The sequence below is a fragment of the Moschus berezovskii genome, chromosome 12, assembly GCF_049115385.1.
Source record: "Moschus berezovskii isolate FMDL1 chromosome 12, NW_MosBer_1.0, whole genome shotgun sequence".
Classification (NCBI taxonomy): domain Eukaryota; kingdom Metazoa; phylum Chordata; class Mammalia; order Artiodactyla; family Moschidae; genus Moschus; species Moschus berezovskii.
Genome location: NC_142471.1, coordinates 88,025,335 through 88,085,179, shown reverse-complemented (window position 1 = coordinate 88,085,179; position 59,845 = coordinate 88,025,335). Strand labels below are relative to the sequence as shown.

The following is a 59,845-nucleotide window of genomic DNA, read 5'->3' as shown; positions in this document are numbered from 1 at the left end:
CCTGGATCAGCACATCCTCTGCACTCATTTTTAGTCATCTCACACCCATAACTAATAACCAAGCAATACAAGTGCAGCCCAGATGATTCAAATGATGCTTTGAACCCAACATAGTTAATACTGCCTTTGAGAACATGTTTTCTAATTAAGCAAAAATAAGCTCATTTTCCCCAAAACACTCATCTTTCCTTGCACAATTTCTTATTAAGTTATGCCTTTCCAAGGCTACCAACTAATTAGCCTGTTCTTAAACATGCAAATTCACGTCAATTAACCAACATATTTTGTATTCGTTTTCTTTCATTATTTACACAAGAACTGAATCAGTCCCGAGAAATAAGTTAGAATTAATTCTCAGTTTATTTTGAAGTATTACAGTGTTTAACCAGTTTGACGTATAAAGATACCAGACATAAAAGTAAACGTCGGGAAGCACACATATATTCCCATTCTGAGAGAAGACATACGAAAAAAATGCAGCAAATATTAAGGTATTCAAAGTAATTCTTTGACAGTTCGGATGTGACATATTTACAGGAAAAGTATATGTTTTAAAATAATTAAATAATTTTCACAGAATTATAAAAGTATTGAGATAAATATTAGAAGACCCTGACAATCACAAGAACATTCTCTTATGCTACTGAATGCAAGGGTAGTTCTATAAAAAGTCCCAAAATAGAGCTAATATTTTGCCACTATGAAATATATCAAATTACCAATACCAAAATATTCAAATGAACATGCAGTGTGGAAGCTGCACCAAAGAAAACAGCATTAGGCTCCTGAATGTCGCCAATTGTCTGCACGAGACTTCTTAGGTGTGCTCATGAGAAAAGAGCTTTCTAAAAGAGCCAACGAAATGGATGCATCTGCAGAGAAAACAACAACTTAAAACCTTTTCATTCTACCATTTTCAAATGTAGCTGCAAAAAAGAAGAAAATCTAAATATAAGTTTCAAAAATAATAGCTTATGAATAAAAATGTTGAGTGGTGCATTCTTTATGCATTTGGATTTTTAAACTGATGCTATGATAATTCTAGTGTAACAGATAGTAACCTCTGGCCCCACTCTGATTTAAGAAAGCCACTCCCACTTTCTCGCTCTCAAACAAAAAGTCATCTGAGAAAATGAAAAGGAGAAACAGTAACATGTATGAATTCGAAACAAAACAGTACTGTAATAGGGCAAAATATCATAAAAAATAGCAGCATATGAAATTCAAGACTATTTTCTTAAAGCGAATGTTTAAGACTGAACCGTAGAAACAGTACTTGGTCAAACTGGTCTATTATTCAACACCTGAAACTAATGATGCTTTTTAGAGAGGAGCTTATATTTTTGACATCCCATGATTAAATGTATACTCAAATTTGTGCTTCAAACATGTATTGCACAGATAGTAGAACAACAACATTCTGGTATCTCTAACACAAAATGGTATGCTATTTAGCACATTAACTTATGCTATTAAAAATTAATTTTATCCCAATTGTTTAAAACCAATCACACAGGACTTTTGAGCACATTAATCTCAAAACATTCCTAAACAAGATGAACACTTGAATACAGGTTACTAGTGACAAAAAGCAGAGGCTACAACCACATGACTAAGGGCAGTATCTTTACATATAAACGAGGTCTTCCACTGATTCAAATATAGAAGAGCTATTTACAAAATTTTGACAAGAAAATCAGACCTCCAAGAAATTTCATACCAAATAATTTTCACTGCATAAAAAGTAATGACTGTGCTGCACATCTTCACTAAGATTTTACAAACAAATGTCCAAGATATACCTGTCTGAATTCTAATTCTCCCCTTTTCTCCAACAGTACAACCCACAACCCTCACTAACAGTTCAATAATATCCTCTATGCAAAATACACTGCTCATCTTGAGATCCAGAGCATCAAAAATGGTTATCGTTTCAAAACTGTCCACACTGTAGTATAAATTTTACAGCACCACAGACGTCATGAGTTTAGACATCTTTGTCTGGCAATATTTCAATCAATAATATTAACCAGTAAGAATGTGTAGAGACTGAACATCTAATAGGAAGTCACAGTAGCATTTTTAAAACAACCAAAGTAATTAATAAGCATTTTTCATGTTTTAAATTGTGAAACAGTTAAATTGTCAAATTCACTAGGAAAAGTGTCATACACATACACACACACACACTATACTTTTATCATCCCAGTGAGAACAAAGCTTCAGACAGTTGATACTAACAGGGCTTTTTCTTTCTTTTAAAGAAATTACATTTAGTTTGGCCACTTGCTAGCTTCTTGGCTTACCAGCTTATAAAGAGGACAGCGACGAGGCAGGATACTCTACGCATTAAAACCCACTTCCTCTTTAACATCTTTGGCGAGAAGCCTTGTGAAAAGGACACTGAGGGCTGATGAGGTGGGTCAGGCTCTATGAGCTTCTACCTCACACGTCACTGACTGGAAGGCTTGCGTCATCCAAGTCCACGGGGTCACAATCTTGTTCCTGAGGGCCATTTTTACTTTGAGGTTTCAGCAGAGCTTCTTCGGTCACTTTGGAAGCTGGTTCTCTTGGAGAGACAGTCTGGACCTTGAAGTTCCCTGGCTTGACCTTGGTAAGAGATTCGTAAAGTCCTCGCTTCTCCATGGGAAAGCTTGAGACCAAAGAGTTGCTGCGAGAGGCTGCGGAACGCGGGGTGGCTGCTGCAGCACGGGCAGAGCGGAGAGCGTGTTTGCGCTCGGAAGGACTGCTGGAGTGCTCCTGCAAAGAGGAGTGGTGGTCAGACACAGGCAATCAATAACGACAGCGTTAGTAACTCAGTGTGAGACTTTATTCTCTGAAAAACAAACAGAACAAGACACACACAGAGCAGAAGCATGAGCCGTGCAGCATACGTGTGCAAGTCCTTTCCCAAAGCAGTGCATTTTTAGGAGTGAGTTTAGAGCAATGACAGCCAACAACCATTTCCACTAAGAAACCAGTTCTGTCACCAAAGTCAAATCTGGCAGCTTTGACACATTAAAGGCTCAGTCAGCCTAGACTGGAATGCAGTGTACCAACTGCAATTGAACTGTGTTTAACAGGGGGCCTACCAGCTTTACCATTTTTACTTAAGAGTTTATTCTCAATAAACAGTAGGAATTATCCCATATGTTTTAGAAAGATTAAACGATGAAAATGTAGAAGATAAAAATAAAAGGCAATTCTTTATTTAATAAGCAGAATTAAACATTTTTCAAACCTATTATTTTGTCTGGTAGCCTCATAAACTTAGTCTTTGCTTCCCTGAATCTCACCTGCATCCAATAATATCACAGTCCTTTTGCTTCTTATTTAACTGCATTTATTTATTTTTGCATATGGCACACATTCACATGGCTTGACATTTTAAAGAGAGCAAAAGGTACATACTGAAGCATTTATTAAAACTGTCATAATTTCAGTTGTGAATATTCATTTCAATACACTTCTGACTAAATCAAATCTGAAGTTAACCTTAAATATGACCATACCAAATGCACTGCCATATAGTTCCTAATTGACTGTGTTCAATTGTTGACACTGGTGGCTTTGAAAAGAAAAGTGCTGCAAACAAACCACCGGAACACTAGAGTCCCATTAGCTGGCTGAATGTCAGCTGAGAGCTAACGCGCCGTGCGAACTGCAGGGATACAGAGCTCATCCAATGCACGCGCACCTGCGAGACTGTACATGTTCCCACAGAGGTGCGTTTCACGTGGTGCATATAAAAACGATCCCAAATACATGGAATACGGAAATTGAAATGCCTATGGCAACTCAGGAAATTAAGCTTTAGAAAACAGACAGGACTTTTTAAATTAGTAAAGTTCTATTTTTTTTTCATTATTTTTTTTAATAGACATATCCAACCTGATGACTATAGTGAAATAGTTTGCGTTAGTGTTGACAAAGTTACGATAACTGCAGAAGGCAGTTTGGTTAACTCAACTTTCTAGAATCAGTTGTGAGTAGTGAGTAGGTCCGGGCCCTCTAGTAAGAAGGCATGTGTGCGTTAGAGCCCACATACGTGCTGCATTCCCCAGTTCTTGACGTATACCTCTGTATACAAGGGTTCGACAGCCTTCTGGCCTGCCGCATCTGGAACACAGTGCAAAGCTAAGATTAGAGTTAACCTATCCTGGGGAGGGGAGAAAAAGAAGACAGTTCTGCTGACAGTTAGAGCCAGAGAGTCCACTTTGCCCCCACCACAAAGCACAAAACACAAACACCCTTCTCCAGCTTTTCCTCTTCCCAACAGATATTGTTTTTGCAGAGAGTCTCATACTTGACCGCTGAAAAGGTCACATAAAACACAGGTGGTTACAAAATTAACACCTCTAAAAATAATTTCTGAGCTATTCCAAAAAGGATATAAGAAGAATAACTTTAAAAGTGAGAAAAGATGGGTTTTTTTGTATTTACTGACCGAGAGTCATTTCTAACAAGAAAAGATTAAAAGACAGCATTACTGCAACACTAGCAGTTCAGGAAAACACTAGAAGCACAGAATATCAGCACCGACAGCGAGTCCCGGTAATAAAGGCTGTCATGCTATGTGTTAGGGTTAGACTGCCTTCTGTAGACAAATACACTGCAATTTAAGATGCCTGCAAGTTTTTCATTCCTTAATAGACTTGTATTTTCAGATCAGAGATCAGTGACCAAAGTGTCCTAAAGCTAAACCTTATTCTTATGATGTACATGGTAAATTAAAAAGTAAAAACATATTCCTTACTGAGAATGTTTAGCTGGTTTAATCTACTATACTGCCACAAAGATAATTAACATAGTGAAAAGCAGCCTTTTAAATTAACCAAGTGAAAAATGAGAATGAAATGGAAAGAGAACATTATATTTAAGGTTCAAGCTGCTCAACTGTCTTATGGAACTATTAAGGCAAAAAAACCTAAACTGAAATTACAGGAAGTTAAAAAGGCAACTGACAAAATGTCACAAAATTGTGTAATGTTGCAACTAAAGGTGCCTTAAATGATTAGGTCAAAAACCACACTAAGAATTGGTAAAATTATACCAAATCTGGACCTACTGACAAGTAAGAACTCCTAAAACAAAACAAGGAAATGTTCATTCTTTAGTTGCCCTGCTTGTGCATTTAAGACAATACAATGCACAGAAAAGTTATGTATACATAACACTGTAGGAAGCATTAAATTAGAAATGCATTATTTTTTTGTTGCAAGTCCAATCGGTATGAAAGTCAACATGCAGATAAATCTCAAAACAGAAAGAAGTCAAAAGAATTAGGGGGAAAGGAAGAAAAATAACTTGACAGGATCGGGGATCCAAGGGAGTATCACCCCAGAGAGCAGGAAACATACAGAAGACGCTGATCTGCCGGGTCCCCGCTGTGCTACAATGGCACCCGAGACTGCTTTAATCCAACTGTGCATCTCTTCAGGGCTATCAGCCTAAGGGGAAGGAAGGATTCGTTCAAGGTTTCCTCAAAATCAGCTCCTGTGTCTATAAATCCAATGTGTTCATCTTCGTAATTAACAGTGTCAACAACAAAATCAGCCTAAGGCGCTTTTTTAAACCAGGTTTTTCAGAGTAAATTATAACACAGAGAAGTAAGTTGGGCACTTAATGTTCTAAGATGAGACACGTCAAAAAGTGTCAACATGAACAGTTTTGGAGAGAAAACAAGAAGAGGAGGAAGTCAAAGACCTTCTCATTTTGCTCTCCAATCGTTATACTTGTCTGAATTTTCAAGATGGATATTTATGTAATTGTGTAGTAAAAAAAAAACAACACTGTGACATCATTTTATGTTATTTTTCTAAAAACAATTTTTAATTGTACCCTAAAATCCTAAAAGTGGTGTTGGCAGTCATATGCCAAAGCAGGCTCTTCCTTGATAGGACTGTGGCTTCCAATGTGCATTAGAAACCTTTCAATGACTTCAATTAAACAAGGCCCTCAGAGGGGTGGTGAGGTAGGGCCCCTTCTAGATTAAGTTTAAAAATTTTAAAGACACAAGTAATATTTTTGAACAAATGATAATAACAAAGAGTTTTTAAAAGGGAAAAACTCAAAGCAGGCAGAGGTAGAGTATACTTTCGTTCACTACAAACAGGAGCACCAGTCTAGAAATCAATTCGGTAAAAGATAGGTTTAAAAAAGCTCGTGCTCTAATAGTTATTCCTGATCTAGAAACTGATCGGAAGGAAGTAAGAAATCCAGACAAATTTATTCACAAAATGTTCACTAACACGTTATACCACAGTAAATGTACAAAAACTATGTTAATGAATGATCAATAACAGTACAGAAATAGTTTAATTGTAAAACACTCATATAAGAGAGCAAAGTTCTAAAAGGCTTTCAGAGAATTCTTAATGACGTGGAAAAAAGTGACCATACTATAGTAAATAAATAGGATATAACACTATATTTCATATGATCCCACTTGGTATAAAAAGATATATCCTAATAAAAACAAACAAACAAAAGAACAGCTGCCTGAATGTAGAATTTTATGTTTTACAAAGCACCTTTCTCTTCATATTTCTGTATTTTTCTATACTTTCTGCAAAAAGCATATGTAATAACTTTTAAAAACAAAACTAAATGTTCTTATAAAAAAACTTTTAAATAAATTAATGTGTTAAATAAAAAGCATATTTTAAACTTAAACATAGGATACCTATCCACCATTAGTGAAATAAGATCTACTATTTACTTTTATTAAGGATATTTGAGTCCCACTTTTTAGAAAATTACCAAAAAGTGATATAATTGAAATTCCAAAATACGTGCAAAAATAATCCAAATTAAAAATACAGACTTAGCATCTAAATAGCACATTTCCCTTCCTCCATATAAAACTTAATTCTCTTCAGTTAACTTACAGCGAAGAATATCTCTTTGCTGAACATATGATCTACCAATAATCTTAGATACAGCATCATTTTTAAGTTGGCAATTACATTTGTCATATTTTTCCTTACTTCTATGAGCAACATGTTTATTTATGTTTATTTCACCTCTAAAATTATTAATTCCTTGTTAGGAGGATCTATAATCTCAAAAGAAGTCTCTTACCTGCACATAGAAAGTTCGAGACGATGTTACAATTTCAAAGAGGTTGTCTCTCATCATTATGTCACTGTTAACAAAACAAATTTTCCAATTGTACTCAAGTAGCAAATGTTTGATAGTTTTCTTTTCACTTATTTAGCCAGTACCAAATACGTGTCAATAAATATTAAAGGTAAAATATTAATTTAATTGAATACCAAATTATCACTTTTCAATTTATTCTTGCATTGAATTCTACATATTTTATACAGTTATATGTATTTTTAGAAAGGTGCAAAAACAACTTTAAAATCCAAAGTTTTCAACTGTGAAGGAAGAGTTTGCTCAAAGAAACAGTAGCACAGTTAACATATTTTCTTAGTAAAGCTCTATTTTGCAGCAACCTTGAAATACTAAAATTAATAATACATCAATCTGTCAAGTATGACAGAAGTTGTTCATATTAAATTCTGTCCTTTCCATTAATAAGCTTAAGAACTGTTCCCTAATTTGTAGTTTTCAAACAAACAACAAAAAAATCTCAGTATTTAATCTGAAGGCTTTGAAAGTTTTAACAAAACTCACTGGCAGTAATATAGAAAAATATCATCTGAAAGTGCATCAATTAAACTGAGGAACTATATACTGTGTGCTAATAGTTGTGTGAGGCACCAAGTCTGAGGTGGTGCTTACCTTTGCTTACATTCCTGGACTTTATGAACCTCCTTAAGTGGTATTACACGAAGAGGTTCCTTTTCCTATCAGAAAAAAAGCAAATAAACAGACATACATTTTTAAAATCCTTCCAATCATTAGTTGTCTTATATGGAGATCTACTGTGAAAATCATGCTTCCTTCCTGACGCACATCTAAGACATAAATCTACCTTCTTGAACCATCTAGCATTCAGTTCAGCTCAGTCGCTCAGTCGTGTCCGACTCTCCGTGACCCCATGAATCACAGCACGCCAGGCCTCCCTGTCCATCACCAACTCCCGGAGTTCACCAAACTCATGTCCATCTAGTCGGTGATGCCATCCAGCCATCTCATTCTCTGTCGTCCCCGTCTCCTCCCACCCCCAATCCCTCCTAGCATCAGACTCTTTTCCAGTGAGTCAACTCGTCGCATGAGGTGGCCAAAGTATTGGAGTTTCAGCTTTAGCATCAGTCCTTCCAATGAACACCCAGGATCGATCTCCTCTAGAATGGACTGGTTGGATCTCCTTGCAGTCCAAGGGACTCTCAAGAGTCTTCTCCAGCACCACACTTCAAAAGCATCAATTCTTCGGCGATCAGCTTTTTTCACAGTCCAACTCTCACATCCATACATGACCACGGGAAAAACCATAGCCTTGACTAGACGGACCTTGGTTGGCAAAGTAATGTCTCTGCTTTTTAATATGCTATCTAGGTTGGTCATAACTTTCCTTCCAAGGAGTAAGCGTCTTTTAATTTCATGGCTGCAATCAGCATCCGCAGTGATTTTGGAGCCCCCAAAATTAAAGTCTGACACTGTTTCTACTGTTTCCCCATCTATTTCCCATGAAGGGATGGGACCACATGCCATGATCTTTGTTTTCTGAATGTTGAGTTTCAAGCCAACCTTTTCACTCTCCTCTTTCACTTTCATCAAGAGGCTTTTTAGTTTCTCTTCACTTTCATCCATAAGGGTGGTGTCATCTGCATATCTGAGGTTACTGATATTTCTCCCAGCAATCTTGATTCCAGCTTGTGCTTCTTCCAGCCCAGCGTTCCTCATGATGTATGAAATATAAGTTAAATAAGCAGGGTGACAATATACAACCTTGACGTACTCCTTTTCCTATTTGGAACAAGTCTGTTGTTCCATGTCCAGTTCTAACTGTTGCTTCCTGACCTGCATACAGGTTTCTCAAGAGGCAGGTCAGGTGGTCTGGTATTCCCATCTCTTTCAGGATTTTCCACAGTTTATTGTGATCCACATAGTCAAAGGCTTTGGCATAGTCAATGAAGCAGAAATAGATGTTTTTCTGGAACTCTCTTGCTTTCTCCGTGATCCAGCGGATGTTGGCAATTTGATCTCTGATGCCTCTGCCTTTTCTAAAACCTGCTTGAACATCTGGAAGTTCATGGTTCACATATTGCTGAAGCCTGGCTTGGAGAATTTTGAGCATGACTTTACTAGCATGTGAGATGAGTGCAATTGTGCGGTAATTTGAGCATTTACTGATGTCCTAAACAATAGTGTAAGCTTATTAAAAGCCAATAACCATCCATCTTTTCCTTGATGAACCGCCATGATCCCAGTGAGTACTTCCTGAGAGTACTTCCTCTCTTTTTTTTTAATATAGAAGGGACCAGAGTAGTAAATAGCCAGGTTCTCTGAATTAAATTTGTCATTTTAACAAACACAGTGTATTAAACATGTACTAAGTGGCAGGACATGTGCTATGTTTTAAATGTGTCACTTTCCACAATCCTAGAATACATGCACTATTATTCACCTGAGCAAACAGGATTAGACATACTAATTACCTCAACTAAGGCTACAAAACCAGATACAAGATTGGGTATGACATAATTAGTTCCTAGCTGGCATAGTATTCACAGTAAACATTTCATGAAATACTATATACTGTATTTCACTGAAAATGACAGACCACTGATTTTAAGACATACCATTACTTTATGCAGCACTAAGAAAATAATTAAACCAAGCACAAGTGTAGTTTCTGAGACACCAAGGCTGGTACTTTTTGAACCAAGTAGCTACTGCTTCCAGCTAAGGCTCTTAGATTTTGAAGTCTAAGAAAGGGTCTCAAGCTAAAATAGCTATTCCTGTTATGCTATGCCATTTTTCAATTCATTCAAAAATACTTGTTGATTATTTTCTAAGTACCAGGCACTGTGGTGATAAAAGGGTCCAAAAGAGAATCTTTGCTCTCAAGAAGCTCGTGCAGTTAATTGGTAAAGACAGATATGTACACAGTAACAAACCACAGTGGCAAGTGTTATGACCAAGGTGGGCATCAGGTACCACTCGTGTAAAGGAAAGGCATACAAGTTTTTCGGAAGAACAGACATCTGAGATGAATCTTAAAACCTGCCCTTCCTATTCTCCAGTGCTCTGTTGTCCAAGAGGAGTCACTAGCTCTGCCTAACTATTTGAATTAAAATAATATTAAATATGACCAGTTTTAACTTTAGAATTAAATACAGTCAGGATCCTCAGTCACAGTGGCCATATTCCCAGCTGTATTTTACAGCCACAGGTACCACTAGATCTGGCCAAGGAAGATAACAGAACATTTCTATTAGTGCAAAGTCCACCTGGACAGAGCTGCTCTGTGCCTTCATTAAGGTATATGGTTCCTCTGTCAAATGTCCACCAGAGAAGATGTAGAACTGCATTCAATTCATCCAACAATCTACTGCAGAACACAGGTCACATGACAAGAGTATTTTAAATAAGGATGCTACTCAAACAAGTGAAAGAGGGAACTGCAATTTTTGATTCTACCTTCAGATGGGACGAAAACATGTTATGTGAAGAAACATAAGAGTCAATCTGAAATAGGAAGAGAAAGTATCAGGGGAAGGCAGGGAAGAGAAGGCAGAAATACAGAGGGTCAAATGTGGACTTTCTCCCATCTCCTCCACCGCCCCTTAGAGGAAATGTGTAGACTGAGGGGCTCGAATGTTTTTAATTCTTTCAGAGTAGAATGCCTTTGAAGGTACACTCTTTTTACCTAAGATGTACTGAATAAAAATACCATTAACCAAAAGCATCACAACAAAATACACTGAACTGTATAGATCTCCAAAAACCAGAATTTAATTATTTTAAAAACAGAAAATAGGACAATAAATTATATAATTACCACAATGTAACACTTCTAAAACCTTTTTAAAGCAACATTTATGACAAAGCAACATACCAGTTCAGATTTGAAGTAGCCTATTGTGTTTTCATCCAACTGAAAATATCTTCTCTTCCAGTTTTTCATCTACCAGAGATGAACACAGACATGAGACTTCTGTTTCTAAGATGTCTAATGTTAATAACCACTTATTTCTTCTGATATGAACCCACAATCAGAAATGTCAAGCACCGGAAAACCTCACCACCCTCCCTTAGAAGAGGAGATACAGGAAATTTCATCTCTTTTGCTATTCAGGCCTTGAACTTCTAATTCAACTTTGGTGCTTGGCTTTTAGCTCTTATTATATGATTTTATAATAAGGTCTTACATTTTTGATGCTCTGAAAGTTAAAAAAAAGAAACAAACAAACAAAGCACTTCCCTACCCCCCCCTCCATCCCCCACAAAGTAAAGGCTGTCAAGAGTTCAACAGCAAGCGCAGGAAATGTTATTAAACTACCTCAAGCTTCTTCATCTATAAAATACATGAATCCTCAACAGGTACTTTATAATACTAACTAGTAAAGTAACATGTTTAATAAAGTGAACCTACTCTGTATAAATATTTTTTGTCAATGAAATATAATTTTTGTGAAAGCACCTCAGATTTTCTAAGGGTCAGTATTTTGGATTTAAGAGTACAACAGAAAGGAATGTCTCCTTAAGAGCCCTAATTAACACACAGTCTGATGAGAATTCTGATCTGATCTACAGACATGCAAGAATGAAAAGCCTTCAGCTTTCACCTTCATTTCCTGTAGCCTAAAGAGGGTCAAACAACTAGGAGTGAAAGAACTTGCCTTCGTTGGCCTGAGCTCATCAGAGTTGCCAGAAGTTATTATATAAGATCAAGCAGAACTGCCAGTAGACATTTAAGTAAAAAAATTATTTTAACTTTATTTCTAAACTTTGAAGTTTATTTTCTCATGAAAATCTATAGATTTAGTTCATATTTTAGAAGGGTACTTTGGAACTGTAGCAATATTGCTGAATGTACTTGCTCTTTCCACAGTTTCCTATCACCAGTCTGTTATCTGGGCCAACCAGTAGCAGCTCTTACTAATGACCAGGTGCTATGCTGTGAGCTCTCTCATCTACATCTTTAAAAAACCTTCTGGATGGCAGGCTTTATAATATGATTTTCTACATACACACACACACAAAAAAAAAAAACAAAACAAAAACTGAGAGCCTGAGAGGTTAAGTCAGTAACCCAAGGTCTCAGCATTTTCAACTTGGGTCAGTCCAACCCTGCACCAAGCAAGTGATCCACCCCCCAGCCTCCTTGCCCTCCTTTTCTGCCATCTCCCTACTAGAGTTCCCTTTCCCTGACCCACTCCCAAGGGGGTAAAAAATCAACAGAAACACGTCCTGGAATAAATTTAAATTGTTAGGAAAGCTCACTTAAAATTGCAGGTTAGTTTTAATGGGCATTAACTTACCTAGCCACCTACAGACCAAGAAAATAACAGCACTGAGTTTTGAACAAGAATAACCCCTATGCCCTCTCCTGACTCCTGGCCAGCAAGCTGGTCTTTCAGAAAACAAAGCAAACCATGTTTATGTTGAGAGTTTGCTAACACATACTCATTTTCCACTATTTCACATACTGTGTTAAACTACTCACCACCGCTCCTTGTTTTACACAATATCCAGCTTTGATAACTGCACTATCTGAAGGCGGTTTAGGAGTGAAGTAAGGAAGATGGCTTTGTGACCGCTTCAAATTACTTCTGTCAATAGTTTCACCACATTCATTTACTTCTTCTTTCTAGAATGAAGCAAAATGAAGTCTTTTCTTGCTCGTTTAGCTTAAAAGCATACTTGCAGTTCATGCTGTTATCCCAGCAATCTTAAAATCTATTAGTCAGGAAAACAGATCTTCAAGTATCTTCTAATTAATTTGAGATACTTAATCGTAACTTTTAACAACATTGATTAAAACCCAGATTTCTATCTCTCTTTTTCTGCAAAAGTCTTGCCACCAGCACTTTTAATTTTTTTTTGGTAGGGGATGCTGGGGTTTAACTCTCTAATTTGAAATAATTATAAATATTCACAGGAAGTTGTAAAAACACAATGTACAGGAGGTCTTATGTGCCCTTCAACCAGTTTCTCCAAACAGAGAAAACTACTCTATGGCACATTATCCAAACAGACACTGAAACATGTCACAGAGCTTGTCCACTTTTCCCCAGTTTCACACACATTCACCTGTCTCTGTGCGTGCATCATTCTATGCAGTTTTAGTACCCGCCACCACCACAGCACAGAAGTGTCCACCACCATAAGGCTCCCTCAGGCTGCCCCTTTAGAGCCTCCATCCCCAACTGCTTGGCCCCCACTAATTTGTTTTCCATCCTTATTGTTCTGACATTTACAGAATTTAATACAAATGGAATCATACAGTAGGTGGGCTTTTGAGATTGACATTTACCACCCTGTATTATTCTCCTGGGAATTCATTCAGGTTGGTCCTTGTACCAATTGTTCGACCCTTCTCACGGAGAGCAGTGACGTCATGGTTTGGACATCCATTGGCTAAATCACCCATTAAAGGGCACTTGGGTTACTACCATGTTTGGGTGATTAGGAATAAAGCTACTACATAGTCATGATAAACGATGTGAAATAATTTTTGGTGACTTAGAAAATATTTCAGACCTAAGGGAAAAAAAGCAGTTTACAAAGTATTTCCATTTCTAGGGGGCAAAAGGGCCTAGAAGAAAGGCTAAGAAGAAAACATGTAAAGTGCTAAATGTTGTTTACCTATGCTTTGCAGATTTTTTACAATAAAAACATACTTTTCAAATAAGTATAAAAGTTTTATGCTTTAATTACTGCATTTATTTAATAAAGATGTACCATTTGACTTTTGATAACAATACAAAAATCAATATGCAGTAGCTAAACCATCACACAATAGAAGAATTTATTTCTTACCTGAGTTGGGGTAATGATGGGCACACCACCAACAATGTCAGTTCTGTAAGAGACCTGCTTCTTTCCACATTCGCCTTGGCGACTTGGGTTATCAGGATGAGGCTGTGAGTCTAATGGCTTTGGGACCTAAAACAGTAACTTGATGAATCATTTTGCAACCATCATTATCTGAGATCCTCTTTTATCACAGAATTTCCAACCAATCATAAGTCTATACATAACTGGTATAAATAAAAATAATTTTTAGTGTGTGTGTGTGTGTATGTGTGTGTATATATATATATATATATATATAAAACCTTTTAACTTTTCACACTGATTTTTCTTTTACAGTATTTATGACACAGCCGTCATTTACCGTGTGCTTACTTGGGCAGGTACTATTTCATATATTTTCCCTTTTAATCCTCCTGTCAATCCTATGCATAGGAGGAACATCACCACAGCAGTAAGAAAACAGGCTCAAGAGGCATCCGGGAATGTAAGTCTAGATCCTGGCTGGTCCACGTTCTAGCTAAGTTTGTATAACTCTCTTTCACATATAACTCTTTTCACATTTAACTATAACGACATCCCCATTTTATCAGAGCACTTGAGAATGTATTACAGCTCTGTGCTGTTACCTTTCCCGTTCCTCCATTCCTGCCCAAGACTGTGCAACATCCCAAGGACAGGGGATCCCGTCTCTTTAGATGTTCCCCTAATGGCTTTCTCCCCAGGCCTTACGCCAACCCTCCACCCTCTCATCCATAATTAAACTATAATACCAGTCGTGGGCAGAAACAAAAGAATGAAGGAAATAAGAAGGACAGGGAAGAGAAATGAATTCTGGAGGGGAACGTTTCTTGAATTCTTCTAAGAGATTTTATCTAAGAGACTGCACGTTTTGGAGAGCTTTTTAAAGACAACATGACTACAGACAGAATTTTACTTGCCAACATTGGCAAAAATACTTAAGGGTGAAGGGGCTATATAAAGTTCACTATACCCAGAAACAATCTGCTAAGGAAGTCCCAGTGTTTTCCAGTGAAGAGCATCACTTACTTCAATTATTCTGACAGAGAAAATGTGGCCATGTTAGCTATAAGAACAGAAAAATGCACTAAAAGAATTTGAAACCAGAGAGGGAATTAGCTCTCCAATATTTGTATTAGCTGTAATATGCTGCTGCAAGGTGACCCTTACGAAAAGTGGCTACTCCCTCTTTCAAGAAGTTGAGGGCTTAGTCATATGTGAGAATTTCCTAAGAAAATACCTTTAATATCTCCCTAAAAGTATACTAAAATTTACAATTTTTTTCCATTTTTCTTCTAGGAATGATAGTATATTAAAAAACCCTTGCCTACACTGTTAAACCCACTGCTTCTCATTTATCCTTAGAACACTAAGTACAGCATAATTCCAATGTTATAGCTCAACAATTGACTTAGAATTGCATTTTACAATCAAAATTATCTAAATTGGAAACATTTCTAAGAGCAAGAAAAATATAAGCAAAATACTCATGAATATAGTAACTCCCTTAAAAATTCTGAATGAAAAGTTAGCTCTCAATGCAGTCATTAAAATAAACACATTTTCAGAACCAAAAAAAACAGTCAGGCAACTTGTAATGAGAATCAGAAGAGTGACCTCACTAGAAAGATGGGAAATGTCAGACACTGAACATGCTTGGTTTCACTGCCCACTGCTTATCCCCTCTTCCCTGCTTCCCATCCTTGATTGTTCTGATGGTTTTTCTGTGAGAGATTTCCATGTTATTTCTGGCAAGCATCTGCACACGATCCTAATGATAGGAAATTCTAACAGCAGAAAAAGAAAAAGTAAAAATGACTAGAGAAGAGACGAACAAAATGGCAAGCCTTAAGACTGAAACCTAAAACATTCAAGAACAAACTTCTGGATGTTAGGAGCTTTCTGAGGGCTCTACCTACAGGCTGAAAAACACAAGTATAAAGCCTTATGCTTTGTATTATATATATACACATTCTTGGTAGGACAAAAGTCCTATATTCAGCTTATTCTATCTACTCCCAGTTGCCAATTAAAATGAAAAAAAAAAAAAAAGTGTGGAAGTTTGGCCATGATTTCTAAACACTTATTTTTAGGTTAAAATCAAACATTGATTTTTTTAAATCAAAACCTACAATAGGAATAGACACTATTTTAAAAAACAGTAGGTTTCTATTTAGGAATATGCCATATGCATATTGGATATTCCTTAATAATCAACAGGGGACCAAACCCCACCATATTTATAGTTATCAATATAAATAGTTGAAAGTGTACTTTGAAAGTTGACTTTCCAAATTCCAGTCATCAATACTTCCTCCAAGGTTGGTTCCTCTCAGTTCAGTTTAGTTCAGTCGCTCAGTTGTGTCCAACTCTTTGCGACCCCATAGACTGCAGCGCACCAGGCCTCCCTGTCCATCACCAACTACCAGAGTTTACTCAAACTCATGTCCATTGTGTGATGCCATCCATCCATCTCACCCTCTTGTCATCCCCATCTCCTCCTGCCTTCAATCTTTCCCAGCATCAGGGTTTTTTTTCTTTCTTTGCATCAGGTGGCCAAAGTATTGGAGTTTCAGCTTCAACATCAGTCCTTCCTATGAATATTCAGGACTGACTTCCTGTAGGATGGACTGGTTGGATCCCCTGCAGTCCAAAGGACTCTCAAGAGTCTTCTCCAACACCACAGTTCAAAAGCATCATTTCTTCGGCACTCAGCTTTCTTTATAGTCCAACTCTCACATCCATACATGACACTGGAAAAACCATAGCCCTGACTAGATGGACCTCTGTTGGCAAAGTAATGTCTCTGCTTTTTAATATGCTGTCTAGGTTGGTCATAACTTTTCCTCCAAGGAGCAAGAGTCTTTTAATTTCATGGCTGCAGTCACCATCTGCAGTGATTTTGGAGCCCAAAAAAATAGTCTGACACTGCTTCCACTGTTTCCCCATCTATTTCCCATGAAGTGACGGGACCAGATGCCATGATCTTAGATTTCTGAATGTTGAGTTTTAAGCCAACTTTTTCACTCTCCTCTTTCACTTTCATCAAGAGGCTCTTTAATTCTTCTTCACTTTCTGCCATGAGGGTGGTGTCATCTGCATATCTGAGGTTACTGATATTTCTCCCAGCAATCTTGATTCCAGCTTGTGCTTCATCCAGCCCAGCGTTCCTCATGATGTACTTTCCATATAAGTTAAATAAGCAGGGTGACAACATACAGCCTTGACGGACTCCTGTCCCGATTTGGAACCAGTATGTTGTTCCATGTCCAGTTCTAACTGTTGCTTCCTGACCTGCATACAGATTTCTGAGGAGGTAGGTCAGGTGGTCTGGTATTCCCATCTCTTTAAGAACTTTCCAGTTTGTTGTGATCCACACAGTCAAAGGCTTCGGCATAGTCAATAAAGCAGATGTTTTTCTGGAACTCTCTTGCTTTTTGGTTTCTCTACTATTGCTCTTTCTCTCTTTGTTGCTTTAACGACAGCCACCAACACAGAGTCACACAGAATCCATGAAAGTGAGGAAAGCCACGAACTACTGTGCTAGAGGACGGTCCATTAAGACGGCAGGGTACTGAAATCAGTACTAGATAAATAATCACCATTCCTCACCCACTGTCCTCTAATCACCTCTATTCTGAAACCATGTACCTCCAAAACCTAATTCTGAATTTCCAAAACTTTCAAGTTTATATATTACATTGTGCTCAGCAGACTACTAAATTATACAGTTTACCAAATGTCACTTGGAGTGATTCCATAGAAAGGTAAAGTACACACATATTAAAATGGAAACTTGAAATTTACAAGGAAATCTACATGTAAATTACCAGCAACTTCCATAGGGAAGTACACCAGGTTAAAGATTCTGAACTTAAATACATATGGAATTAACACTGGTAAGATTTTTTTTTTAAAGAACAGTGAAATAAAATGTTTCTTATTAAAGCATGGGAAATTCTTTCGTTGCTATCCTATGAGTTAATGTGTACCTATATAAAGCCAATTTTTACTAAGTGATACCGATTCTATACTCAATTTAACATAATTATAACCACTTCGTTGACAAGCACGGATTTCTATATCTTAAATTTATATTTTTTAATTGAATTATAAAAACACATATACAACAGAATCATCTTGAAAGTGTAAAAGTTTCAACAACAGCTGCAAGACCACAAAAGCTATTTAAGAGTCCACATACGTTGACAAATTACCCAATTCCTAATGAGTTTCTCTTGCATTTAAGACAGTTTCATACCATTAATAAATTAGATACAACTCAAAAGACCTCCCAAATGATAAAAAGTCTGAGACCATTCAATTCACTACTTTTTCTCTTAAAGCACTAAGAAACCAATGCTGCTCCTCATTGCAAATTGCAAAAAAAAAAAAATTACTTCAGTGAAATTACTACATATTGTCTTCATAAAAAATTTCCCAAATAGGGAATATTTGCAAAGAGTCAAAAACAATCAGTTAAAACCTTTTAAGAAAATGCACTTCTGAATCAGTTTAAAAAAAAATTGCTTTCCTGAAACTGCACAAACCTAAAATAACTTCTGCTTCATGTACAGATCAGATGCAGTGCGTGGGTGTTTTCTGTCATGTGGTAACAAGCTGTTCTGGTGCAAGACCCAAAAAAATCGACCTAACTCTGAGAACAGCTTTAGTTATATTAACTCTTTATTGTGTTACGACATAAACATGGAATTAGTCATTTAAATGGAAACAAACATATGCTGACTGTCAGGGCATATGTTTTTAAAGAGTTATTCATATTGGGTCAGTAAGTAACTTCATTTTAGTAAAAATACCCCTCCATTTACACAACCTCACCCAGAGCCGCCTTCCCCATCCTTCCCGTACGGGCCTGCTGTGTGTGCTTCTCCACCAGCATGTCAGAGGGGAAAGGGAAGGAGAGGCTTCGTCAGGGAACAGTTCCCGTCACCTGCTCAGCAGCAGCAGGGCTAAACTCTCCCAGAAATCTGTGTTCGGCTTGAGGGTCAGGGAAGGATGGAGGCTCATTCTTCCAGGAGGCAGTGAGGTACTGAGCTTCAGGGTTAGGCTCCAGAGTCAAACAGATGCTGTGGCTCACAGCTCCACAACTTAACAGCTATAGAACCTATAACTGTCACTCGATCCTTCTAAGCCTCACTTTTCCAGGTACTTTAGGTAAAACCTTCAGTGCAAAGCCCGGCACACTACAAACAAACAACGCATATTAATGTTATCAGAAAACCGAGAAGAGAAGCCAGCGCTGGAAGCAGGAGACTGCAGCACACAGAAGGAGCCCGGGAGCTGGAGAGAAGAAAGCAGTGCGACAAAGGGTTTAAGCCTGAGACAGACCCCCAGGGAGCACGTGGGCAGATCAGCCCCGCCCCTGAAGTCATTTCCAAGCCCTTCACTGTCTTGTCCTGCGCTTATCTTCAGCTCCTACCTACCCACAACCAGTCCCAGTCACGGCTTAAAAGGCAGACAGAATGCCATTTCTATTTCTGGGTAGGTGGCAAGAAGTTTTTTAATCTTCCCTGTGGGGGGCGGGGGGAAACATATCCATAAGGTAGAACTCTACCTGCATCTTCCCTTGGAAACACTAGTGTGAACAGCAGTTAAAATCTACAGATATACAGACCTTTATTAGGGACACAATGGGTTAAAAAGGCATCAGTGGGCTGATTTTTAAGGGCCAATAGTTACCACGTATTTAAACAAGAAAAAGCATTCATATTATAACCTGTCTTTTAAACAAACTTTGAGGAACTCTGAGATAAACTGCTGGTAAGCTAAGGACACTCAGTAGATACACTGTACAATTTGTAAAGATCACGTTTAGATAATAAATTTTTTTCACACAAAAAATACATATACTTACTGTAATTTTAATAGCTTTGTTCAACACATTCACCCATTCTACTAGGTCCTGCTGATCATTGGCTTGTAGGAAATATTTCCTCATCCCTGCATTCATAACTGTTGAGAGAAAAAACAAACTACAACAGGTGAAACTATATACTTATTTCCTAAACTATGTCTGCAGCAGCTGAAAAACCTTGCCAGCTTCAGTACTGTGACTCTTGAATTGGACAGAATGTTAGACCATATATGATACTGCTTTTATCACTCAATAACATGGAGTATTATCAATAAGACTCTAATTTGTAATGGTCACATTTCTCAATATATGTAAAAATGCCACAATATAGTTAGCCAATCCTCTAATGATGGACATTTAGGCTATTTCTGATTTTTGAAAATATGTAAAATATCCCAATCAAACATCATGTATGTATACTTCTCCACACTTTGGCTAGCATTTCTATAGATTTCTTACCATAGGCTTCAATAAGAAGAAAATTCACATTTAACATTTTTATAGATATTAGTAAACTGTCTTCCCCAAAGGTTGAATCCGACCAATAGTGTATGCAAAGGCTTAAATTATCTAATATTCCTCACCAGCAGCTCTTTTGTTTTCAGCCCCGAGACGCTGTGACATTAATTCCCAGACTTCCTTGCCAGCCTGGGCATGTCCTGCTGATGGGTGGTACTGGCGGGAGAGGAGGGGTGGGCAGAAAGTGGGGGAGGGGACTACTCTTGCTGATGCCCCTCCAGTAGCAGCAACACACAACCAGCCACAGCTCCAAGCTCTTCTGCTGCTCCCTACACCAGCCTTGAAGTCCCCTCAGGAAGTCCTAGGTAATATTACCTCTTCCCTTTCCTCTCTCCAGCCCTGGTGATGGAAGCTGCTTCATACAGTTTTTAATCACTGGGTTACTTCAACATTCCCTTCGTATGCCTTCAGCCTCTCAATATCTGGTCAACCAATTCCCTGTAACAAATCCCCTGAGTTTGAAACGCCAAGTGTGGTGTGTTTTCCTGACTCCTTGTCCACCTAATTGGTAAAAAATTATAGCCTGTCTAAATCTGAATCTTTGATTACTGAGACAAATTAGTTTTATATGTTTACTGGTTGTCTACACTTGTTTTGTAAGCTCTGTTTTTTTCTTTACCCATATTTCTCCTGAGTCGTTCATTTATTTTTTCTTGATTTATAAAAGCTTTTATTTATAAGAACTTTTGTCCTTGGAAGAAAAACTATGACCAACCTAAACACCCTATTAAAAAGCAGAGCCAACAAAGGTCCAAGTAGTCAAAGCTATGTTTTTTCCAGTAGTCATGTATGGATGTGAGAGTTGGACTATAAAGAAAGCTGAGCGCCGAAGAATTGATGCCTTTGAACTGTGGTGTTGGAGAAGACTCTTGAAAGTCCCTTGGACTGCAAGGAGATCCAACAGTCCATCCTCAAGGAAATCAGTCCTGAATATTCACTGAAAGGACTGATGCTGAAGCTGAAGGTCCAATACTTTGGTCACCTGATGTGAAGAACTGACTCACTGGAAAAGACCCTGATGCTGGGAAAGATTGAAGATGGGAGAAGAAGGGAATGACACAGGATGGTTGGATGGCATCAGCGACTCAATGGACATGAGTTTGAGTAAGCTCTGCGAGTTGGTGATGAACAAGGAAGCTCTGCGAGTTGGTGATGAACAGGGAAGTCCATGGGGTTGCAAAGACTCTGACATGACTGAGCAACTGAATTGAACTGAAGAGCTTTTATGTTAACTCTTTCAGTTTTATTTCAAGTATTTTCCCTGTCTACCATTAGTCTTCTCACTTAGTTCATGGTATTTTGATGAATCAGAAATCGCCTATCAATCTTTTTCTTTTCTTTAAAGACTCTAGCTTTCACGTGATACTTAGAAAATCTCCCCAACTCAAGATTATAAAAATAAACCTTTATTTTTCTGCACTAACGCATTTTATGTTTATAATCTTAACACATTTAGAACTTTTTATGCAGTTTAATTTACATATACCCATTTAGTGACTACTACTTCTATAAAGCAAAGCATTCCTGCATATAACTGTCAACAAACTATTATAGTCAATGTTCAAATTAAAGCTTATTAATTATATATTGCATGATTTTTTAAAAAATTATTCTAAGAGCTAAGGCATCTGAACAGCTACGGTGCTATAATTTTTTGTTTTTAACATACTTTTTTTAATGACTTCTATAAGTCTCCAGCAAAATTTAAATAGGATACTAACACTCAGCTGAATGTGACTAAGGCAAGGGGGGAAACACTTACTTCTCAAATATACTAAATTATGAAACTAAGACTGAGAACAAGATACTAAACCAGAGCTTCTTTGAATTGATATGAGTCTTATCTTGTGAAGGGCTATAAAACAATTAGTCTGGACCCAAAGAAATTTAACACACTATAAATCTGTTTTTTTATATCCTACTAGTGACTGGAGATGGAGAAAGTGATGGCACCCCACTCTAGTACTCTTGCCTGGAAAATCCCATGGGCAGAGAAGCCTGGTGGGCTGCCGTCTATGGGGTCACACAGAGTCGGACACGACTGAAGCAACTTAGCAGCAGCAGCAGTGACTGGAGAAATTATAAATGTCATAAATATAAATTAAGATAAGTGAGTATCTCACTAGGCTATTATATATGTGAGTATATAGTTTTTGTTTTTAATTTCCAACACTCAGTAAAGCATCCTTTATAAGCTTTTCCAACTTAGGCTGAAGCTGCGCTCCCCTCATAATGGCTTTTTCCCCCTCAAAGTTATTCTGGGCATCTGCCTAGAACATCTGAAGAGTTTAAAATTCTAAGCACTTGGTAATATACTATACCTGCTAGAAAGGAAGTGCTTCAGCTCAGTTCAGTTCAGTCGCTCAGTTGTGTCCGACTCTTTGCGACCCCATGAATCATAGCACGCCAGGCCTCCCTGTCCATCACCAACTCTCGGAGTTCACTCAAACTCATGTCCATCGAGTCGGTGATGCCATCCAGCCATCTCATTCTCTGTCATCCCCTTCTCCTCTCGCCCCCAATACTTCCCAGCATCAGAGTCTCTTCCAGTGAGTCAACTCATTGCATGAGGTGGCCAAAGTATTGCAGTTTCAGCTTTAGCATCAGTCCTTCCAATGAACACTCAGGATTGATCTCCTTTAAAATGGACTGGTTGGATCTCCTTGCAGTCCAAGGGACTCTCAAGAGTCTTCTCCAGCACCACAGTTCAAAAGCATCAATTCTTCGCTTCATACATATATTTTTTGAATAAGTAACATTTATAGAAAGGTATCTTTTAAGGGAAAGAAGAGAGGTAAATATACCTCTAAAAAGACTCTTAGCACAATTTGCAGTCTAAATAAAAAATCATGTGCTTTAAGAATTATTTTCATGGCAGGAAGAGGCATAGTGATTTGATAGGAAAATCTGAGCCTGGAGCTAACCAAACCTAACTAGCTCATGCACTTACTAGCAATCCCATCTTATAAAATCTATTTAATCTCTGACTCTTGTTTTCCTCATCTATGAAATTGAATGTAACCCATCACTCCTTTGATGGTGGAGGTGATGTGTGTAAAGAAGCTACCACAGGGCTTGGGAGAGAACAGAAACTCCTTGTCACCATCTTCATCACCTTCATGATCGTCAGTATCATTTGGAGATTTCCAAGTAAGGAAGCATTGTGGAAAATGTTAGAGCAAATTACAAAAAATTTTGTTAGCAGTGATGGGGAAACGGCGGACAGGCAAAGGAAGGAAAAAAACTTTTGATAAGAATAATGATAAACTGTGTCATTAAGTTAAGTTTCCACGCTTTTAAAGCAAAGGTTTCATTGTGTATAATGAATGTAGAGCAGAGGCTTGCGCGCTTACTAGCTTTTCACTTAAGTACTTCCCTTATTTCATTTCAAATCTTTACTATCAGAGTGAATGTACCAAGTGGATAAAACCTGAAGCACAAACATTAGCTTGATTCCAAATAAAAATCATCTCACAACAAAGGGTCAACTGCTGTGGCTCAAACACAGTTACGGATCAAATAGTTATAAGACCTTTTATCATATCTCTTTGCCAGTTTTCTTCTGTCTTCTCTAGTCCCTCTTTTCTTTCTCTGTCCACTCCTTCTCTATGAGTCACACCTCAGTTTTCTGAAGGGAGCCTCTAATTTAATTTTCTTATTTCTCTCATTCTACCTGCTTCATTTCTAGCTTTCTTTGCCTTGCTCTTCCGAGTTTTTCATAGTCTCATGTTCTTTTTCCTATTTGACACTTTTTTCTTCTCAAATGTCATGTAATTCTGGGCTGGCCATTCATACTTAAAAACAAGATACCAAAAAACTCCTTGGAAGTTCTCTTGAATATTATGTAGGGATTCTGATGGGTGGGCATCACTGTACAGCAAGCCCCTCTGGTAGAAATGCCAGCTGTCAGTACCTATGGCTATCTTCTCTGGGGTGTTCAGATTCTTGCCCCACTTCCACCTGGCTGCCTGATGCTCTGGGCCTGGACATAGGAAAGAGTTGCATTTGGTGTGCAGACTTTTATTTAACCCTCCCGTTTCTGTTTCATGCCTCATTCCCCCCTCTTCTCTGGGACTACTGTCCCCAGGCACATAGCCTGACTGATTCTATTTCGGGAGATACTACACATGCCATTCCTTGCTGGGATGGGGGAAGGGTGGCCGCCTGCCTGAGCCAGCTGGAGGTAGGGACCAGAGGTTGTTTCTAGAGAGACATGCAAACCAAGTCCCTGTGCTGGGTCCCTCCTCTCTGATGCTTCCCTAGACAGGATCCAGCACCTAGTCTGTCCAGAGCCGGCATGAGGGCAGGATATGGAAATGGCTAGCTTGTCAGGGGCCTCTTCTACTCTGCTAAGTTATTTCCTCCTCCTCCACCCACTTCCCATCCTTATACACTGTGAATTACAGAAATCTGCTCATTTCAGGGAATACGGTTTGAATGTTTCTTGTTCTCACTGTTTGGGGCAATTTGCGAAGAAAAGGGGGAGGAACAGTCATTGGAAGGACTGAGGCTGAATACCGAAGCTCCAATACTTTGGCCACCTGATGCAAAGAGCTGACTCACTGGTTAGGACGCTTACGCTGGGAATGACTGAACGCAGGAGGAAAAGGAAGCAGCAGAGAATGAGATGGTTAGACAGCACCATCAACTCAATGAACATGAATCTGAGCAAACTCTGGGAAAGAGTGAAGGACAGGGGAGCCTGGCATGCTGCAGTCCATGGGTTAGCAGAGAGTTGGACATGACTTAGCAACTGAACAAGAACAAAAAGGGAGGAAAGTCTTTATGCTGCCATTTTTATGGAAGTTATGGGTCCATTTTAGAAGTCAGTGCCTCTTTGGGAAGATAAACGTTTTATGAATCCTTACTCCCTCTAATAGGGGCCTCCCAGTGTTAAAAGAATCTGCCTGCCAATGCAGGAGACCCAGGAGACAGGGGAGGGTTAGGAAGATCCCCTAGAGAAGGAAATGGCAACCCACTCCAGTATTCTTGCCTGGAAAATCCCATGGACAGAGGACTCTGGTGGGCTACAGTCTGTGGGGTTGCAAAGACTTGGACACAACTGAGCAACATTCCCTCGAACAGAAGACCAATAAACTACTGGCAGAGCAATGGATAACTAATCTTAATCTCTGATTTCAACGAAAATCTCTTATTCTTAACACCGTGATAACTGAATGTCAGACCTTTCCCTGAATACTGCTAGACCTTCAAACTGTGTGTGTGAGATTTTTACATTAACGAATTTCAAGAGTGTGTGCATGATATACTCTAAAATACAATGTTCTCTGTCATGTGACTTGCCCTCAGGAGCCTTTCATTCAACAAGATTCTGAGGCATCTTCCGATTTAGCAACCAAAAATTATAAATTTGTAAAAAATACATGACTTTTTATAGCTTCTTAGTGGTGATAAAAGCATTACAGAGGATCCTCATACTATATCCTGCTTGTACCACACTTTCTTACTGGACACATACAATGCTATCCCTACCATACTGCCTACAGAAGAAACATGCCCTTCCCAAGCAAAAAAAAAAAAAAAAAAGCATATTTAACAAATATCTTCTACTTTAATGTAAAACAGCCTCTTCTAAGGTCAGCTGTAAACGCCTACTCATTTTTGTCCCTCTCCTCACTAAAGTCCACGAACACACTGAGGGCGTATAGATCCTCCCAGCTTTAACTGTAATACCTCTATGATAGAATCTGCCATCTATAACGTCTCCATTCGTGATCTTCAAGCGCCATCCAGTCCCTAATTACTGTCACCAGAGTATTTCCATTTGGGAGTTTCTCCACCATTCAAACTCCACACTAAATATTCCACCCTATCGAATCAGCTCTCCCAGACCCTCCGTTTCTTTCCTTGAAGCAAGCCTATGCAACACCTCTGTCTTCCCTTCGGCTCCCACACGTCCAGTCACCAAGTGCTCGTGCCTTCCCTTCTAACGTCTTCACCGCTCCTCTTCCCCCAATTCCACTATCCTAATTCAGGCTCACGTTAGGAACCATAGCTTAAAAACCACTTAACCCGTCTCCCTGCGTCAAACTCTCCTATCAACGCAAAAAAACTTCCTTCACCTTCTATCTTCTCTCCAGATGTTCTCTCATCTCTCACCTCTCATTTTCCAAAAAACAAGAGAAAATCACTTGTCAACATATTATACCCTAAATCCTGCCTTTTCACTTTTCAGTCTCTCACCACTCTCTCTAGCTTCATTCAGAGTTCAGATCCCCCCATACACCACGTTCTTCTCCCCTACACCCCTCTGTCCAGGGGTCCTCCCACCTTTTCTCCCCAGTGATAAAGGATGACCACGTTAGCCTCATGCAGTGTGGCTCCCCTGACTCCCAAGATCCCCAAAAAAGGATCTGAAGCTCCTCTTCTGAGACTATTAAATAGACTGCCACCCGTTTATCTACCACCTGTGATAAATGCAATGATAATTTCCTGGCCCTGTACCTGATTTTGGGCTCCAAAATCACTACAGATGATGACTGCAGCCACGAAATGAAAAGATGTTTGCTCCTTGGAAGAAAAGTTATGACCAACCTAGACAGCATATTAAGAAGCAGAGATATTACTTCGCCAACAAAGGTCCATCTAGTCAAAGTTATGGTTTTTCCAGTAGTCATGTATGAATGTGAGTGTTGGACTATAAAGAAAGCTGAGTGCCGAAGAACTGATGCTTTAGAACTGTGCTCTTGGAGAAGACTTTTGAGAGTCCCCTGGACTGCAAGGAGATCCAACCAGTACATCTTAAAGGACTGATAGTGAACCTGAAACTCCAATACTCTGGCCCCCCGATGCAAAGAACTGACTCACCGGAAAACACCCTGATGCTGGGAAAGACTGAAGGTGGCAGGAGAAGGGGATAACAGAGGATGAGATGGCTGGATGGCATCACCGACTCAATGGACATGAGTTTGAGTGAACTCCGGGAGTTGGTGATGGACAGGGAGACCTGGTATGCTGCAGTACATGGGGTCACAAAGAGTCAAACACGACTGAGTGACTAAACTGAACTGAACTGTACCTGTCTGTGAGACTGCAGCCTGGGAGAGTCTTAAGGGCAACAATTGCTTCTTATTACTCTCACAGCCCCAGTGCCAAGCAAAGTGCATAGATACTAGACCTTCATTAAATGTTTACTGAGTACTTAATCAAATGCACTTAATCAAATACCCTCAACTACCTTGCTCCCAAGCTGTGAACTTTTCATTTCCCATAAGCTGCAAACTAAATACTTTCCATTATTTAAGCACTGAACATCAAATAATAATAAAACTGATCTCGCTGGATGTGATCACTGTAAATGCCTAATGATTACACACAGGCAGAGTGGGAGGAGGTTGTGACTGGGATGGGACACAGGAAGAGGCTTCAGGGGTGGGGGAGCAGTTTTACTTCTTCACCAAACGGTAGTTTCAAGGCAGTCTGCCTTAGAATAATTCACTAACTCGCAGGACTAAGTCGTGGGCCTTCTGTGACTGTTTTCTCTTGCAATATGATGTAATTATATTAATCTAACTTAAAATCACTAATATATAAAATACAGCTACTCACCAAAACAGAACTCAGCCTTTGGCCTTAGTTTAGTTGCATCGCTAACCTACCAAGAGAGAGAAATGAATCACTCACTTCTTCATATGCTATTATAATCAACCTTAAACACTGTGAACTCCCACATGTACGATTTCCCAGTACTCACTCACATTTAGCACATAGATCTAAAGTTAAATTTTAAGGCAAATGAAAAAGAACTATAAATTAAATTTAGAACATGGGTCCCAAATGTAAGATGCACAAAAACAAATGATACTTTCATGCCCTCTTTGAACAAAACTGTTTTTTCTTCAAAGGAAGTATGAAGAAACTGAAAATAAACCAGTAAGTTTTATATCACACATATAAACATTTTTGGTTTCATGTAATTTTTAAAATACCCTCAAGGAATACTCCAAAGAAACCATGAATTCTTCCCAAATTGCATATTTCTAAATTAACTGCATGAGGAAATGGTGGTGGGTAAGGGCCAGATTGTATATTTAATAAAGTCCAAAAATCCAGAAGACACTAATCTGCAATGAGGAAACCAAAATGGCACTGGATCCTCACTGGTACATTAAAATACCCTAGGATAAGGGACCCCCCTTTACTCCATGCAGCACATGGTTTCAACTGGAAAGTGAACAACCAGCTGCGCCTGGTTGCTGCTAGCCCTTTAAATAAAGTAGCTCACAGGGAAGCCCATTCGTGGCTGTTTGCCATGCTGCTGCCCAGTGTCAGAACTGTAGCATCTGCTCTGTACCTTCAGAAGGAATTCTAAGTTTAGGTTTCCTGACTGATCCCAACTACAAATTCAGAGCACTGAATCACAATGAAATTTGTTCCAGGGATAAATTCTGAGGGAAAAGTGGCAAGTCTAAAGTAGAGTACAAGCGTACGATTCAAACTTCAGCACACTGTGGGGCAGAGGCGAAACTTCACTACGCAGGGAAGGTTATATTTAAAAAAGGAAGCAATGGAGGAGGGGCAAGCAGTGGCCAGTCAGTCTGCCTGTTTTACTGAACTAATATATTAATCCTAAAAAGACCTCCCATTTTTAAAAAGACCAGGCAATAAGCAATTGAAAAGATACAGGCACATGGGCAATTTCTACCTCAACTGCCTATTCCAATAAAATAGGCCTTTCCACATCACTTCACTAAGAGTCAAAAACCCCGGCAGCATATGTACACTGCAATATATGTATACTGCAGGCAATCAAGTCAACTGATGAGGGGGTGGGGTGTTGGGGGGCATCTACAGTTTATTCTACAATGGAATCCTACACTTCCTAACAACAGTCTCTATAGAATTTAAGTTGCAAGCCACCCTGAAGTATTACTAAATGTCTTAAATTTATAGGAACACTTGAGGTTTACTTAAAGAAAATCTGTCTTCTGCAAATTTACATAATAACGATTTTAAAGTAAAATGGTTCCCTTTAAATACGCTGTCCAAGGACTATTTTATTTTCTGGTCAATGAGAATGAATAGCTCTATTATGATACTGATAACAAAGCTTTTTATTACAAAAATATCTTTTTCTTTTAAACAGAGGCATACTTGTAAATTGGTCCTCTGATGAAGACCTTTGCTAGTAAATCCCAATATATGCATAATAGTATGTATATGCATATTATTTAATCATACTGTGTTGCTACTTTCATATCTCAAGTCATCACCAAGCTTATTACTTTCTGTTAAACAAAACTGTTACTAGTTCCTCAGCATCTCTCTATCTCAGTTCCCAAAACACTAATAAAAGATAATAAGAGAGGAAAACTACCTATACAAATCTAAATTTTTGAGAAGAAAAATAGTACTGCAAAAATTTCTGAAAAGTCAACAAACATGAAAAGAAATTAATAGAGACAAAGTCAAATGAAGGGAAAATCATCTTTCATCATGAAGACAGTTCACATTCTCCTCAAAGTAAGACATAAAGAAACAAAAAGTTAAAGGGAAAGAAATTAAAAATTAGCTTAAATAAATACAGATTTAGAAAAATCTCCAGATTTCCCAAAGACAGAACCTAACTATTAACACAGCCATCTCCCCTTCTGACACTCACACGCCTAATCATAATAGTTAATGTTAGCGTCCCAATTTGCTACATTCTATAATTTAACTCTGTATTCTTTCTAAATTTGATAAAATTTCCTAATTTTACCAAAGAACTTCCTAAACATAGTAATCAGGTACTGTTTTCAGTGTGATATGAACCACAACATCATCCTAAATGACAAAGAGAAGAATCAGCTCCTTTTATTCATACTCTCATTCTAAGGGGTCTTCATTCAAGCATGAATGGAAGACAATACAGAGACACTACCTTTGAAATGTAGGTAAGTTTAATGGCGCCAACACGTGCTGATCCAGAAGGTAGGTTCTATAAACAAATTATTAATACATAATTAATATCCAACATTACAAATTTATTTCACATAAAATGTCCTATACATACTAAAAAAAAAAGTTAAGAAATCAGATGTTCTGATGTCACACTTTACAAGTTAACTTTTCAGTTCAAGCATTTACGACGTTTGAAATCAAGCAGACAGCATGGATAACAACACTGAGCTCTGCTCCACCACAGCACATTCTGTCATAGCTAAAGGCTAGCTGGTTATCATTGTATCTAAACCTTTTTCATGAGCTTAACAAACCATAAACAAGATCAGATTTTGTTTCAGAAAGCAATGGGGAAAAAATATTTAGACATAAAACAAACACAAAGGTAAGAAATTTCAAAAGAGTACATATATTACTGTGTTTTATTAAAATTATTAAATCACATATATCTCTTTAAAAAGACTGGATTTTCCCCCATTTAAATTATGTTAGTATTTATTACACCATTACTAATCTACATTGATACCATTTTTCAAGAAGATTGACATGTATATATTGGCACATTCAAAAAAATGTAATTATTCTTCCCTTCCCAAGTTTGGGATATGGTATATGTCTTAAAAGAAGGAGAATCATTTCTGGCTGAAGCTATCAGAAAAAGATTCAGTGGAAGAATGAAAAGCATTGAAGCTGGACTTTATAAAGAAAACGTTCGAAACACAAAGAACAGGAAAGCGAATATTCCAGGCAGAGAAACAGATGAGCTTCACCAAGCGGATGAGGATGTTCTGTACTGAAATGGGAAAGAGACTGTGCTGAGCTGTAAAATGGGGTCACACAGGGTTGAAGTAAGAAACAGTAGTTTAGGAACTTAAACTAACAACCTAATTATAGAGGACCCAAATAAGAAACAAAGTAGCAAGGAATTTACACTGTTAGGACTTGGAGGGAATTCCCTAGCCATGCAGTGTTTACGTCTCAGTCCTGTCAGTGTGGTAGCTGGGTATCAAACCCTGGTCAGGGAACTAGGATCCTGCAAGCAGCCAAAAAAAAAAAGAAAAAAAAATATATCTATATAATTGAAACCATTAAAGAAGGCTTGTAAGCAGTCCTGTAACCAAAACTGTGCTTTAATTAACATGTACTGGACTACAATAATCAGGGAAGATGGAGATGGGAAACCAGATAGAAGAATTTGGAAAAAAGTAATAAGCATAAAGACTGATAGATGATTTCAAAAGTAAAACAATCCTGATGAAAGTTACCTCCACTGTAGATTAAGGATCAATTTTTAACTTCCTTTATAACAATGTACATTAAAGAAAAAATATCTATGGGCTTATTCTCATGAATTTTAGGAGGTACCTGTCTCAGATCTCTGTAAGCTTAGTGGAAACAGTTAATGATATGGAAGCCTTAACATTTAAAAGACGGGATTCTCAAATACAAACTGATTATTGTTTACAGAGACAAGACTTTTCAAAACTGTCACTTCTATGCAGAGTAAAACCGCGTTATGTTTTGTTTTAAACTCCAGACTATATATTGATACAAGCTTCTAAATTTATATCATAAATATGTACATAAAATTATAACTTTTGTGTATCTTTAAATGGTTGTCCTTATACAAAATGCTTTATGTTTAAAGGGTTTTTTCTTTTCAATTTGGATAAGGAAATGAAACGTTTAAATGTCTTCAAGCTCTTCTAACCACCATCAAAGAGTTTTTTTTCCAAATACTGCTATTCCACAATTCGAAATCATTATTTTTCTTTTAAGTCCTCCGTAATTCTACCATTTGAACTAGCTGGATACAGCTCTAATCTCATGGGTGAGAAAAAGAAATGAGCAACTATGTCCTGACTGCATGACATAAAGGGTCATAGATTAGTGACATGGTACAATGAAATATAAGTACCTGGCAGATAAAGGACATTCAAAATATCTAGTTTCTACGAAGTGGTATGATTGCTGCCAATTTCAATCAGAAAAGAAATGGGTTTTAAATCTGTTACTTGACAGTGAACAAGAAATAATAAGCTAGTATGACATTTAAGATAAAAAGGGAAACAAACCATTTGTTCTTATGAGCTCCTCTATTCATTTTGCGAAAATCCTCTTTCAGATTTTTTCAAATCCACTTTCTAATAAAGCTACTTAATTAATTCTCCACCATTTCTAACACCATCAACAAAACACAGAAAGCCCCAAATTGATTCCCTAGTAATGCTCTAGAATGGATTTTTAAACCAATGGTTAATATAAAGAAGGCAGTGATCAGAGGAAGAATGGCTCCCTAAGGACAGGCTATTAAAATCAGTAAAACAGTGTTACAGCATGTAACACATGCAACCAGGATGAATCATATGAAATTGCCATTTTTTTTTTAGTAGATCAGAATGGTAGTAAAATGGCAATTTCATGTGGTTCAACCACAATAATCTTAACAAGACATTTTACTAAAGTTTTCACGAGACATGTCTTAATACATTTTAAAGTGACACAAAGCTGGTATTGAAGGGATTCATGGGGTCACGGAGAGTCGGACACGACTGAGCGACTGAACTGAACTGAACTGAACTGAACTGAACACTGGATGATAGAATGAAGATTGTAAAAGATTCTTATTAGTTGGAATGAAGAGATAAAATTATTAAGAACAAACTGAATAAAAAGATTTAAAATTCTGCACTCCATTCAAAAAAACTAATGGGCTAATTACACCACATAAATATGGCTTTAAAAAGAGTTCATGCGAAAAAGACACGAGTTGACTCACTGGAAAAGACTCTGATGCTGGGAGGGATTGGGGGCAGGAGGAGACGGGGACAACAGAGAATGAGATGGTTGGATGGCATCACCAACTCGATGCACATGAGTTTGAGTGAACTTTGGGAGTTGGTGATGGACAGGGAGGCCTGGCATGAGGTCACAAAGAGTCGAACACGACTGAGCGACTGAACTGAACTGAACTACACACTTTAAGATATACCCTCCCTGCTACAGCCAAAGCCAACCATTTTCCAGGTACGCCACAGGGTTCCTTATTTGGATTTCCTGCCCCATGCTATTGAGTGAGCACCGAATACTCTTGGCCAGATTTCTCCCCATCTTGGCCAAAATCATACTCTTTCTTCCAAGTCAATTTCAAATGTTACTACCACTTCTGAGAGGACTTTCACTCCCTCTGCTAGCTACAATCACAACTTTCCTCTGATATCCAAGTTTATGGTTCACTCGTTGTAATACACATATTCTGTTTTGTTCTTTTCCTTTAGTTCTGTGTAAGTGGGAAGTAGTGACAAAAGGAAAAATTCTGAGAAGAAGAATCTATTATAGAAAGATAGAGAAACAATCAAGCGATTGTAAATAACATTCAGGAGAAACTGTACAAGAGTCAACCAGATCTTATGAAAGAGACAAATCAAGGGAAGCTCATAGGTAGAACTGAGCGATGGCTTGTGTGGGGAGGAAAATCAGAAACTGAAATCTAGTAAACTGTAATCAGAAGGAGTCAAGAGGGGCCAATTACTCCCCACCTTGGAAACGTGGAGTGGGATTGTGCTACAGATTAAGAGATGGGCAATAAAAAGGAAGAACTGGATTCATGTTTTTTAAAAAAAGGTAAACATGACCTTTTGATTTCTGCTGACTTGCTCCTTCTCCCAATGACTCTGGTCAAGTAAATAAAGGTATTAATCACGTAGCTGCATAGACAGGTTACTATCACCCAAGAAAGTTGGTCATACTCAGAGATAAGGGAGTAAAACAGGGTATCGATAAGTTCAATAAGGACAAAGGTAGAGAAGACACAGTTCCTAGCAAAAAGAGCCTCATACAAGGTCAGCAATCAAATAATGTAAACTGAATTAAAATACAAATAATCCTCCAAAATTTGAAAGGCTGCATGTGGATACAGGACCAAATGTATAGAGAATCAGAGGGTAAAAGTAGATCAATAAATAGAAGATACAAAGAACTAGATTTTGGCATGCAAAAACAATAATTAAAGCTGTCTCAAATATAATAAATACTTTTTAGTAATGTGTAGTTCAAACAACATAGTGAACATCAGGGATAAATGGGTCTCTTGCATTAAGGAGGAGACTGAATTAATACTAAGGATTAAGATACCTTACAACTCAAAAAAAGTAGTTTGAAGTTTATCATTTCTTTTAATTATCAGTAGAAGTTGTCAGCAATATCTGGTATAGTAAATGATAAATTGATAAACTTCAAACCCAAGATATATGACATTATATTTTCTAAAATAATGGCTGAAGATCAACTTCCAGTTACAGTGTGCGAGCTTGCGTACATTATAAACCTCTAGAGGCCTTGATTATCACCTTATTACCTTTCATATAAGAGAATTTTTTAAAAAACCTATTACTAACACGCTCCAATTCACCATCTCTCCTTGGTCTGTCCCCATTAGAAGAGATGATGAGGGGATGTTTGCTTCCGGACTGGACTGCTTTTCACAAAGCCCTGCTGGGATTACTCAGAACCCTGTGGCCTTCAAGGGTACTATCAACTGACTACTTTTTCAATTATCGAGTATTTATCCTATTCTCTTTTGTCTTTGATTTTTTTTCTACTGAAGTGCAGTTGATCTACAATGCTGTGTTAATTTCTGCTGCATATATGTATATACGTGCAAAAAATGAACATATTTTCTGCATGAATGAAGAAAATGAATTCATTTTCATATTCATTTTTGTATTCTTTTCCATTATGATTTATCCGAAAATATTAAATATTGTCTCCCACAACTCAAATTCTATATGAACAAATATAAATGTATTAGCAATATACATTTTGCCTAATCTAAAATTAATATTGAAGAGAAAAGAATACCACACCCGTTGTTAGGGGCTCTGGTTCCTACTCTGTGAAACAGAAAAGAACCTCCTACCAGTCCCCGATATCCTCACCTTTTCATTCCTCACCTGTACAGGTCATCCCTGAGACCAGATCAGATTACCAGTTTGCCTGGGACTCATCTCTTGCTTTGCACATACTTCCTTGCAATATACATCTAAATTTGAATTAAAAGTTTCACGGGTAAAGAAAATTTAAAACTACTCAACAGATGATCTCCAGGCCAAGGCCTCTCACAGATCTTAAAAATGGGATTCTAATTTTTAATATTTGACATCTGCCCCCAATAATTTGAAAGGTAACAAAAAAAATCAAATTCACAAATGGCTGTCACTCTGACACTGGACTTCCCTGGTGGCTCAGATGGTAAAGCGTCTGTCTGCAATGTGGGAGACCCGGGTTCGATCCCTGGGTCGGGAAGATCCCCTAGAGAAGGAAATGGCAACCCACTCCAGTACTGTTGCCTGGACAATCCCATGGACAGAGGAGCCTGGTAGGCTGCAGTCCATGGGGTCGCTACGAGTCGGACATGACTGAGCAACTTCACTTCAAGTCTGACACTAAAAGATGAAAGGACTATACAAGTGCAAGAGTGTCAACTTGGTTAAGCAGCTTATTTACCAGAAGATAGTAGTTTCTATCTTAGAGACAGTATCTTAAATCTAAATAACCCAAAAACTTTCTACCAGAGTTAGAGTTGTTTCTCCCAGGGAAGGAAAAAGACAAATACATGCTTAAATTTTTATCAAACAAACCAAGCTTCATCTTCTGAACTTTAACACAGTAGGATTTGGGGGAACAGGGAAAGGAGAATAGTAGAGTCGGACACGACTGAGTGACTGAACTGAATTGAAAAATAAATTTAAACATATGTTGTTTAGGAAGACAAATCCTAACACCTGCATAGTATATCAAATGCTTTAATAATTAATAATTAAGATTCATATGCTTTTGAAGAGGGAACCTTTTGGATTTTACAAACCTGTGGATTATCCATGTACCATACAAAACTATCTTCTCTGGTATCCAGTATGAAGTACCTCCGAAGAAATTTCCCACTGTTTTCATTTTCTTCAATGTCTAGAAAACCACAAATGCGATTCTGACGATCCACATAAGGCATTTCTGAGCTTGAACATTACACTGTAAAAAACAAAATTAGCCGTAAGTACTTCTCAGTGGACTTCAAGCACAAAATATGCTATGGTACAGTTTATTCAACAAAAAGCCTACTTTCCAACATTAGTTGGGAGCTGATTATTGTGAATACATAAAAGCAAGGGCAAAAATCACTTGCAATTAAGTTTATTGTGAGTGGTTACTATATGCAACTGTACACTGATGGGGACAAAGGAGAGCTATTCATCTCAGCTGAATAATTTACTTAGTTTTTTCCCCATGAGTAGGCACCATCATCCCCTCTTCATGTTAATAGATAAGAAATTTAACACTGAGTAGGGGAAGTGACTTTCCAAAATTAGTGAACTAGTAGGTAATGAAACAAAACATGAACCAAGATTCCTGGACTCTAGAGCTTATATCTTAACCTTTCCATCTAAAACCCTTAGAATTATTAAACCAAAATGAATCAAAATAAAGTAAGCTAACATGATAAAAAGAGAGATAAGCAGGTATTCTATGCTTAGTCACTCAGTCATGTCTGACTTTTTGCAACATGGACTGCAGCCCACCAGGCTCCTTTGTCCATGGGGATTCTCCAGGCAAGAATACTGGAGTGGGTTGCCACGCCCTCCTCCAGGGGTTCTTCCCAACCCAGGGATCAAATACAGGTCTGCCACATTGCAGGTGGATTCTTTACTGACTGAGTCACCAGTGAAGCAGGTATTATGTGCCTCCTAACAGAAGACACAAACATCAGCAATGAAGGGCATATAACAACAACAACAACGTTTTATCTCAATCTGATCAAGTCTCTAGGTTTCTGTAAGGTCAATTCATAATTCATAGGAAATAAAGAACACAAAGGAACATATCAAATTGCACCACAGTTACTCAATCAGCAAAAGTGGGAAACATTAGGACCAAAAGTCCATTTTTTCAGCAAATAAATTATTATAGGAAAAAGAAGAGAGAATTTACAGATGCAAAGAAACTTCAGAGGCATATCATATTTTGATTCTGAAGGACTGAAATTTTTGTTGGGTTGATTAAAGTTAAAAACCATGGCTTGGGAAAAAGGCAATGTTTCCATCCATTTTTCTCTAGAACTATAGATATGTGATTCCCTCCTGATGTGATGCAAATCTCTAGACTGTTCTTACTCTGGTCCTTCTAGAGCCAGTGTCAACATCTTGTGACAGACTGAATTATTTATGTAACTAGTTCTTCATTAAACTCATGGCGAAAATTCAGTTAGAATATGCCCTGATACACTGCCTATCTAAATCACTTATCTGTATGCAGCTACAGGAATGGTGAAACACACCAAAATGTTTTAAACAAAACTATCCATTAAGTTTATATACATGTGTTATCATATCTCTGACACTTGGAGATAATTTTTTAATGAACTTATCGAAAATTTTTAAAAACTTCTAAAATGTAACCAAAACTTGAAAAATCAATACACTATTACTAACATATATTAACAGGTAAAAACGATCAATTTGTGTGGTATACTGCCATGAAAAAAGACACAGGCCAAAGGAACAGAATTACGAGTCCAGAGACAAACCCATACATCTGTGGCTGATTTTCAATAAGGGTGCCAATATCATTCAATGGGAAAGAACAGCCTCTTTAACAAACAGCACTGGGACAACTGGCTATTCATATGAAACTGTTATATTTTTTACTCTCTCAGTCATGTCAGACTCTGTAACTCCTCCTCTGTTTCCAGACAAGAATACTGGAGTGCCTTGCCATGCCCTCCTCCAGGGGATCTTCCCAACCCAAGAACTGAAGCCAGGTCTCCTGCATTGCAGGCAGATTCTTTACCACCTGAGCCACCAGGGAAGCCCTATTCATATGCTTTAGAATTAAACTGGACCCCTATCTTATAGGGCTTCCCTGAGAGCTCAGTTGGTAAAGAATCTGCCTGCAGATGGGGGACACATGTCCACCCATGGATGATTGATGTCAATGTATGGCAAAAACCACCACAATATTGTAAAGTAATTAGCCTCTAATTTAAATAAATTAATTAATCAAAAAAGAAAAAAGAATCTGCCTGCAATGCAGGAAACCCCAGTTCGATTTCTGGGTTGGGAAGATCTGCTGGAAAAGGGATAGGCTACCTACTCCAGTATTCTTGGCCTTCCCTTGTGGCTCATCTGGTAAAGAATCCTCCTGCAATGAGGGAGACTTGGGTTTGATCCCTGGGTTGGGAAGATCCCATGGAGAAGGTAAAGGTTACCCACTTCAGTATTCTGGCCTGGAGAATTCCACGAACTGTATAGTCCATAGGGTCACAGAGAGTCAGACATGCCTGAGCAACTTTCACTTTCACATCTTACACCATATACAAAAAATAGCTCAAAATGAATTAATCAAAATATAACAGCTAAAACTATAAAACTTTAGGAAAACAAGAAAATCCGTGACCTTGGATTTGGCAATGACCTCTTATATATGACACTGAAAGCACAAGCAACAAAAGAAAAAATTAGACAAACTGGACTTCATAAAAACTAAAAATTTTTTTGCATCAAAGGACATCAGGAAAATGAAACAAAACCCTATAGAATGGGAGGAAATATTTGAAGTCACAGTCTTATATCCAGAATATACAAAAAAAAACCCTCTTAAACTCAACAAAAATACAAATCCAGTTTAAAAATGGACAAAGGACTTAAAAAGACATTTCTCTCAAAGAAGAGAAGCAAATGGCCAACCAGAACACAAAAAGATGCTCGATATTATTTGTCACTAGGGAAATGTAAATCAAAAGCACAATGAGCTACCACTTCACACCCACTAGAATGGATATAATTAAGAGAGGAAAATAATAAGTATCAGCAAGGAAGTAGAGAAATTGGAACCCTCCTACATTGCTGGTGGGAATGTAAATGGCACAACAGCTGCATAACACAGTCTGGTGATTCTTCAAAAGTTAAACACAGAAGTCCCATATGACTCAGCATCTCCTCTCCCAGGTATATATCCAAAAGAATTAAAACACTTATACATGAACTGAACTGAACATGAACTTAGGCTTATACTCAAACACTTAAACGGGAACATTCACAGCAGTACTAATGACAAGAGCCAAAAAGTGTAAACAACCCATGTCCATCAACACGTATAATGCACACAATGGAATATTATCCAGACACAGAAAGGAATGAGCTATCAATACTTTCAGTCAAATTCCAAGATATTATAAAAACTGATGAAGTGGTTCTATTCTGTAAGTTGAAATGCAAAGACCTAGAAAAACTAAATCTATTTTCCAAAGAACAGACTTGAACTACTTGATTTCAAGACTAACCATAGAGCTACAGCAATAGATAGTGTAGGATTGCTGAAGAGATAGCAATAAATACAGGGAACAGAATAGCATCCAGAAACAGACTCATATATATACTGTCAACAGATTTTCAACAGATGTCAATGCAAACATCTTCAACAAATGATGGTGGAACAGTTAGTGAGTCATGTGGAAAAAAATTAACTTGAAGTGGATTGGAAACCTAATATACAATTAAAATTCTAATACATTTATATATACACATATATAAAATATATACCGATATATATTTTATGAATATATGGGATTCCCAGGTGGCTCAGTGGTAAAGAATCCACCTGTTAATGCAGGAAATTCAGAAGATGTGGGCTGGATCCCTGAGTTGGGCAGATCCCCTGGAGGAGGAAACGGTAACCCACTCCAGTATCCTTGCCGGGAAAATCCCAAGGACAGGAGAGGGCTACAGTCTGTGGGGTCACACAGACTCGGACACGACTGAGCACACACACACATACATGAATATATACATATACGAATGAAAGTCCTCATGACCTTAGGGTTAGATAAAGATTTCTTAGGTAAGACACGAAGAGCCAAAACCATAGAAATGGTTAATATAATGGACTTAATCAAAATTAAAAACTGCTCTTTGAAAGACACCAGTAAGAAGTCAAATGATGAGCTGCAGAACATGAGAAAATATTCAGTACACATCTATCTATCACATAACACATATCCAAAAATAGGCAAGGAACTATTACAATAAGACAAACAAAAGAATTAGAAAATAGGCAAAAAAAATCTGGACAAGTCAACAAAGAAGATACAATGGTTTTTAAAAAATAATAAAAAGAAAAAAGACAAACAAATAATAAAGAAGCATATAAAGATGCTCATCATCATTAGTCAAGAAGATGTTACAAATAAAACCTGTGAGATACCACTGCACACCTACTAAAATGGCTAAGACAAAAACAAAGAAAACCCTGGCAATACCTAATGCTGGCCAGAATGTGAAGCAAATGAACACTGTCTCATATCGCTGATGGAAATGAAAAATGGCAAAGCAACTTGAGAAGACACTTTGGGAGTTTCTTAGAAAGTTATACCTACCCTTAACAATATGACCCAACAATCCCACTCCTAGGTATTTATCCAAGGGAATTGCAATCTTAGGTTTACACAAAGTGAAGTGAAAGTCGCTCAGCAGTGTCCAGCTCTTTGAGACCCCATGGACTATACAGTCCATGGGATTCCCAGGCCAGAATACTTGAGTGGGTAGCCTTTTCCTTCTCCAGGGGATCTTCCCGACCCAGGGATGGAACCCAGGTCTCCTGCACTGCAGGCAGATTCTTTACCAGCTGAGCCACAAGCGAAGCCCATCTATATGCAAATGTTTAAAACAACATTATTCATAATTGGCAAAAAGTAGAAACAATCCAAATGTTCTTTAACTGGTAAATGAAGAAATGTGTTACATCCAATACAGTGGAATACTACCTAGCAAAATAAAGGAACAAAGAAAGTAGAGATACATACAACATGTGTAAATACCAGATGCATTTTGCTAAGTGAGAGAAGTCAGACCAAAAGGCTACAGGGACAGAGAACAGATCAGTGAGAGTGGCTGACTTCAAAGGGTAATTTATGGAGTGACGAAACTGTTCTGATCTTGACTGTGATAGGATACACAACCATGCATTTATCAAAAATAGTAGGCTCACATACCACAAAGAGTGAGCTATACTGCATACAAAGTAAAGGAAAAAAAAACCTACAGTGATATAAAGCAGACAACAGCTGCTAGGGCTTGTGATAGGCCTGACTACAAAAGAACACCAGAGAAAAAATGTTTTGGCAACATAGCTGTTGCATATCTAGACTGTAGTACAGCTTAAACAATTACATGCATCCATCAAAACTTACAGAACTGTACACTAAAAGGGGCAAAATTCACTGTATGTAAAATTATACCTCAATAATGGTGATGTGCTTTTAAAACATATACACTCACCCAGAATGGCTAAAATTAAAACACTGACACCACCAAATATCGTCAAAGGTGTGGTGCATCCAGAATTTATGTATTGATGATGGGAATGTAAAATAGTACAAGCACTGTGGGAAAAGTTCTGGCAATAAAACCAAACATACACCTAACCCAGCCACTCTATTCCTAACTATTTACTCGAAAAATGAAAATATATTCATGCAAAGAGTAATTCATAAATATTCATAGCCGCTTTATTCATAATACCTCCAAATCAGAAACAACAAAAATGTCCATCAAAAGGTGAATAGATTTTGAAAAATAGTGTATTTATAGTACGGAATAGCACTCTGCAATATAGAGGAACTAGTAATGCATGCAACAATATGGTCAAAACTCATCAACTGTTAACTTTAAAAGTTTAGTGTATGTGATTTAACTCCAAAATTTTTTTAAATCCAGAACAAAAAATTCACTGATACATATGACTAAAAATAATTTTTTAAAAAATATTTTGTGTGGCAAATCCTGACAGTAAGTCAAAACCAGTAGAAAATACTTGCACCCTACATGACAAAAGGCTAATCTCCCTAAAATTTAGCTTGCAAAAAATGTCACGGGAAATATATCAAAACTGCAATAGAAAAATCAGTTAAGACATAAACAGATATTCCACAGGGAAAACATAAAAATGACCCTTAAATACATGAAGAGATGCTCAACTTCACTCATAATAACAAAATCCCAAAATAACATACAGAGATATAGCAGACATTGCTACTGACATCACAAAAAAAGGTAACAGACTTCGTGTGCCTCCTTATGGAATTCATATTATTTATCATTTATGGGGGGAAAAGTGTAAAAATACCCGAATCAAGATCTAACTACCAATTTACAGGAAATAGAGAAGACAGAGAAAAGAACATGTTCAACTATATCAGAGATTCAAACAGAAAAAATTCAAACTGTTGATGTTTCTCAGGACAAACAACATGGTTTTTTTTCTTCAGAAATAAATTCCAAAGGAGTAGCGGGAAAGAAACTGGAGGAAGAACCTATAAATTTAAAGACCTGAAAAGACATAATCACAACATGTGGACCTTATTTAAATCTTGTTAATAACAACAACAACATTGGTTTATCTAAGGAAACTGGATATTTGAATACTGCCTCAAGATATTAAGGAAATAGCTAAATTTTTTTCCAGTGCAATGACATTGTGGTTATATCACTAAGAAAATGGATCCTTATCATCTAGAGATATTTCTTCACACAATGTGTTACCTGAATAATTTGGAAGGAGGGATGGATGAAGGAGGGATGGCCCAGGTTGGTATCTGTTGAGGCTAAATGCTGGGTACTGTAGTTATACCATTCTGTCTACTTCTGTGGATATTCACAGCCATTCATTACAAAAAGAAAAATTCCCCCCAAAATCTATACTGCACAGAGATACGATTTCTCATCTATGAGACTGGCAAAAATTCAAGTTTGACAATATGCTATACTAGTAAGGCTCTGAGAAAACTGGAACTCTCTTAAATTGCTGGTGAGAATGCAGAATGCTACAGCCCTACTGAGGTGAATGTGGCATCATTTAACAAAATCAAATGTGCATTTCTCCTATGAATGACAATCCTATTTGCTATTATAATTCTGAAACACTTTTATTTAAATGATAGTACTTCATGTACCTCAACAATAGGACAATGTAAACATATTGATGCTGCTGCTGCTGCTAAGTCACTTCAGTCGTGTCCGACTCTGTGTGACCCCATAGACGGAAGCCCACCAGGCTCCCCCGTCCCTGGGATTCTCCAGGCAAGAACACTGGAGTGGGTTGCCATTTCCTTCTCCAATGTGTGAAAGTGAAAAGTGAAAGTAAAGTCGCTCAGTCGTGTCCGACCCTTAGCGACCCCACGGACTGCAGCCTACCAGGCTGCTCCATCCACGGGATTTTCTAGGCAAGAGTACTGGAGTGGCTTGCCACTGCCTTGTCCGATATTGATGCTATTATATTTAAAATAAAATAAAACAATTTTTATTTGTTATTAGGAATCTGGATTTTCACAGTAAGAGAAAAAATATATAAATGCAACACAAAAGGAAAAATTCTACACAATGCATCTGAATAAGTATGATGGAAAGGTATGACAAACCTCAGTTCAGTTCAGTCCCTCAGTCGTGTCCAACTCTTTGTGACCCCATGGACCACAGCACACCAGGCCTCCCTGTCCATCACCAACTCCCAGAGTTTACTCAAACTCATGTCCGTTGACTTGGTGATGCCATCTGACCATCTCATCCTCTGTCGTCCCCTCCTCCTCCCACCTTCAATCTTTCCCAGCATCAGGGTCTTTTCAAATGAATCAGTTCTTCGCATGAGGTGGCCAAAGTACTGGACTTTCAGCTTCAGCATCAGTCCTTCCAATGAATATTCAGGACTGACTTCCTATAGGATTGACTGGTTGGATCTCCTTGCAGTCCAAGGGACTCTCAAGAGTCTTCTCCAATATCACAGTTCAAAATCATCAATTCTTCAGCGCTCAGCTTTCTTTATGGTCCAACTCACATCCATATATGACTACTGGAAAAACCATAGCTTTGACCAGACAGACCTTTGTTGGCAAAGTAATGTCTGCTTTTTAATATGCTGTCTAGGTTGGTCATAACTTCTCTTTCAAGGAGCAAGTGTCTTTTAATTTCATGGCTGCAGTCACCATCTGCAACGATTTTGGAGCCCAAAAAAATAAAGTCTGACACTGTTTTTACTCTTTCCCCATCTATTTGCCATGAAGTGATGGGACCGGATGCCATGATCTTAGTTTTCTGAACGCTGAGCTTTAAGCCAACTTTTTCACTCTCCTCTTTCACTTTCATCAAGAGGCTCTTTAGTTCTTCCTCACTTTCCACCATAAGTGTGGTGTCATCTACATATCTGAGGTTATTGATATTTCTCCCGGCAATCTTGACTCCAGTTTGTGCTTCATCCAGCCGGGCATTTCACATGATGTACTCTGAATATAAGTTAAATAAGCAGGGTGGCAATATACAGCCTTGACGTACTCCTTTCCCCCTATTTGGAACCAGTCTGTTGTTCCATGTCCAGTTCTAACTGTTGCTTCCTAACCTGCATACAGGTTTCTCAAGAGGCAGGTCAGGTGGTCTGGTATTCACATCTCTTTCAGAATTTTTCAGTTTGTTGTGATCCACAGTCAAAGGCTTTGGCATAATCAATGAAGCAGAAATAGATGTTTTCCTGGAACTTTCTTGCTTTTTCAATGATCCAGCAGATGTTGGCAATTTGATCTCTGGTTCCTCTGTCTTTTCTAAATCCAACTTGAACATCTGGACGTTCACAGTTCAAATACTATTGAAGCCTGGCTTAGAGAATTTTACGCATTACTTTACTAGTGTGTGAGATGAGTGCAATTGTGCAGTAGTTTGAGCATTCTTTGGCACTGCCTTTCTTTGGGATTGGAATGAAAACTGACCTTTTCCAGTCCTGTGGCCACTGCTGAGTTTTCCAAATTTGCTGGCATACTGAGTGCAGCACTTTCACAGCATCTTCTTTCAGGATTTGAAATAGCTCAACTGGAATTCCATCACCTCCACTAGCTTTGTTCGTAGTGATTCTTCCTAAGGCCCACTTGACTTCACATTCCAGGATGTCTGGCTCTAGGTGAGTGATCACACCATCGTGATTATCTGGGTCGTGAAGATCTTTTTTGTACAGTTCTTCTGTGTATTCTTGCCACCTCTTAATATCTTCTGCTTCTGTTAGGTCCCTACCATTTTTGTCCTTTATTGAGCCCATCTTTGCATGAAATGTTCCCTTGGTAGCTCTAATTTTCTTGAAGAGATCTCTAGTCTTTCCCATTCTATTGTTTTCCTCCATTTCTTTGCACTGATCACTGAGGAAGGCTTTCTTATCTCTCCTTGCTATTCTTTGGAACTCTGCATTCAGATAGGTGTATCTTTCTTTTTCTCCTTTGTTTTTATCTTCTTTTCACAGCTTTTTGTAAGGCCTCCTCAGACAACCATTTTGCCTTTTTGCATTTCTTTTTCTTGGGGGCAGTCTTGATACCTGTCTGCTGGACAATGTCATGAACCTCCGTTCTTCGGCACTCTATCAGATCTAGTCCCTTGAATCTATTTGTCACTTCCACTGTATAATTGTATGGGATTTGATTTAGGTCATACCTGAAGGGTCTAGTGGTTTTCCCTACTTTCTTCAATTTCAGTCTGAATTTGGCAATAAGGAGTTCATTATCTGAGCCACAGTCAGCTCCTATTCTTATTTTTGCTAACTGTATAGAGCTTCTCCATATTTGGCTTCAAAGAATATAATCAATCTGATTTCGGTGTTGACCATCTGGTGATGTCCATGTGTAGAGTCTTCTCTTGTATTGTTGGAAGAGGGTGTTTGCTATGACCAGTGAGTTCTCTTGGCAAAACTCTATTAGCCATTGCCCTGCTTCATTCTGTACTCCAAGGCCAAATTTGCCTGTTACTCCAGGTGTTTCTTGACTTCCTACTTTTGCATTCCAGTCCCCTATAATGAAAAGGACACCTTTTTGGGGGTGTTAGTTCTAGAAGGTCTTGGAGGTCTTCATAGAACTGTTCAAATTCAGCTTCTTCAGCATTACTGGTCGGGACATAGACTTGGATTACCATGATATTGAATGGCTTGCCTTGGAAATGAACAGAGATCATTCTGTTGTTTTTGAGATTGCATCCAAATACTACATTTTGGACTCTTTTGTTGACTATGATGGCTACTCCCTTTCTTCTAAGGGATTCTTGCCCACAGTAGTAGATATAATGGTCATCTGAGTTAAATTCACCCATTCCAGTCCATTTTAGTTTGCTGATTCCTAAAATGATCCCTGCCCATCAGAACAAGACCCAGTTTCCCCCTCAGTCAGTCTCTCCCATCAGGAAGCTTCCATAAGCCTCTATCCTTCTCCATCAGAGGGCAGACAGACTGAAAACCACAATCACAGAAAACTAACCAATCTGATCACATAGACCACAGCCCTGTCTAACTCAGTGAAACTATGACCCATGCTGTGGAGGGCCATCCAAGACAGACGGGTCACAGTGGAGAGTCCTGACACAACATGTCCACTGGAGAAGGGAATGGCAAACCACTTCAGTATTGTTGCCTTGAGAACCCATGAACAGTATGAAAAGGCAAAAAGATAGGACACTGAAAGATGAACTCCCCAGGTTGGTAGGTGCCCAATATGCTACTGGAGAAGAGTGGAGAAATAACTCCAGAAAGAATGAAAAGGGAGCCAAGGCGAAAACAACGCCCAGTTGTGGATGTGACGGGTGATGGAAGTAAAGTCTGATGCTGTAAAGGGCAATACTGCATAGGAACCTGAAATGTTAGGTCCACGAATCAAGGCAAATTGGAAGTGGTCAAAGAGGAGACAGCAAGAGTGAACACTGACATTTTAGGAATCAGCAAACTAAAATGGACTGGCATGACAAACCTAGACAGCATATTAAAAAGCAGAGACATCACTTTGCTGAGAAATGTCTGTATAGTCAAAGCTATGGTTGTCCCAGTAGTCATGTAAGGGTGTGAGAGTTGGGCCATAAAAAAGGCTGAGCACCGAAGAATCAATGCTTTCGAACTGTGGTGCTAGAGAAGACTCTTGAGGGTTCCTTGGAATGCAAGGAGATCAAACCAGCCCATCCTAAAGGAAATCAACCCTGAATATTCACTGGACGGGCTAATGCTGAATCGGAAGCTCCAATACTTTGGCCACCTGATGCAAAGAGCTGACTCAGTGTAAAAGACGCAAGGAGAACAGGGTGGCAGAGGATGAGATGGTTGGAGAGCATTACTGACCCCATGGACGTGAATTTGAGCAAATTTCAGGAGATAGTGGAGGCATCTCGCACTCAACAAACTGGGTACAGATATACCCCCTCGGCAATCTGTTCCCCTCTGTCCTTCCCATCTCAGTAAACAGTCACTCACTTCTTCCAGCTGCTCAGGCAAAATCTGGAGTCACAATGGATCAAGACTTCTCTCATTCCATGTCCAATCCATAAGCAAATCCTATTTGCTCCATCTTCTAAATACATCCAGAATCCCACCACTTCTCACCAAATGCATTGCTGCCATTCTGGCCCAAGCTACCATCACCTCTCAGCTGGATTATTCCAAGGGCTCCCCTGCCCATGTCACTCCATTCTCCATAAAGCTGTCAGTGATCTCATTAAAACACAGTCAAGTGTTTATTCGATATTTGCAAGTAAACATTCATTTGACTTAATCCTTATAACAACAATTTTACAGATGAGAAATCCAAAGAACAGAAGATTTTTTTGTTAACTTTTTATTTTGTATTGGGGTATAGCTGATTAACAATGATATGACAGTTTCAGGTGATCAGCAAAGGATCTCAGCCATACATATACATGTATTCATTCTCCCCAAAACTCCCCTCTCATGCAGGTTGCCAAGTAACATTGAGCAGAGTTCCATGAGCCTCTTAGTTCCATGACCAGGGATTGAACCCAGGCCCCCTACAGTGGAAGTGTGGAGTCCTAACCACTGGACCTCCAGGGAATTCCTTTCTCTAAGATCTCTTCCAAAGCACAGAAGGTTTTAAAAATAACTTGTCCAAGGTCACACGATTAAGAAATGGCAGAGCCAGGATCCAAACCAGAGGAATCTGGCTCTAAAGCCCATGCTCTTCAATACTGTATAATGTCACTCTGCTCAAAAAAACTCTGCAACTTCAGCTGCTTATTAGAATTACCTGATGCCTAGACTAGAGCATCCAGACCAACTAAATCAGAAACTCTGGCAATGGGATCCAAGCATCAGTACATTTTTAAAGCTCCCCCAATAATTCCCATATTCGGCCAGGGTTAAGAATCATTGTTTTAATTTGATCCCATCACATTCAAAGTAAAAACCAAAGCTCTTACAAAGACACACAGGCTTCACCTACCCCACTCAACCTGTACCAAACCCCCTTGACTGGCTACACATCTGGCCACTGGATGCCTACTACACTAGACAAGCTCCCCACTCAGAGCCTTTTCACTCAAATATCACTTTCTCAGTGAAGCATTCTTGACATCCTATCGAAAACTGAAAATGCTCCAAACTGTCCTAACACTGCCCATCTCCCTTCCCTGCTTCATTCTTCTTCTTAGTATTCATTGCTAACAGACAATATCATTTACTTATTTATCTATTTCTTGTCTGTTTCCCGACACTGGAAAGTAGGCTTCATGGCAGCACTATTTTTTTTTTCCTATTTACTATTGTTTCTCCAGTGCTTAAAATAGTGGCTGGAATATGGAAGGGACTAAGTAACAATTTGCCAAATGAAATATTAAGGAACCCATAATTATTGCATCAAATATTAACATTTAAGTTTCCAGACAGAAAGTTCCTTTTTCCTCATGTGATGAGAAATTGTTTATATTTAACTGATTTGCTTAGATGATGGAACAGATAAAACTGTATTATTAAAACCACCACAAAGTCTATCCTTCAGATTTACTTGTGCTCTTAGGAGTGGTTAGAGCATACAAACACTCATAAATTGACGCACACAGTTAAAAACACTTCATCAGTCAGGAACCATGAAGTGAATCAAAAATAAAAGCAAAACAAAAATCAGAAAGAGAGAAAGAAAAGAAAAATTAAGTTCTGCACAGTGAGACTTCATGAGGCCCATAGGACTTCAGTACTGTTTGCTGATTAGAAGCTGAGGGGAAGTAGTCTTGTCCCAAAACTGTTGACAAACACAAAGCCAAAGATACGGACATCAAGGATCAAACATCCATGAAGACTGGCACCAAAACCCGCCTGTCCCCCCACCCACACACACAACTCAGGGCTGTAGTACCCTAACCAATGCCTTACCATCATTCCACTCTATACAATCAATTGACAGAAGACAGGGGAAAAAAATGAAAAGTATTCCAAATGTTCAGGAAGAACACAGGGAAATGAAGATGCTGTCTACCCACAAACTGTGGAAGGGGGCCCCAAGAGAATCATTCACCAAGATGAGAAGTGCCCACGAGGAGAAGAGAGCGTCACCTCATTCTCCAGTTTGATGTCGGCTTATGAGGAAGACTGAGTGACTGTCCCGGGGCCTATGTGAGCAGGGGGACAGGGAGAATTGTTGAGAAATGGCAGGCAGCGCACAGAAAGGGAGCAGACTTAAGCAGCCTGCATGCTGCCATCTGACATCAAGAGGAAATAAGCTTCCAGTGAGTTAAGTGAAAATTACGGAAGGTAGCTGGACTTGAGCTGTCTTTCTGTTATCAAAAAATATGGATGGCAGAGTGAAACCCACCTCATCCCCAAACACTCATACGAATCAGCGGGCAGGCTGAGAGGACAGGAACAAGGAGGACGGAGTGTAGCTTGGTAAAGGTATACCCACAGCAAATTTCATATCCAGGGACTGCGCAATGGGGCGCTTCCCTGCAAGATCTCACCAAAATTTCCAGTTTGGAAGCCTACCAGTCAACATTAACAGCGTGCCACTGTTAATCAAGAGAGAACTTGATTAAGATGGTGAGAAACAGTTGTCTTTTCCCATTTTTCTTCTAACTAGTCCCTGTCCAAATAGACCGACAAAGTGGGAAAAGAGGTATCCAGGGAGCATGCAACAACCCCTTCCCACTGCAAGTGCTTTGGGAGAAGTGGCCAGATAGGGGGGCAAAGGAGAAGAGGGGCTTTCACAGACTGAAGGTCTAAACTGAAATGGGTTAGACTGGAGCTTCTAAAAGCTGTAAATGATAGAAAAGCTACCACTTGCCCATGGAGTCATGAGGTAGCAAGACGGAAGATCCAACAAAGCATGGCTGAAAGCAGTCAATGCCGAAACATACCATCGTCTTACGTCTGGTACTCAGCAAGCTCAGGCTGCTCAACGACCTGAGGACACGTGGAACAGCATCCCTGCCCTCACTAAGAGAGGAACACCTGCTGTGGGAATTCCCACGGGTGATTTACTGCACCCGGTAAGACACTACATTCAAAGTCCTCTGAGAGCACTTCCAATTCCATGTCTGTGACTCCTTTCTTCAAAAAGAGGTTAAACTTCTTGAATCCAGAATCCAGATTTCAATGGTTAAACTATTAAAGGCGAGGTTGCCCAACAGAGTAAAACCACAACATTTTGAACAATAAAACTCTCAGATTGATAAGTCTGATAAGAGTTTCATGAAGGAAAAAATATTTAAGACTCCAATATTTTTAAAAACTCTCATGACTTAAGTAGACTTAAGTGTTAAAAAAAAAATCTTAAATGAGTTTGATTTTCTTTTATATTCAACAGAAATTCCAGTTCAAAGAATGTTTACAATATAAAATCCTCAAAATACCATCTTCCTGAATCAAAGCAACTCAGCTAACTAATCAAAGGCTTACCAAAATAAACAGCAAACACATGTTTGCTTAAATATCTTCTAGGAATTACAAACTCACATGTTCTTTATCATACAGCAGCTACTAGGAAAAGAAATCACTCAGAGTTCAAATGGTTTGATGTCACTCATTAAGTACAACAAAGTCCTATGGCTATAGCAAATACGAACAATTTTTATTTTTATATTTGAAAAATCCTACACTTTTATGTTTCTAAAAATAATTAACCATTACAGACAAGAGTCTAAAGCCACAGAAAGTTTCTACTCTAAGAACTCTTTCCTGATACCAGTCAATAAATTTCCAAATGCTATGGACTCAGAAGTAAAGCTAAATTTTAGTATTTATCTCCTACCAAAGCCATTTTATTGTATTATTGTAGATCTAAATGTGAGGCGAATCATTTTGAAATTTTAAATCAAATTTTAATATTATCAAAAGTAAAATGCTCAAGCATGTAAAAAAGCAATATTTGTATATTACCTCAGTTCACAGCTTTGGCAGTTACTGCCACAGAACTTGGAATTTTCTAATAAAGGCAGAATGTAACTACTGTCACATCTGACTAATTACTACATTTTGTTCAGAAAACTATTTATCTCCCTTATTCTTAAATGACAGTTATTTAAACAAGAATAATTATTTAACATCAAGCAGTGCGTCAGTATGAAAGCCCAAGTTAAGTTACACTAATAAAGTACTTCACAGATTTTATTTACAAATATGTAAATCATTTTATTTACAAATTGTCATCAGCAAAAGTAACTGTCGGTTTGGCAGTAGGGCTGTAAAAACTTTCAGGCTTAAATAAAAGTCTTATTTTTTTAAGCTGCATTAAATGTTTTTTGAGAAAATGCCCTATAAAAAGATAAAATGTTTCCAACCTTTCCCAAGTACTCTTTCAAGGAGTCTTCAATATCACATCCTAAATATTAACAACCAACCTGTGAGTACTGCCCACAGTGACTTTTCAAAGAAAATAACTCAATGCTATTCTTTATGTCCTTAAACAATTCTAAAAAGGTCCTTCCGGCTTATGAGCTCATGGCAGTTTCCTAACAATTGTTTACTTATCCTGTTTCACTGTCTCTCCTAGTCTATGACAAACTCAAATTTACACACCAGTTCTTTCCTATTTTGCTATGTTGCTAAAACTTAGGAGAGGGGGAATACAAACCTGCTACTTCCCGCCTTTATCCAAAGCAACAATAAAATACTAATTAACAAGATAAAGTGAGGTAGAAAGCAGTCTCATACAAATCACATCTTCTCAATGTCACAAAAGTTATCCTCTGCTTACCACAAAGTCATGGCCATATCCTTTGATATGTGTATCCTCTTCAAGAAAAGCCTGTCAGTGAATACACTGTAGGGTTTACAGCTCTACAAAATTGACTATTAACTCAAATTCTGCTAAGTTTAAATATTCTTGTTTAAACCTACAAATATTCTAACATGTCATTTCCCCTGGGGAGATATGGCCAAATTAAGGAATATTTTAAACAAACTCTTTGGGGAAATATTTTTTGCCACAAACATGCTAATATGAAAATTTGAGTATGAAAAAAATAGGCTTTTTATTCAGAAAGAATCTTACTAGTTTTTTAAAAAAAACAATTCTTCAAAGTCTTTTGCGAAGAAAAAGTTCTATAAAATTATTTTTCAAGTTTTTGTCTGAATCATATAAAGGGTACCCAAATTTTACTGAGAAGTATTTCAAAGGCATTAAACTAACCCAGAAAGTTTGGAAGCCGAGTGCTTGGGGGAAATAAAGCCGACTGATCAGTAGTTCTAGGATAAAAGACAAAGGTATAAACCGCATAGTGCGCTATTGGTTCCAGTCATTAAGCACACAGGAAATAAGATTTTTCTAGTTGAAAAACTAATTCACAAACGGCAATGGCTTCGTTAAAGCAAAGAAAATCGTAACAAAACTGACAGCGATCAATCGTAAAATAAGAAAACGAGCATTATAAGACTAGAAGGTGAAATAGGAGGGGGAAAAATGGCACAAATTGCCTGCCTGTATCTTCTATAACTTCCTCTTAGATCTGCCCTCAAACGATCTAGTTTCATTGCTGAGGTGCCCAGAAGGGTCAGATGCTCTGCCGTGGGGCACAACACAACTAGCATTCTACCAAACGCCACTTTCATTATGACAACACTCTCCCCTCTGATGGTCTGTCCAGGACGGTGAATAGAAAGCATCCGAAAGAAACCACAAACCATTCAAGCAGGTCCCAAGCGGTGCGACTGGCAGCTGCTGGCCCCTTAAGCTTTCAAGACCTGGGTTCGCCTCCTCCGTCCTACCTGCGTGACCCTGGACGAGTCACTTCCAACTTTTTCCGCCCTATGGTCACTGCACCACGAAGGTGCGAGGGTAAAACACGAATACCGTAGGATGCCGGCGGGGGGACACTGGGCGGAGTCGACTTCTGACTCGGCGAGTCCTAAAGCGAAAGCGCAGGAAAAAGAATAGAAAACCGTGCCCAAAGCAGCTGAGCACCGCCCCGGGGGCGGGGGTGGGCACAGCCCCGCTCGACAGGCGTCGCCCGCCGGGAATCCCCACCACCACCCCAGACAGCTGGCCGGCCGGGCCGACCGGGAGGCGAGGGCGCGAGGTACTTTCGGACCGGGCCCCCGCAGAGCTCCTCGGCGACGGCCGCCCGGGGCGCTCCCCACACCCTCCTCGGCCGGACGCCGCCGAGGGCCGGGGCCAGAAAAACAATGAGGGCTCGGGAGCTGCGCGGGAAGAGACCCCCCGCCGCCCGGACCTCGCGCGCGCAGGTGAGCCCGGGCCCCCCGCGGCCTCGCCCAGGTGCAGCCGCGCCGGCCGGCCGGCCGACCCCGCCTGAGCGGGCGCCTCGGGGTCCGGGACCCCGCGCCGCCGCCGCCCCGCACTCACCGGCGCCCGCCGGCCCCTCAAGCCGCCCAGCTCGCTGCAGCAGGCGCCGCGCTCCGGGAGCCCGGCCCCGCTCACCCCTGCCCCGGCGCCGCTCCGCACACTCCTCACGCCGAACTTCCCGGGCGGCCCTCGGCCCCCGGAGCACCCGCGCCGCCACGGTCCTGGGGCGGGGTGGGGGATCCCACAGGCACCCACAGCTGCCGGGAGCGGCGCCCACGACGGCCCGCCCGCGCTCTGCGCACGCGTGCCCGCGCCGCCTCAGCCCCCCAGACGGCGGCCGAGATTCCGGAGCGGGCACTCCCAGCCGGCGGGGGGAGGACTACAAGTCCCAGCAGGCACCGCGCGGACCCCCGGAGGCGTGGCGGGCCGGGCTCTGGGCGTCTCCTGGGTTCCAAGGGGAGGGCCGCGCGCGGAGCTCTGGGCCCTCGCGCTGCGTTGCATCCTGGGATCCGTAGTTTTGGAGGAACGCTGGGCTTGGCTCGCGAGTGGAGCTCAGGGTTCTCTTATGTCACCGCCGAGAACTTCCAGGCACAGGGATCTTTAAAAATAGGCTTCATTCGCGGCAGACAATTTGTTTGGAAGCAAGCCCATAAATCAGTCTGGGAAGTGTAAAATTCGCAGGCTGCTGGGTGACCTGAGGGAAAAAATGCTTTACCAGCTCTCCGTGCCAGTTCTTTTTTTCTCCTAACAATTTCTCTCTTCCTAGAACTAGCTCCGCCTCCTACTTAGTAGGACAGGAGGCTTAGGGAAACTTAAAGGATGATTAGTCAAAATTCAGTTAGTCGATATTCAATTAATTGACGGGCTGGAACATAGATGTCCTACCATAAATATTTATTCGTAAACCTACCATGCCATGCCAAGTCGCTTGAGAGGCATTAGGCACACGCTTGAGGGTCGCCCTGCCCTCAGGGAGCCTGCGGTTAGTAGCTCGTCCTTTAACCGGTAGGATAAACACAGCTATTGTTTAGGAAATGGAGAAACCAAGCAAATTAAAGAGATAGTGGGGACGAGTTTCTCAGGAGTTGGGCCTGTGCTTGAGAGCCCACGTGCTACTGAAGCCCTCAGGCCTTAGAGCCCTTGCCCCACCACGAGAGAAGTCACTGAAATGAGAAGCCTGCACAGCGCAACTGGAGAGCAGTCCCGACTTGCCTCAGCTAGAGACAAGCCCGTCCAACAAGGAAGACCCAGCACAGCCAAAAGTAAACAAATAAAATTATATACTTGAGAAGAGAGCGATGGGGGAGACGGAGGGGTTCTTTGGAGAGGATGGTCAGGGAAAGCTCTCTGAAGGAAGTGAATTTTGAGCTGAAACCTGAGGGGGGGGAATCATTCAGACACGCAAAGAGCTGGCAAAGGATTACATGCCACGGCTTTCGCAGCACATGGCACCCATTAGGCTCTCGATAAATATTTGTTCCGTTTATGTCCTTCTTCCTTTCCTTCGCCTGCCCAGCCTTAGATCACATCCTTCCCCCATCAAAATCTTTAGCAACACCTTTCTGAACATCCTTCCTTATGTGAAGATGTCCAGAGACAAATCAAGCTGCTGGGACAAAAGGCACAAGGTACATGCGGACGAGCCTGGTGACACGGATGGAACCTTGACGACTTAACCCCTTCTTTCTTTGTGAACTGGGTCAAAAGTCTCAGCACTTGGCCTGGCCTCCTGACTCAATTCTGTTTATGAGGCAGAGAACCGGATTTGGAGTTTGCCTTCCTTAGGATCCTTGAGGAAGCTTCGGTATTATCTCATCTGAATCAGAGGTGGAGTTAAAAATAGCCCTAGACTTACCTGTGGACAGTCCCCTGTGTGACCTTAGACAAAGGGTGACACTCTACCCTTCTGATGCTCAGTGACCTCAACTGCTCACCTTCCAGAATGTGCTCAGAGTCCTCTAAGCTGACAGGAAACTGTTCTTTAGACTGCGTGGAATGCTCCCGCTCTGGCTCTTTCAGGCTGCTTGTCTTCAGCATTTCCAAGGTGACTGTTCTGTTATCGTTTGAAAAACCTTAGCTGGATTGCCTTGCTGACACCTGTCTTCCCAGGGCCGCATTTCCTCATCTGTACAATGGTTGAAAGGATTTGGCCTCATCGTAGTTTATAAACTGGCCAGAGCTATTTCCTTTTGTCCACACAGTGAGTTTTATTTTTAACTGAATGGGTGGCTAACATTTAAAAATAGGATGATTTCACCAGATGTCATTTGCCTGATCTCTCTGGACATTTGAGTTTGTTGTCCCTGGCTAGAGGGTCTAGAAGGGTCTCCAGCTCTAGAATTCTAGAAGATTCTAGACGGGACATATTTAAACTTAAGAAAAATATTCCTTTGTTTATCTGAAATTCAAACTTAACGTCTTGTGTTTGATCTGAAAATCCTAGCTCAGAGATCAGACCACTAAAGCAGAGAGCTCTCACTGCCTCCAGATGGGACCCAGAGCAAGTCTTTCTCCTGATGGTTATTCTCATTTGACGTCATTGACTGAGTGGTTTTAAATTGTTCCTTTGCTCGTTTTGGGTAACAAGCCCCAAAGGTGGTTTGATTCTGACAGTCACCTTTGCAGACAATGAGGAAAAACAGGGAGGTGGCTCAGATTGCCCAAAGACACACAGCAAAGTAAGCCCAGGGCTGCTCTGAGGCTGCAGTATAACCAGACCCTGCCAGCATCCTTCTGTGTGGAAGGCTCTGGATCAGCCAGTAGACACGACGGGCCCCTCTCCCCCCAAAAAAACCAGAAAAAAGAAAAAACAAGAAAACACTCTCTGCTTTTCCTCCAGTCTTTTTTTGGATGGAGAGGTTCATTACATAACAGTGCTTTCAGTGTTATTTAAAAAAAAAAAAAAAGTATGTGGAATATTCCCTTGTTGAAATTATAGTCTGGGAGCAAACCAAGAACATTCAGGACCCACAGACGGCACTGAGGAATGCTGGAATATTCCATGGATACTTGTCATCTGAAGAAAAGGGAGAGGAGGAGTCTGGATTCAAGAATCTGCAGTTTACCTTTAAAACGTCCTTGTCATCACCATCATCCTGCCTTGCAGGTGTAAAGCACTTGTTTCCAGCAAAATATTTATTGAGCCCCTCCTGTATGCTTACCTGCTGGGCTCTTGATCCTCCAATATAGACTTTAGCTCCTTTGACAATGCAAATTAAAACAGTGAAGAGAAGTCAGGAGAATAATGCAAAGTCGCACAAAGAGACCAAGTACTTGACTTTTCCTCCTTTCACAGACACTTTGTAGCTCTTTCCCTGCCCTATTTTTTTTTCTGCTTTATTTTTTTCTCCTTGGCAATGATCACATTCCCACACACTATATATTTTACTTATTTATCTTGTTTATTCTCTGTGTGTCACACTGGAATGTAACATTCACACCCACAGGGATTTTATCTGTTTTGTTTTGGTTTGTTTTTGGCCATGGGATGTGGCGTGGGGGATCTTAATTTCCTGACCAGGGATCAAACCCTTGCCCCCTGCAGTGGAAGTACAGAGTCCTAACCACTGCACTGCCATGGGATCCTCAGTGCCTAGAATAGGAATATCTGTTGAATGATGGATACCACCAGTTCTCTTCATGGACAGAGTCAGAATCAGTAGTTAACGTGAAGGAGCACCTCCAGAAGTAAACTTCTGTTTTTACTAAAAATCAGAACTAAGAGATACCAAAATGCAAATATGAATCACACAGTCTCTGAACCCAGAATTTATCCTTTCTAATCCCTTTTAGAAACTGGCTGGCAGAGAGTGAAAGACAGTTCTTTCCTATTTTTCGGTGTGAAAACGAACCCCACACCCTGGGAGGGGAGTTGTGGGGGTTGCTTTTGAGGTTGAGGAGTCAGAAGACTGGCCGGCCTGTGTACCTTGTCTCAGCTGCGCTGCAGGAAGGGTGATTCTCAGTCATCACCCTGGACGGAGCAGGGTGAGGTGACCTGCGCAAAATTCAGATAAGGTGATTGAGTCTCCTTCTGGAGCTAATTCTTGTGTCCTGGGGCTGGAATACGATCCTCCTTCAGGGAGGAGCTCTAAGGGACTGCCCATGCTGCTGCTGCTAAGTCATTAGTCGTGTCCGACTCCGTGTGACCCCATAGACGGAAACCCACCAGGCTCCCCTTTCCCTGGGATTCTCCAGGCAAGAACACTGGAGTGGGTTGCCATTTCCTTCTCCAATGTGTGAAAGTGGAAAGTGAAAAGTGAAAGCGAAGTCGCTCAGTCGTGTCCGACCCTTAGCGACCCCATGGACTGCAGTCTACCAGGCTCTTCCATCCATGGGATTTTCTAGGCAAGAGTACTGGAGTGGCTTTGACTGCCCATATGTCATACTTACTGAGGTTCAAGAACAGAATTTCCAAACAGGTCAGCAACCAACTTGAATTCCAGGCTCACAAAGGGAAGAAAATTGAGGGTTGGGGAGGATGACTGCCTCCAAGATGTTTGGAAAGCAGGACCACCTGCCCTGGGTGCACTTTGCTGCCTTAGGACAATCAGGCAACAAAGAAGGAACCTGGCATGTAATATTGCCTGTTGCCACAGGAGACCTAAGGGTCCCCAGCAACCCCTGTGATCTCTGGGGTCTGGTGAGGTTCCAGCCCCATCAGACACCCCAGTTAGGTCATGCATTAACTATCCTGACCACGTGTGACATGTCTGCAATTACAATAAGCCCCCAAATTGCAGAGCACACAACGCCTGCATCTTCCAAACATGTGGGCTATTGCTCCAACGTGACATGAAAACTTGCAAAGGAAGATGTTTTGGAGCCAAAGTGCTTGTCCAGGGTCATACCTTAGTAGCTAATTGCCACACTGAGGTGGGCAACATTCTAGAAAGTGAAGGCTCTTTCCAGACAAATTTGGGGGAGAATTTGGGAATGAGTCCCTCCTGGGCGGTGGAAATTCCTTCTCAGACTCCTGCCACTCACCTGTCAAAGGCTAGCTAAGCCCAGCTCAGGTCAGAGGCCAATGGTTTCTTTCATCCATGTTGCCTTTTGTCAGTAGAATGTTTCCATTCAACAAGAACGAATGCCTCAAGCATTCAGGAAAGCTGACGGGTGCCGTGCTGTGACCCCCAGGGGAAGAAAAGCAGATGTCACGGCTTCCACCAGCTGACCCTGTGGACACCAGGAAAGACAAGCAAAAGCCCTGGCCTCTGGAGTCCATCTGAGCTGACTAGCCATGACCTTGAGCTTGTTGCCTTATTTCTCTCAGCCTCAATATTTCCTCAACGCCTATCAAATGGAATCGCTAACAATTCCTACTTCACAGCCTCATCGTTTTAAGTCTTCAGTGGAATAACGCGTGTGAAGCTCTTAGCCAAGTGCCTGGCACATACTGCTGGCTGCATCAGTGTGATCTCGTTTGGCCCACTTCCTGAGCCTGTCTGAGTGAGGCGGATGGCACATTCGGAGCCTCTCACCTGGGCAGTGAGTATGTTCTAGAATTATTTCAATTGCTGTGGATTGCACATGTAGCTGTATGACTGAGATAGAAGTGGTCATTGTGGTCTAAGACCTTGGGGAATTCGATATGGCTGGGGAGCAGGGCCATGTGGATATGGTGCTGGGGAAGTAAAAAGGGCCTGATTTGGAAGGACCCGGGATGCCAGTCTCAGGGAATGTGATGGCTGATTTTATGCATCCACTTGACTGGGTTAAGGGATGCCCAGATAGCTGGTAAAACATTATTTCTGGGTGTGTCAATGAAGGTGTCTCTGGAAGAGACTAACCTTTGAATCAGTACACTGATTCAAGATCACCTTCCCCAACATGGGCACCATCCAGTCCATTTAAGGCCTGAATAGAACAAAAAGGCAGGGGTAGGGTAAATTCACTCTCTCTACTTGAGCTGAGACATCCCTCGTCTCCTGCCCTAAAATATTGGACCCCTGATTCTCAGGCCTTTGGACTCAGACTGAATTACACCACTGTTTCCTGGTTCTCCAGCTTGTAGACAGCAGATAATGGAACTTCTCTATAACCGTGCAAGACATTTCCTATAA

General features: G+C 39.7%; 1 protein-coding gene across 10 annotated transcripts; it reads right to left on the bottom strand.

Annotated features, from left to right (window-relative positions):
* Positions 1 to 225: 225 nt before the first annotated feature.
* Positions 226 to 54,168, bottom strand: PLEKHA1 (pleckstrin homology domain containing A1). 10 transcript variants are annotated; one of them, XM_055424482.2, is made up of 13 exons: positions 53,847 to 54,167; positions 36,081 to 36,241; positions 30,195 to 30,251; positions 27,881 to 27,926; positions 19,793 to 19,890; positions 13,903 to 14,028; positions 12,587 to 12,730; positions 10,976 to 11,044; positions 7,753 to 7,817; positions 7,084 to 7,147; positions 5,361 to 5,450; positions 4,049 to 4,119; positions 226 to 2,760 (listed from the first exon to the last, which is right to left on the bottom strand). In XM_055424482.2, the coding sequence occupies exons 2-13, from the start codon at positions 36,219 to 36,221 to the stop codon at positions 2,550 to 2,552; spliced, it is 1,182 nt and encodes a 393-aa protein (XP_055280457.2). In that variant the 5' UTR covers positions 36,222 to 36,241; positions 53,847 to 54,167; the 3' UTR covers positions 226 to 2,549. The 10 variants fall into 10 exon arrangements, with proteins under 10 accessions (XP_055280457.2, XP_088698526.1, XP_055280458.2 ...); XM_055424483.2 differs by having other exon boundaries at positions 230 to 2,760; positions 4,079 to 4,119; positions 53,847 to 54,165; XM_055424478.2 differs by lacking the exon at positions 4,049 to 4,119 and adding an exon at positions 53,168 to 53,391 and having other exon boundaries at positions 231 to 2,760; positions 53,847 to 54,166.
* Between the last annotated feature and the right edge of the window lie 5,677 nt (positions 54,169 to 59,845).

Excerpts from the sequence above, each read along its gene's own strand:
- PLEKHA1 (XM_055424478.2), bottom strand. The coding sequence starts at position 36,221 with ATGCCTTATGTGGATCGTCAGAATCGCATTTGTGGTTTTCTAGACATT. Across the intron at positions 19,891-27,880 it reads AAAGGCTGAGTTCTGTTTTG|TTATGAATGCAGGGATGAGG; the intron begins GTGAGTAGCTGT and ends TTCTCTCAACAG. Across the intron at positions 7,818-10,975 it reads GCTACTTCAAATCTGAACTG|GAAAAGGAACCTCTTCGTGT; the intron begins GTATGTTGCTTT and ends TTTTTCTGATAG.